At 37.6% G+C, this 54,839-nt stretch overlaps 7 protein-coding genes across 7 annotated transcripts; all 7 read left to right on the top strand.

The window, feature by feature from the left end:
* Positions 1-828: 828 nt before the first annotated feature.
* Positions 829-1,239, top strand: LOC142242691 (histone H3). Its single transcript, XM_075314253.1, has one exon. It carries the CDS (start codon positions 829-831, stop codon positions 1,237-1,239), a length of 411 nt encoding a protein of 136 aa, XP_075170368.1.
* A 10,854-nt stretch (positions 1,240-12,093) lies between these two features.
* On the top strand, positions 12,094-12,504 carry LOC142242690 (histone H3). Its single transcript, XM_075314252.1, has one exon. The coding sequence runs from the start codon at positions 12,094-12,096 to the stop codon at positions 12,502-12,504; it is 411 nt and encodes a 136-aa protein (XP_075170367.1).
* An 11,286-nt stretch (positions 12,505-23,790) lies between these two features.
* LOC142242689 (histone H3) lies at positions 23,791-24,201 on the top strand. Its single transcript, XM_075314251.1, has one exon. It carries the CDS (start codon positions 23,791-23,793, stop codon positions 24,199-24,201), a length of 411 nt encoding a protein of 136 aa, XP_075170366.1.
* Positions 24,202-29,992: 5,791 nt separating this feature from the next.
* Positions 29,993-30,403, top strand: LOC142242688 (histone H3). Its single transcript, XM_075314250.1, has one exon. The coding sequence runs from the start codon at positions 29,993-29,995 to the stop codon at positions 30,401-30,403; it is 411 nt and encodes a 136-aa protein (XP_075170365.1).
* A 5,791-nt stretch (positions 30,404-36,194) lies between these two features.
* On the top strand, positions 36,195-36,605 carry LOC142242687 (histone H3). Its single transcript, XM_075314249.1, has one exon. The coding sequence runs from the start codon at positions 36,195-36,197 to the stop codon at positions 36,603-36,605; it is 411 nt and encodes a 136-aa protein (XP_075170364.1).
* An 11,583-nt stretch (positions 36,606-48,188) lies between these two features.
* LOC142242686 (histone H3) lies at positions 48,189-48,599 on the top strand. The gene has a single exon (XM_075314248.1). The coding sequence runs from the start codon at positions 48,189-48,191 to the stop codon at positions 48,597-48,599; it is 411 nt and encodes a 136-aa protein (XP_075170363.1).
* A 5,543-nt stretch (positions 48,600-54,142) lies between these two features.
* On the top strand, positions 54,143-54,553 carry LOC142242685 (histone H3). The gene has a single exon (XM_075314247.1). The coding sequence runs from the start codon at positions 54,143-54,145 to the stop codon at positions 54,551-54,553; it is 411 nt and encodes a 136-aa protein (XP_075170362.1).
* The last annotated feature ends 286 nt before the right edge of the window (positions 54,554-54,839 follow it).

The following is a 54,839-nucleotide window of genomic DNA, read 5'->3' as shown; positions in this document are numbered from 1 at the left end:
TGCCGACGGCAAACCAAATGTTTGTAATTTTATTTAAACCAAGTAAATTTAAAATTTTATTATTAAAATAATTAAATAAATTTGTAACAAGATGATCTCTTTTGTAAATATATTTTGTGGTCCTGAAAAGGACCGATTGTTTTTGTATTAAAGTATTTAAATATTCTCCAAATAGCGTCAAGAAAATGTTTAACCGCCGAAACCGTACAAAGTGCGGCCTTGTCTCTTCAAAGCGTAGACGACATCCATAGCGGTGACGGTTTTACGCTTAGCATGTTCGGTGTAGGTGACAGCATCACGAATAACGTTTTCCAAAAACACCTTGAGGACACCACGGGTTTCTTCGTATATCAATCCAGAGATACGTTTTACACCGCCACGACGAGCCAAACGTCTGATTGCAGGCTTGGTAATACCTTGGATGTTATCACGCAACACTTTACGATGACGTTTAGCGCCACCTTTTCCCAAGCCTTTGCCACCTTTACCACGACCAGTCATTTTTCACTTTTAAATTTCACTTCACGAATGATGCACAAGAACTAATACTGTTCCAGCCTCATTTCGCTTCTATTTATACAAAAATGCCCTGAAATGCTTACTAATATTAATGACACGATCTACCCTCGGGTTCGTTCGTGTATACTTCGTGTTTATACAGGCAGCTGTAAGATACAATATTTCAATCTTTCCCTACACACACCCTTAACTAACAGTTTGCGCGCTCAATTTTTCTATAAATATGCGCGTTCATGCTCGGCACACAAGTAATAACGTTTTGACAGTGTTTGTGTTCATATCTTGTGAAGTGAAGAATTAAAGTGAAAAATGGCTCGTACCAAGCAAACTGCCCGTAAATCTACCGGTGGCAAAGCCCCTCGTAAGCAATTGGCTACTAAAGCTGCTCGTAAGAGTGCCCCAGCCACCGGCGGTGTCAAGAAGCCCCATCGTTTCCGCCCTGGTACCGTTGCTTTGCGTGAAATCCGTCGTTACCAAAAGAGCACAGAATTGTTGATCCGCAAATTGCCTTTCCAACGTTTGGTTCGTGAAATTGCCCAAGATTTCAAAACTGACTTGCGTTTCCAGAGTTCTGCTGTCATGGCCTTGCAAGAAGCTAGCGAAGCCTACTTGGTTGGTCTATTCGAAGATACCAACTTGTGCGCTATCCATGCTAAGCGTGTCACCATCATGCCCAAGGATATCCAATTGGCCAGACGTATTCGTGGAGAACGTGCTTAAATTTTTGACATATTAAAAGCCAACTTTTTTTACAAAAACAATCGGTCCTTTTCAGGACCACAATATTTTTATAAAAAGAGAAAATTTTTTTTCAATACTTTACAGTTGACAAGAATTTATTCTTTATTATTTGATATCAATAAACTATATTGCATTTGTGTTTTTTTTTTTTTTTGTATTAGGTTGGATATGAAGGGAATGTTGTTATATGATGTAGATTTTGCTTTCCAATGGTTTTACATTTTTTCGTACTCATTCACAATTTCCATTTTTTCGTACTCATTCACAATTTATTTTCTATTAATTTATTTTTTCAAAAGAAGAAAAGATATAAGTAGGAGGATTTGTTTCTTATTTTCATCTAATGCTACATTCAATGCGGCAAACATTTTATGAAATATTTTCTAACCCTATATGGCAAACTTTTCGTAACAAATCGGAGATTATTTTTGAATTTTCTAGGGTGTTTATTGTTTATATATTTCCTAAAGTCGTTAGACTTAAATTTATTCCCTCTGCTGTTATAATTCTTTTAGTTTTTTTTTTGCGAAATTTTATATCAAAAATAGCCAATTACTTTACTTCTTTGGCTAGAGGTGGTATATCAGCTATGGCAAATTTTTATTCATAGTATTTCGATTTAAAATTTTGTTAAAATGGTATTATAATCCGACATGTATTTTTTCTACGATGTTTTAATATTTTTCATATATACATTTCATTTCTTTTGCAAATATTTTAATTTTATGGTTTCAACTATATTCAACATTGTTAACATCGCTGTACATGATATACCACACCTTCACGATTATTTTAACTTTTCGTTACAATTTGACACTTTTTATTAATAATGTTATATTTTAGTATAAATGTGTGATTTCTATTATATTTTTGAATGAAAATTTCCTAAAACATTTTTAGTTTTGAGCTTTGAAATTAATTTGCAGAAAAACTTTTATTCATGGAAAATATCCCAATATGATGAATTCCACTGTCATAGACGACATAATATAATTGAATATTTTACCATGAAAACTATGCAAATTGTATAATTTTTTCGTATTTCTTTAAAGAAAACATATCAAGATTCCCTATAATTTTTTTATTTTATACAATTTTCAATAAAAATAGTAAAATTTATATAATTTAGTTGGAAATTTATGATGACACTTTTATAAACTTACAACTCAAAAGATTATAATACTCTAGCCCTTCAATATTATTAATTGAAATTCTTTTTGTCATTTAGGTGGATATCTCTACTAGAGAAATGTGATAAATTCCAATTAAATATATTTACTATGTCATCATAAATTTAATTATTCTATCAAAACTTTTGTGAAAAAATTTATTCTCTTCCACACAAGAATTCACAAAATTTCGTAGCTGACTACTATGTACTTCTCATAATTCCGATGTACCCAAGAATAGCTAGTTCGAACGGTAAAAATCATATATAATAAACGTACACGCGTGTTAGTGTATATTAGTGCTTGAAGTGAATCAAAGTGAAAAACAAAAACATGTCTGACGCCGCCGTAGTTGAAGCCACCGCATCTCTAACCGCAGGTAGCGGAGACATGGAAATGGATATTGAGTACGACTTCGAGGTCACACACGATGGCGATACTGTACACGTCAAGAAGAAGCATTTTGACGGCATGGTTGCTCAACTGGCTGAATGCCGGAAAGCCATAAAGGAGAATGTCATCTGCCACCGTATCATCCAACGAATGGAAGCGCAGATGAATGCAATGAGCGAGGAGATAAGCCGATTGAAGGCTACTGGTGGCACAACGCCGGTGCACCAGCCCGGGTGCAAGAAGCCAATGCCCGGGGAGAAGAAGAAGGAAGAAGTGAAGGCAACGCCGGCCTCACAAGAAAAAGATGAAGGTAATCAGTGGACCACCGTCACCAAGAAGAAGGCCAAAAGGAAGGCCGTGGTACTATACGCTGGCCCTGTAATCGATGGAAAGACGCCGGAAGAGGCAAAAAGATCGAGGAAGTTGGAGAATGAAAACGAAAATAACGTGAGTAGAGTGAAAAATAGTGAAAAAAGTGTGAACAGTGTTTCGAAGACGGACAATCGCGAGTGTGAAGCTAGGGAAAAACGCGAGTCGACGGAGAAACGCGGAAAAAGTGAAAAAGTGCCGATCGTGAAAATTTATAACACGAATATTCGCGAGTTCGGTGAAAACCTAAAAACGTTGCTAGGCCATGACAAATTTACTTTGTCATTGCTCGGGCGTAATGGAGCTAGTGTTCGGGTCTCGACTTTAGAAGAGCATTCTGCTATTTTAAAGTTGATTAAGGAAAAGGCTATCTCTGCGATAACCTATTCCCCGAAAGGACAGGCTCACTCGGTCGTGATAGAGGGCTTGTCGTCATCGTTTAGCGATGGTGATGTGAAGAGTGCATTATGTGCTCTTCCCATTAACATCATTATCAAACGCGTCGTGAATCTAGGTGAAGGCAAATGGCTTATTCACCTAGATAAAGAATCGGATATCGTCGCGTTATACGGTGTGGAAAGATTGCTAAGCCATCGTGTCTACGTGAGAAAAGACACGAAGAAGGGCTTGACGCAATGCTTCAATTGCCAGAGGTACGGACATACCGCGAACGGTTGCAACATGCCTTACAGGTGTGTTAAGTGCGCGGGCGACCATGGTGCCGGTAAATGCACCATACCTAAGGGCGTTTCGAAACCGCGCGTCGTGGCTGTTAGGGACAGTAAGACAGGTGCGGTTAGTATGCAGCCTGAGTTCGTGCTCAGGTGTGCAAATTGTGGAGTGAGCGGTCACTCGGCAAATTCAAAGAATTGCCCTTACAGGCAATCTTTAATGGCTAAGCAGGCTGAGGGGAAAATCCCAAAGCCAGCCTCTACAGCCAACGCACGTGTTGCGGTCATAAAGGACAGCAACACAGGTAGGTCAGGTAGTAACAACGTTCGCGCGGGAATTTCCTACTCGACCGCGGTAAAACCACGTGCAGCTGCAGCTGTTACCACAGGTAACAGAGGTAGCAACGCCTCGTCGACCCTTACATCGACAGCTGGCTTGTTTGCCACTTTTGATGAAAAGTGTCGCGAGGCGTTTGGCAAGGATTTCCTTGCCTGTGCAAGTGTGTTGCGTCGACGTATGGATGACGTAAGAGCATTAATCACGAAAGGGGACATCTGCGGCGCTATGATGTCTGTTGTCGATTCTTTATGCGATGTCTAGGGAAATGAAAATAATCTTTGCAAATGTCAATTCAGTGGTATCACGACTGAAGAGACATTATCTAAAATTATTTTTAGATAGGCATTGTCCTGATGTCATGCTTATGGCCGAACATAAGCTGAATTCAGGACACGTGTTTGATATGGATGGGTATTCGATATATACCCAGATTAGGCGCGAACGCTCAGGGGGCGGTACGGCCGTGTTAGTTAGAGATTCGATTAAAAGCGAACGATTTGAAATAGAGTTAGGTTCGATAGAGGGAACGTGTGTAAAGATACATAGAATGGACGGTAACCATCTCTATGTTATCTCGTTATATTGTGCGCCAAATGCAAATTTCGTTGCATCAGATTTGGACACAATCGCATCATTGGCATCAGCCAATGATGTGGTCGTCGCGGCTGACCTCAATGCCAGAAATGTTGACTGGGGAGGAAGCACGACATGCGCTAGAGGCCGGTTAATTAGGGATTTTCTGTTGGGTTGTCCTGATTTAGGGATAATTCCAACAGAAGGACCAACAAGAATCGGTAGGAGCACCAGCTCTTTTATCGATATTTGTATGGCATCTGCTGGAATAATTGTTCCCAATGCCAATGGTCAAATTAGGACGTTAGACTATGAGTCTGACCATAGAGCCCTAGAGATTATTATCTCTAGTGGCGAAACGGTTGATAGGGAACGCGAATTAATTTATAATTTTCGGCGTATGGATAGGCGACGTTTTAATCGGTCGTTAAATAGGACATTAGAGGGTTGTCAGCTGCCAGTGGATCGAAATGCGACTTGCTCAGAAATTGATGCTTGCATTGATACTATGGGCGAGGCATTTCGTGAAGCAATGGATGCATCTATTCCCAAGATTCGTCCTGGGAATAGAGGCCCAAGACAGCTGCCACCTCATGTCCTCGAGGTGATCGCTCGAAAGAAGAGGCTGAGAAGAACTCTTCATAGAACGACTAATCCTTTGAGGTATGATATACTCAAAGCAGAAATTCGCGAACTAGATTCGGTGATTAGTTCGGCTATTAGGGACTATGAAGAAGAGCGAAATATTCGCTTTCTTCGTAGTATCCGCGTTAATGATAGGGTATATAGCAGAGTTAAATCTGCTATCGGTTTAAATCGAAAAACGTCAATTCCTGATTTGAAAACAGATGATGGATTGACGATTTCGCAGGATTGCCGTAAAGCTGATCTCTTGGCCGACGTGGTACAAGGCGATTTAGCTGATGTGGCCGATCGGGGAATGCCGATTGACACAACCGTTAGGGAAAATACTTTTCCCTTGGTTGATAGAAATCCCTTAGTTCACTTTTCGCCGTTTCTTACGGCTGATGGTGAAATAAGGGACGTTAGTGCGAATAGAAATAGGTTCGTTTCGTGTGAAAGGATTAGGACAGCTTTGAGATCAAGAAAAAATCTCAAATCTAGCGGCGAGGATAAAATTCCTGATGTGGTGTTAAGGAAAACTGACCACCACACATGGACTTTTCTCGCGATTCTATATAACCACTGCTTGAACATTGGTTATTTTCCGGCCTTATGGAAAAGGGCGATCACCGTCCCCATCCTAAAGGCAGGAAAAGATCCAACGAGCAGTAAGAGTTATAGACCGATTAGTTTACTGTCATCGCTCGGTAAACTTTTCGAGTATTTCATACTCGACGGTATTAGGGAGACGCTAGATGATAGGTCGATCTTGTCTGATAGCCAATTTGGCTTTAGACAAGGCCTCTCCACAACACATGCGCTGACTGTGCTCGGTGATCATGTGGTTAGATCGCTCAATAGACGTCGCGTGACTATCGCCGTTAGTCTCGATTTCTCTAGGGCATTTGATAGTGTCTGGCATGATGCTCTCATATACAAAATGAGAGTATTAGGCTTTGATACTAGTTTATGTAGGATCGTCGCGGACTTTCTTAGGGACAGGACATTTAGGGTTAGAGTAGGCGATGACTACTCTAGCGATAGGGTTGTAAGGACTGGTGTACCCCAGGGCTCTTTACTGGGTCCAGTCCTCTACAACATTTTTATTAGTGACATACCGCAACCACCATCTGGAGATTTACTCCTGATATATGCTGACGACATATTCGTCGCAGCATCAGGAGCAGATGCAGCGGTTGTCAATGACAGATTGAATCAATACTTGGGTGAACTATCCACATATTTCGATATGTGGCGACTAAGGCTTAATGTGGACAAGTGTGAAGGTGTGATTTTCAAAGGCAATAGGCGAAACTTGTATCCTCGCTCTAGAAGATACGAGCCAGCCATTGCAATTGGTGATCGTACCATTCGCACTTGTGAAAGCATTAAATACTTAGGCGTGATTCTCCAAGGCAGATTTGATTTTGTGTCGCATATTAGCTATCTTCTTGACAAGGTTAAGAGGATGTTCTTCTGCTATTTGAGCGTCTTTCGACGCTCAAATGGCCTGAGTAAGGAGGTGAAACTATTGATTTATCGACAAATCATTAGGCCAATCATCGCTAATGCTTTTCCAATTTGGTATGGAATTTCTTCACACCAAATGGAATTACTCAGGATATGGGAGAGAAGAATTTTAGCTTCTTGTGTAGGTTTAGTGCCTGTTAGAGGAGAGGATGGTGTATGGCGGAGACCTTCCAACCAATCCATCTACGACTCTGCAGAGATTGATAGGATTGATGTATTTCTGACTAGAAATGCATTAAATTTTCTAGATAGGGCATCTTTTGTAGACAATCCGCTAGTGAGGGGTTGCTTGGTAGAGGACATCAGTCCAGCCAATCTTCCTCATTTGACATATCGACCGCCGATATGTCTGTTACAGTTAGATAGACAGGGACTTCTCTTTAGGGATGAGAGGCTTGTGTTTTATCATCGACGATATGGTACGCTAGACGTGGACGACACTGTTTACAGTTTGGCACAATAGTAACTCTAAGGGCAATTGTATATATTTTTTCGATTTTAGTTTTAAGTGATAGTTTTTAAGTAAAATAATAGAAAAACGTTATGGCCCCTGTTTTTATTAGTCATTTTTCAGGGAAATTTTGTTTAATTGAGAAAAAATTTGAAATAGAGACTAGCTTAAATAAATAGTTTAAGCCGTATTTTGTAATATTTAGATAAATTTAGAAAAGTATTATATATACGCTAAATATAAGAATCTATATATGTATGTATGTAGTTGAAAATTGTAGTTGTAAGGTTTCAACTGTAGTAGTTTAGAAATTTTTGACCAATAAAACCTAAATTTTGAAATCTGAATTTTGAAATCTTCGAACGGTAAAAATCATATATAATAAACGTACACGCGTGTTAGTGTATATTAGTGCTTGAAGTGAATCAAAGTGAAAAACAAAAACATGTCTGACGCCGCCGTAGTTGAAGCCACCGCATCTCCAGTTGCCGCTGTTGAGAAAAAGGCACCTAAAAAAGCTGCTGCCAAGGCAAAGAAGCCCTCTGCTGCCCCATCTCATCCACCAACCCAACAAATGGTCGATGCTGCCATCAAAACATTGAAAGAACGTGGTGGTTCATCATTGCCTGCCATCAAGAAATATTTGGCCAGCACCTACAAAGTTGATGCCCAAAAATTGGCTCCCTTCATCAAGAAGTATTTGAAAGGCGCTGTTGCCAGTGGAAAATTGATCCAAACTAAAGGTAAGGGTGCATCTGGTTCATTTAAAATGTCTAAAGCAATGAGCGCCGAAAAGAAGAAGGCCCCAGCTGGTGATAAGAAAAAGAAGGCTGCCGCACCCAAAAAGGCCAGTGGAGAAAAGAAGGCTGCTGCAAAGAAACCTTCTGCCGCTAAGAAGACAGCAGAAAAGAAGAAGACCGAAAAGGCTAAGGCTAAAACTGCCAAAAAGACCGGTACAGTTAAAGCTAAACCAGCAAAAACCGCCGCCAAGGCCAAGGCCTCCGCCACAAAACCAAAAGCACCCAAGGCAAAAACAGTAGCAGCAGCCAAACCCAAAAAGGCTGCCAAGAAACCAGCTGCTAAAAAAGCCGCCGCCAAGAAGTAAATTTTCTATTTCATGGCAGAATGATTATTTTCGATATTCGAAAGCAGTTTATCTAACAGCCCTTTTCAGGGCTACAAAATATCTTTGAAAAAGAGAACAAATTTTATGCAAACAATTTTGTTTTGTTACCTAATTTTTATTTAAATAAATATACATTGTACTTAATCTATTTTTCACGGTAAAATTGAAATTTATAATCACATGTTTTATGGGAATTTTTCCAAAACTGGATTAGCCAATTGGGATGTGGTAATAAACCACAGCAATTAGAATTCTAGAAAAAAAGGTTTCATGTACCTACGCATAGAGTCATCATCAAAACTCACACACACACACACATCCTTTAACTCTACGCCATTTACAGTAATGCATACGATCAATGTAATAAAGTCTTTTACTCTGAGAAAAATATTATAGCGACGTTATTATAATGAAGAAAAATAAAAAGAAGAAATATTGAAGAAACAGTAATGAAATGCCAAATTAGAATTTTAATAGAAGTTAGACATAGTAATGAAATGCCATAATAGAATTTTAATAAAATGAAGATTACAACATTGAATTTTTCTTAGTTGAAAAATCAATTATTTCTTATTATTCGATGGAAGATGTATTTTTTTTTTTTATTGAAATAAAATAAAGATATTTTGTTTTTAGTTGATCAACAAAGAAAATCTCTTTTTTAATGATTTTTGTGGCCCTGAAAAGGGCCTTTGATGGTGGAGGAAATAAATTTTCGACGAAATATAAAGCCATTTACTTGGAGCTGGTGTACTTAGTAACGGCTTTGGTACCTTCACTGACAGCGTGCTTAGCCAATTCACCGGGCAATAATAGACGAACGGCAGTTTGGATTTCCCGACTGGTGATGGTGGAACGCTTGTTGTAGTGAGCCAAACGAGAGGCTTCGGCGGCAATACGTTCGAAGATATCATTAACGAAACTGTTCATGATGCTCATTGCCTTTGAAGAGATACCAGTATCGGGATGTACTTGCTTCAACACTTTGTAAATGTAGATGGCATAACTCTCCTTACGCTTGGTGCGTCTCTTGGTCTTGTCACCCTTTGTGATGTTCTTTTGGGCTTTGCCGGCCTTCTTTGCTGCTTTACCACTGGCTTTTGGAGGCATTTTCACTATTTTTTTTTTCACACAAACACTGTTTACACTGTTCAAAAGAGAATTTTGTGTGTGCGCAGCGATGAGCACACATTTGTACCATTTCGTGGACAAGATATTCAGGTAGCGGAAAACGAGCCTCTTCGTGCAGCAAAACAACCCTCAAATGTATTAAATAGCTCGAACGAAAAGTATATAAAGAACTGACAACTAGTTAAACGCTATCATTAGTGTTTTGTGAAGTGAAGTGAAAAAGAAAAAACAATTGAAACATGTCTGGACGCGGTAAAGGTGGCAAAGTTAAGGGAAAGGCAAAGTCTCGTTCCAATCGTGCTGGGCTTCAATTCCCCGTCGGTCGTATTCATCGTCTTTTGCGCAAAGGCAACTATGCTGAGCGTGTTGGTGCTGGAGCTCCAGTTTACTTGGCTGCTGTGATGGAATACTTGGCCGCTGAAGTTCTTGAATTGGCTGGTAACGCTGCTCGTGACAACAAAAAGACAAGAATTATCCCTCGTCACTTGCAATTGGCTATCCGTAATGACGAAGAATTGAACAAATTGTTGTCCGGTGTCACCATTGCTCAAGGTGGTGTATTGCCAAACATCCAAGCTGTTCTCTTGCCCAAGAAGACCGAAAAGAAGGCTTAAATTATCTACAAGAAAATGTAAATACAGACCATCGTATCTCTATCAAACAACAATCCGTCCTTTTCAGGACGACAAAACATTTTTAAAAAGAGAAAAAATATTTTCAAACAATATAATTTCATACATACTTTCTTTCTGTAACAATAAAATTTACTATAAAAAAATTTATATGAAGATATTCATCTGTCATGGCATCGAAAAATTTCGCCACTTCATATTTTCATTTTGTTCCTATCTAATGCCATTTATTCCTAAAGGTGAGTACTATGTTCGAGTTTTTCACCAAAACACTAAATTAAAAGTGCAAAAATATATATGAAGACGATAACATTTTTATCAAGTCTCTTCAAATTATGGATGGAAAGGATCCAATGTATTGATTGCGAACCATTTAATATTTCAAAATTAATTGATTAAAAAAAGTAACCGTGAAAATAAGCTGGTTTTCAGCTTGAAAACTGAACATAGTACTCAGCTTAATATCGAAAAACAACAAATTCCCACCAATTTCATTAAGAGAGCATTCGTTTTCTGAGCCGAAGTGTTTTAATTTTCATCTGTATCAACCCTGATTATTTACTACATATGTATCTTTTGTATGCTTTGGCAAAGCCGAAGTCTAGTAGGATCGTAAGTGTTCGTAACTTCTAGCGGGAAGTTGCAAATAGTTGATGACAGAGAAAGCTGTTTGTATCAATACATACATAACTGATTTCTGCAAAAAGAGAGTAAGAACGTCACGCAAAAGAACAAATGACACTAGGATCGAGTACAGTGCAACATAGAATCATTTTCTTTGATTTCTGCAAAAAGAGAGTAAGAGAATCATAGAATCATTTTCTTTGGGGAATGGGACGAGAAATGACATATAGAGAATTGCATATATGTTTCGTATGTATTACATTCGTAGTGTTTTTCTTTTGTAGCGTATGTCATGTTTTTCAGAAAAATAGCATAGTAGTCGCCTTTGGTAAGTCCATACATAATTGTTTCATTGGGTTAGTAACAATGTTTTGCCGACGGCAAACCAAATGTTTGTAATTTTATTTAAACCAAGTAAATTTAAAATTTTATTATTAAAATAATTAAATAAATTTGTAACAAGATGATCTCTTTTGTAAATATATTTTGTGGTCCTGAAAAGGACCGATTGTTTTTGTATTAAAGTATTTAAATATTCTCCAAATAGCGTCAAGAAAATGTTTAACCGCCGAAACCGTACAAAGTGCGGCCTTGTCTCTTCAAAGCGTAGACGACATCCATAGCGGTGACGGTTTTACGCTTAGCATGTTCGGTGTAGGTGACAGCATCACGAATAACGTTTTCCAAAAACACCTTGAGGACACCACGGGTTTCTTCGTATATCAATCCAGAGATACGTTTTACACCGCCACGACGAGCCAAACGTCTGATTGCAGGCTTGGTAATACCTTGGATGTTATCACGCAACACTTTACGATGACGTTTAGCGCCACCTTTTCCCAAGCCTTTGCCACCTTTACCACGACCAGTCATTTTTCACTTTTAAATTTCACTTCACGAATGATGCACAAGAACTAATACTGTTCCAGCCTCATTTCGCTTCTATTTATACAAAAATGCCCTGAAATGCTTACTAATATTAATGACACGATCTACCCTCGGGTTCGTTCGTGTATACTTCGTGTTTATACAGGCAGCTGTAAGATACAATATTTCAATCTTTCCCTACACACACCCTTAACTAACAGTTTGCGCGCTCAATTTTTCTATAAATATGCGCGTTCATGCTCGGCACACAAGTAATAACGTTTTGACAGTGTTTGTGTTCATATCTTGTGAAGTGAAGAATTAAAGTGAAAAATGGCTCGTACCAAGCAAACTGCCCGTAAATCTACCGGTGGCAAAGCCCCTCGTAAGCAATTGGCTACTAAAGCTGCTCGTAAGAGTGCCCCAGCCACCGGCGGTGTCAAGAAGCCCCATCGTTTCCGCCCTGGTACCGTTGCTTTGCGTGAAATCCGTCGTTACCAAAAGAGCACAGAATTGTTGATCCGCAAATTGCCTTTCCAACGTTTGGTTCGTGAAATTGCCCAAGATTTCAAAACTGACTTGCGTTTCCAGAGTTCTGCTGTCATGGCCTTGCAAGAAGCTAGCGAAGCCTACTTGGTTGGTCTATTCGAAGATACCAACTTGTGCGCTATCCATGCTAAGCGTGTCACCATCATGCCCAAGGATATCCAATTGGCCAGACGTATTCGTGGAGAACGTGCTTAAATTTTTGACATATTAAAAGCCAACTTTTTTTACAAAAACAATCGGTCCTTTTCAGGACCACAATATTTTTATAAAAAGAGAAAATTTTTTTTCAATACTTTACAGTTGACAAGAATTTATTCTTTATTATTTGATATCAATAAACTATATTGCATTTGTGTTTTTTTTTTTTTTTGTATTAGGTTGGATATGAAGGGAATGTTGTTATATGATGTAGATTTTGCTTTCCAATGGTTTTACATTTTTTCGTACTCATTCACAATTTCCATTTTTTCGTACTCATTCACAATTTATTTTCTATTAATTTATTTTTTCAAAAGAAGAAAAGATATAAGTAGGAGGATTTGTTTCTTATTTTCATCTAATGCTACATTCAATGCGGCAAACATTTTATGAAATATTTTCTAACCCTATATGGCAAACTTTTCGTAACAAATCGGAGATTATTTTTGAATTTTCTAGGGTGTTTATTGTTTATATATTTCCTAAAGTCGTTAGACTTAAATTTATTCCCTCTGCTGTTATAATTCTTTTAGTTTTTTTTTTGCGAAATTTTATATCAAAAATAGCCAATTACTTTACTTCTTTGGCTAGAGGTGGTATATCAGCTATGGCAAATTTTTATTCATAGTATTTCGATTTAAAATTTTGTTAAAATGGTATTATAATCCGACATGTATTTTTTCTACGATGTTTTAATATTTTTCATATATACATTTCATTTCTTTTGCAAATATTTTAATTTTATGGTTTCAACTATATTCAACATTGTTAACATCGCTGTACATGATATACCACACCTTCACGATTATTTTAACTTTTCGTTACAATTTGACACTTTTTATTAATAATGTTATATTTTAGTATAAATGTGTGATTTCTATTATATTTTTGAATGAAAATTTCCTAAAACATTTTTAGTTTTGAGCTTTGAAATTAATTTGCAGAAAAACTTTTATTCATGGAAAATATCCCAATATGATGAATTCCACTGTCATAGACGACATAATATAATTGAATATTTTACCATGAAAACTATGCAAATTGTATAATTTTTTCGTATTTCTTTAAAGAAAACATATCAAGATTCCCTATAATTTTTTTATTTTATACAATTTTCAATAAAAATAGTAAAATTTATATAATTTAGTTGGAAATTTATGATGACACTTTTATAAACTTACAACTCAAAAGATTATAATACTCTAGCCCTTCAATATTATTAATTGAAATTCTTTTTGTCATTTAGGTGGATATCTCTACTAGAGAAATGTGATAAATTCCAATTAAATATATTTACTATGTCATCATAAATTTAATTATTCTATCAAAACTTTTGTGAAAAAATTTATTCTCTTCCACACAAGAATTCACAAAATTTCGTAGCTGACTACTATGTACTTCTCATAATTCCGATGTACCCAAGAATAGCTAGTTCGAACGGTAAAAATCATATATAATAAACGTACACGCGTGTTAGTGTATATTAGTGCTTGAAGTGAATCAAAGTGAAAAACAAAAACATGTCTGACGCCGCCGTAGTTGAAGCCACCGCATCTCCAGTTGCCGCTGTTGAGAAAAAGGCACCTAAAAAAGCTGCTGCCAAGGCAAAGAAGCCCTCTGCTGCCCCATCTCATCCACCAACCCAACAAATGGTCGATGCTGCCATCAAAACATTGAAAGAACGTGGTGGTTCATCATTGCCTGCCATCAAGAAATATTTGGCCAGCACCTACAAAGTTGATGCCCAAAAATTGGCTCCCTTCATCAAGAAGTATTTGAAAGGCGCTGTTGCCAGTGGAAAATTGATCCAAACTAAAGGTAAGGGTGCATCTGGTTCATTTAAAATGTCTAAAGCAATGAGCGCCGAAAAGAAGAAGGCCCCAGCTGGTGATAAGAAAAAGAAGGCTGCCGCACCCAAAAAGGCCAGTGGAGAAAAGAAGGCTGCTGCAAAGAAACCTTCTGCCGCTAAGAAGACAGCAGAAAAGAAGAAGACCGAAAAGGCTAAGGCTAAAACTGCCAAAAAGACCGGTACAGTTAAAGCTAAACCAGCAAAAACCGCCGCCAAGGCCAAGGCCTCCGCCACAAAACCAAAAGCACCCAAGGCAAAAACAGTAGCAGCAGCCAAACCCAAAAAGGCTGCCAAGAAACCAGCTGCTAAAAAAGCCGCCGCCAAGAAGTAAATTTTCTATTTCATGGCAGAATGATTATTTTCGATATTCGAAAGCAGTTTATCTAACAGCCCTTTTCAGGGCTACAAAATATCTTTGAAAAAGAGAACAAATTTTATGCAAACAATTTTGTTTTGTTACCTAATTTTTATTTAAATAAATATACATTGTACTTAATCTATTTTTCACGGTAAAATTGAAATTTATAATCACATGTTTTATGGGAATTTTTCCAAAACTGGATTAGCCAATTGGGATGTGGTAATAAACCACAGCAATTAGAATTCTAGAAAAAAAGGTTTCATGTACCTACGCATAGAGTCATCATCAAAACTCACACACACACACACATCCTTTAACTCTACGCCATTTACAGTAATGCATACGATCAATGTAATAAAGTCTTTTACTCTGAGAAAAATATTATAGCGACGTTATTATAATGAAGAAAAATAAAAAGAAGAAATATTGAAGAAACAGTAATGAAATGCCAAATTAGAATTTTAATAGAAGTTAGACATAGTAATGAAATGCCATAATAGAATTTTAATAAAATGAAGATTACAACATTGAATTTTTCTTAGTTGAAAAATCAATTATTTCTTATTATTCGATGGAAGATGTATTTTTTTTTTTTATTGAAATAAAATAAAGATATTTTGTTTTTAGTTGATCAACAAAGAAAATCTCTTTTTTAATGATTTTTGTGGCCCTGAAAAGGGCCTTTGATGGTGGAGGAAATAAATTTTCGACGAAATATAAAGCCATTTACTTGGAGCTGGTGTACTTAGTAACGGCTTTGGTACCTTCACTGACAGCGTGCTTAGCCAATTCACCGGGCAATAATAGACGAACGGCAGTTTGGATTTCCCGACTGGTGATGGTGGAACGCTTGTTGTAGTGAGCCAAACGAGAGGCTTCGGCGGCAATACGTTCGAAGATATCATTAACGAAACTGTTCATGATGCTCATTGCCTTTGAAGAGATACCAGTATCGGGATGTACTTGCTTCAACACTTTGTAAATGTAGATGGCATAACTCTCCTTACGCTTGGTGCGTCTCTTGGTCTTGTCACCCTTTGTGATGTTCTTTTGGGCTTTGCCGGCCTTCTTTGCTGCTTTACCACTGGCTTTTGGAGGCATTTTCACTATTTTTTTTTTCACACAAACACTGTTTACACTGTTCAAAAGAGAATTTTGTGTGTGCGCAGCGATGAGCACACATTTGTACCATTTCGTGGACAAGATATTCAGGTAGCGGAAAACGAGCCTCTTCGTGCAGCAAAACAACCCTCAAATGTATTAAATAGCTCGAACGAAAAGTATATAAAGAACTGACAACTAGTTAAACGCTATCATTAGTGTTTTGTGAAGTGAAGTGAAAAAGAAAAAACAATTGAAACATGTCTGGACGCGGTAAAGGTGGCAAAGTTAAGGGAAAGGCAAAGTCTCGTTCCAATCGTGCTGGGCTTCAATTCCCCGTCGGTCGTATTCATCGTCTTTTGCGCAAAGGCAACTATGCTGAGCGTGTTGGTGCTGGAGCTCCAGTTTACTTGGCTGCTGTGATGGAATACTTGGCCGCTGAAGTTCTTGAATTGGCTGGTAACGCTGCTCGTGACAACAAAAAGACAAGAATTATCCCTCGTCACTTGCAATTGGCTATCCGTAATGACGAAGAATTGAACAAATTGTTGTCCGGTGTCACCATTGCTCAAGGTGGTGTATTGCCAAACATCCAAGCTGTTCTCTTGCCCAAGAAGACCGAAAAGAAGGCTTAAATTATCTACAAGAAAATGTAAATACAGACCATCGTATCTCTATCAAACAACAATCCGTCCTTTTCAGGACGACAAAACATTTTTAAAAAGAGAAAAAATATTTTCAAACAATATAATTTCATACATACTTTCTTTCTGTAACAATAAAATTTACTATAAAAAAATTTATATGAAGATATTCATCTGTCATGGCATCGAAAAATTTCGCCACTTCATATTTTCATTTTGTTCCTATCTAATGCCATTTATTCCTAAAGGTGAGTACTATGTTCGAGTTTTTCACCAAAACACTAAATTAAAAGTGCAAAAATATATATGAAGACGATAACATTTTTATCAAGTCTCTTCAAATTATGGATGGAAAGGATCCAATGTATTGATTGCGAACCATTTAATATTTCAAAATTAATTGATTAAAAAAAGTAACCGTGAAAATAAGCTGGTTTTCAGCTTGAAAACTGAACATAGTACTCAGCTTAATATCGAAAAACAACAAATTCCCACCAATTTCATTAAGAGAGCATTCGTTTTCTGAGCCGAAGTGTTTTAATTTTCATCTGTATCAACCCTGATTATTTACTACATATGTATCTTTTGTATGCTTTGGCAAAGCCGAAGTCTAGTAGGATCGTAAGTGTTCGTAACTTCTAGCGGGAAGTTGCAAATAGTTGATGACAGAGAAAGCTGTTTGTATCAATACATACATAACTGATTTCTGCAAAAAGAGAGTAAGAACGTCACGCAAAAGAACAAATGACACTAGGATCGAGTACAGTGCAACATAGAATCATTTTCTTTGATTTCTGCAAAAAGAGAGTAAGAGAATCATAGAATCATTTTCTTTGGGGAATGGGACGAGAAATGACATATAGAGAATTGCATATATGTTTCGTATGTATTACATTCGTAGTGTTTTTCTTTTGTAGCGTATGTCATGTTTTTCAGAAAAATAGCATAGTAGTCGCCTTTGGTAAGTCCATACATAATTGTTTCATTGGGTTAGTAACAATGTTTTGCCGACGGCAAACCAAATGTTTGTAATTTTATTTAAACCAAGTAAATTTAAAATTTTATTATTAAAATAATTAAATAAATTTGTAACAAGATGATCTCTTTTGTAAATATATTTTGTGGTCCTGAAAAGGACCGATTGTTTTTGTATTAAAGTATTTAAATATTCTCCAAATAGCGTCAAGAAAATGTTTAACCGCCGAAACCGTACAAAGTGCGGCCTTGTCTCTTCAAAGCGTAGACGACATCCATAGCGGTGACGGTTTTACGCTTAGCATGTTCGGTGTAGGTGACAGCATCACGAATAACGTTTTCCAAAAACACCTTGAGGACACCACGGGTTTCTTCGTATATCAATCCAGAGATACGTTTTACACCGCCACGACGAGCCAAACGTCTGATTGCAGGCTTGGTAATACCTTGGATGTTATCACGCAACACTTTACGATGACGTTTAGCGCCACCTTTTCCCAAGCCTTTGCCACCTTTACCACGACCAGTCATTTTTCACTTTTAAATTTCACTTCACGAATGATGCACAAGAACTAATACTGTTCCAGCCTCATTTCGCTTCTATTTATACAAAAATGCCCTGAAATGCTTACTAATATTAATGACACGATCTACCCTCGGGTTCGTTCGTGTATACTTCGTGTTTATACAGGCAGCTGTAAGATACAATATTTCAATCTTTCCCTACACACACCCTTAACTAACAGTTTGCGCGCTCAATTTTTCTATAAATATGCGCGTTCATGCTCGGCACACAAGTGAGATTCTAGTGTCAGTGCTTGAAGTGATAACATCGAGAAGCGGAAGAAAAAATTAGTTTGAAACGAGATTTAATCTCAAAAACTAGTGCAAGAACTTTTGTTTAAGTGCGTACATTGAGAATTGCATAGTAGGCAGTAAAATTTAAATTGGCTGAAATCATCGAAAAACTCGAGGAAAATAAGTGCAGCGGTGGACGCGAGGAAGCCGCTGCACCCAACAGAGCTGGCATAAATCCCCTTCTGATGAAAGGGGCCGTTTGCCAAAATTTAATTGCAAAAAATCCATTAAATATCGTCGAATATCATCATATAATGGCTGAACAACAACAAAATGTCTCACTAGTTGCGGCTAGTGAATTAAATGTAAATGAAAATAACAACGACAATTTGATATGGACTAACGGCTCTGATGCTGGTACCATATCAGACAACAATCAAGTACCCCTTAAAAAGGGAAAAAAGAAAAGACGTAAAAAAGGCTATAGTAGCGAAGACTCAGGCGAGGCATATCAAAATATGCGTCTACAACTGACCAATGAAAAACTGATTGAGGACCTGCAATCAGAGAAAGCAAACACGCATCAACTCATTTCCATCATTGAAGACCAGCGCAAGCAAATACAAGCGCTTACAATGACAATTGAAAAACTCACTTATGAAATTAGTCAGCTTAGAAACTCCATTGCTGGGGGAGTTTCAAACAATAATGCTGCCTGTGTAGCCGAAGACACAGGTATGGCGGTCGACTGCAATGAAGAACCTGAAGATATGGTTAATAGCAAAATCCCACCAAAGAAGCTGGATAACATATCAACAACGAAGATGACGGCAACAAAAACAACAACAATGAAGCCAACAATGAAATCAACAATGACACCATCAACATCGGGCAAAAAAAATGCAAAAATGACACCATCAGCATCCAGCATAGAAAATGCAACAACAACAACATCGGGCATAAAAAATGCCACAACATCAACATCCAACAGCACGAAAACCGGTGCGATTCCAAAAGCAACTCAAGCAGTTACAAATACCGCGGACATGAATACACCGCCCAGTACAAAATCGAATGCAGGAAAACTTTCACCTGCAATAACTATATATAATGTAGGAGTGAGAGAGATCACCAATTTACTTAATATACATCTACAAAAAGATGCATATATAATCAAAATAGCTGGTAAGTCTGCACTATCAATTAGAATTCGTGGTCTTGATAATTTTGACAAAATTAGGAACATATTTAAAGAAAGGGGATATGAGGCCCATACACATACACCTAAGATTTTATTGCCGTACTCGGTACTAATTTTGGGTTTATCCCATGATTATTCTAAAGAGGAGATTTGTGATTTTTTCTTAGAGCAGCCATTTAAAGTAGTTTTCTTAGATGCTAAAAACATTGCTGAGGATAAATGGATAGTACGTCTAGGCAGGGATACGGATATTGAAAGTGTCTATAGGATGAATGTAATCATTAACTGTTGTGTTAAGATGAAGAAAAGCAAGAGCCGCGATGTAGTACAGTGCTATAATTGTCAACGCTTTTCACATGTCTCCTTGAATTGCACAATGAAATATCGGTGCGTTAAGTGTGCTGGTTCACACGGCCCGGGTAAATGTGAAATTTTACCGAAGGGACAAAGGTCAGTGGCTTTGGAGGACGGCTCGGCTATGATTGACGACTCCAAATTGCGGTGTGCGAACTGTGAGGTTGATGGTCATGCCGCCAGCTCTCGTACTTGCCCCAAACGAGTGGCACTTTTGGCGAAAGTGGCTGAAAGGAAATTGGAGGCACAAAATAGGGCTCAGACACGCTCTTTAAGATTATCTGGCTTAAATGCCGGCGTTTCATATGCCAGCGCTGCACGCGCACACACCACCGCACATGCAAATATTTCGGACCTGAGTGGCCGGGCAATTCCTCTCCCTGGCCAAATTAGAACAACGGCGACTTTGCCGATGACCACAAATGCTGCCTCACAAAGGGGTAGATCTATTGCAGAGTCTTGCCAAACATACTTTGGCAAAGATATTTTGTCAGTGATGGCTGACATAAGAAATTTTGGCCCTGAATTCAGGAGACTTGAGAGCGAGGGGAATGGCCCCAGTGCACTGTTAGGTTTGCTTATGCATATACAGGGTTTCTAATGATGTTTAAAATTGTATTTATTAATGTCAACTCTATTGTTTCTATCTCTAGGAGACATTTTTTGAGTATTTTTGTCAAGGAACATGACCCTGATGTAGTTTTACTGGCTGAGACCAAATTATCATCACGACATAAATTTTCACTGAATGGCTATACGATATATAGACAGGATAGGACACAGGGTATGGGAGGAGGTACAGCGGTTTTTATTAGAGATACATTTAAATCGGAGAGAGTCCATATTGATACCGGGTTAATTGAGTCATGTGCCTGTAAAGTTTTCAGATCTGACGGGACGTCGATTATTTTCGTTTCAATGTATTCGAGACCGGGCGATGCCATCAGACAGTGTGACTTGGAGCCGTTGACGGATTTAAACGCTCAGGGGGAGGTATTGATTGGTTGTGACATGAATGCAAGACATATTGATTGGGGGGGTGACGAATGTGACACGAAGGGTAGACAGTTACATCAGTTTTTGATTGACTTTCCGAACTTTGAGACAAGACCAGCGGACTTGCCCACCAGACCAAACGGATTGACAGGGACATATATTGACCTTTTTCTTTGGACAGCGGGTTTATCATATAGTGGACGTGACCTAATTAAGACTCATGAGTATGAATCTGACCACAGGGCTTTGGAATTTACTTTGACGAATCAGGGAATTATTAGTAGGGAAAGGACATCTTATTATGACTTTAAGAAATTTAATATTCGACGTTTTAGGAGACATTTAGACGACAATCTGCCAGGACATGCGTTGCCTATTGACACGAATGCAACGGTAGATGAGATTGATCATTGCATTAATGGCATGAACGATGTTTTTACGGAGGCTATGAGAATATCTATTGCCAAAGTAGAGGCGAGGGCGGGCTTTCTTGGAAATCTCCCACCACATATACTTCGTTTCATTAGGCAACGCAAAAGACTTCGAAGGACGTTACATACGACAGGCGATCCTGGACGACATGCGACTCTTAGGGCGGATATTTACAATTTGGACAGAATTATACAGGGGTCAATCCGGACTTATGAGGAGGATCGCTTCAAGAAACGGTTAGAGGATATACGGGTGAACTCGAGCACGTATAGTAAGGTGAAAAATGCTGTAGGACTGACATCAAGGGAGCCTGTGGGGGACATTGTTGGGGCTGACGGACTGACGATTGTAGATGATGCGCATAAGGCTGAGGCGTTGGCTGTGTATGTGCAGGGGACACAGATACAAGACGGTTTTACAAGGAATGACTCACTTCGGACTAGGGTAGATAGTGCTGTCTGTGAATTTGGGAATGTTGCCCCTATGGTAAATTTTTCGTTTGAACTTTTGGCGGATGGTTCTATGATATTGGACAGAGATATGTGGTATAACTGCGGTTTTATCACCCCGGGGTCTGTTCGTGATGCCCTGTCCCGAAGACCTCCCAAAAAGTCTTATGGAATTGATGGGGTCCCAGACATTGTTTTGAAACAAGCAAATGAGAATGCCCTGGTATTTCTCACTGTGCTTTTCAACCAATGTCTGAACCTCGGATATTTCCCTAAGATTTGGAAGGAGGCAGTCGTGGTCCCGATTGCTAAACCTGGTGCTGATCGCGGTTCAGTTGGCGGATATAGGCCTATTTCATTATTATCCTCATTTGGAAAATTGTATGAGTCATTTGTACTGGCCAGGATCCAGAGGACCATTGAGGACAAAGACATACTGAGGGACTGCCAATTCGGTTTCCGGCCTGGCCTTGGAACCTCACATGCTCTCATGGCTTTCACCGACTTTGTCGTTAAAGGCTTTGCGAGGAAGTGGGGATCCATAGCGGTTGGGCTGGATTTCGCCAAGGCATTTGACTCAGTATGGCATAATGGACTATTATATAAACTTCGTTCATTCGGCTTTGATCATCAGACGTGTAGGTTAGTAGCAAGCTTTCTTAAAGGACGGATATACAGGGTTAAAGTTGGTGAAAAATTGTCTGGACAGTATGTGGTACACGCAGGGGTGCCCCAGGGCTCTCTGCTGGGACCCATACTGTACAACATTTTCATCAGCGATATTCCTGGGCCTCCTGAGAGAAGTCTGCTACTGACTTATGCCGATGATGTGCTCATAGTGTCCACTGGTCCAAGGGCAAGCAATGTATGTAAAATTATTAATGTTTATTTAGAGGATCTTAATCAGTATTTTGGCGATTGGGGACTACGACTCAACGTGGATAAATGTGTAGCTGTGAAACTCAGGGGCAAACCCAGGGTGACATTCCCAAATTTCAGAAAGCACAAACCGGTACTTATGATAGGCGGGGAACAAATACTGGTAGAGGAATCTATCAAATACTTGGGCGTAATATTTCACGAGAGGTTTGACTTTTGCAGGCACATTGACCATATTCTTAGCAAATCTAGGAAAGTTTATTTTGGGTATTCCAGAGTTCTTCGAATGAGGGAAGGCCTCTCTCCGAGGATAAAATTATTGATTTATAAGCAGATAATTAGACCGATTCTAGCATATGCGTTTCCATGTTTTCTTGGTATATCCTCTCACCAGATGGAGAGGATTCGCAGATGGGAGAGAGGTATAGTGAAAATGTGTATGGGCCTCCGTCACCGTCAATGTGCAGACGGCTCTATCAAAGCGCCTTCATGTAGAAGGATCTATGATACAGCTGGCTTTCATAGGATAGACGTTTTTATGATTCGATGTGCATTGAAACATCTGAATAAATGTAAGGACACCACGAACACGATAGTGCAGGCTTGCATGGAGGCTGACTTTGATCCGCAGTCTAATTTAACTATGAGGCACCTTCGCCCAGCTGCCCTACTGGGCCTGAATGAGCAGGGGTATTTATATTCCGATGATAAATTGATGTATTACCACAGACGCAGTGATTCTCTCGACCTCACCAATACAGTATATATTACTGTACAATAAAATTTGTATATATGTAAATAGTTTATTAGTTTGTAAGTTGTAGATATTATCAAAATTAGTAATAAGTTGTAAATATGTAGCATAGTAATTAGATATAAGTTGAACTGGATTAGTTAATTTGTTTTTCTTTTTGTTTTGTTTTTATCACTACTAAAAACGAGCTGTTTTTAAAGTCCTAAATTTTTGCAGCGATGTTCAAATATTAGCATATCTACGGGTATGTAGAGTAATCGAATATATATTGTTAATCACAAATATAATACATTTTGGAAGACCCTGATAACTATATGGCTGGGTAGTAATTTTAGAAATTTTACATATAGGTTATTGTAAAGTATATAGGAATGAAATGGAATAAAAATAGCCTTTGTGCAAAATCAAAAAAAATCAATCGGCACACAAGTAATAACGTTTTGACAGTGTTTGTGTTCATATCTTGTGAAGTGAAGAATTAAAGTGAAAAATGGCTCGTACCAAGCAAACTGCCCGTAAATCTACCGGTGGCAAAGCCCCTCGTAAGCAATTGGCTACTAAAGCTGCTCGTAAGAGTGCCCCAGCCACCGGCGGTGTCAAGAAGCCCCATCGTTTCCGCCCTGGTACCGTTGCTTTGCGTGAAATCCGTCGTTACCAAAAGAGCACAGAATTGTTGATCCGCAAATTGCCTTTCCAACGTTTGGTTCGTGAAATTGCCCAAGATTTCAAAACTGACTTGCGTTTCCAGAGTTCTGCTGTCATGGCCTTGCAAGAAGCTAGCGAAGCCTACTTGGTTGGTCTATTCGAAGATACCAACTTGTGCGCTATCCATGCTAAGCGTGTCACCATCATGCCCAAGGATATCCAATTGGCCAGACGTATTCGTGGAGAACGTGCTTAAATTTTTGACATATTAAAAGCCAACTTTTTTTACAAAAACAATCGGTCCTTTTCAGGACCACAATATTTTTATAAAAAGAGAAAATTTTTTTTCAATACTTTACAGTTGACAAGAATTTATTCTTTATTATTTGATATCAATAAACTATATTGCATTTGTGTTTTTTTTTTTTTTTGTATTAGGTTGGATATGAAGGGAATGTTGTTATATGATGTAGATTTTGCTTTCCAATGGTTTTACATTTTTTCGTACTCATTCACAATTTCCATTTTTTCGTACTCATTCACAATTTATTTTCTATTAATTTATTTTTTCAAAAGAAGAAAAGATATAAGTAGGAGGATTTGTTTCTTATTTTCATCTAATGCTACATTCAATGCGGCAAACATTTTATGAAATATTTTCTAACCCTATATGGCAAACTTTTCGTAACAAATCGGAGATTATTTTTGAATTTTCTAGGGTGTTTATTGTTTATATATTTCCTAAAGTCGTTAGACTTAAATTTATTCCCTCTGCTGTTATAATTCTTTTAGTTTTTTTTTTGCGAAATTTTATATCAAAAATAGCCAATTACTTTACTTCTTTGGCTAGAGGTGGTATATCAGCTATGGCAAATTTTTATTCATAGTATTTCGATTTAAAATTTTGTTAAAATGGTATTATAATCCGACATGTATTTTTTCTACGATGTTTTAATATTTTTCATATATACATTTCATTTCTTTTGCAAATATTTTAATTTTATGGTTTCAACTATATTCAACATTGTTAACATCGCTGTACATGATATACCACACCTTCACGATTATTTTAACTTTTCGTTACAATTTGACACTTTTTATTAATAATGTTATATTTTAGTATAAATGTGTGATTTCTATTATATTTTTGAATGAAAATTTCCTAAAACATTTTTAGTTTTGAGCTTTGAAATTAATTTGCAGAAAAACTTTTATTCATGGAAAATATCCCAATATGATGAATTCCACTGTCATAGACGACATAATATAATTGAATATTTTACCATGAAAACTATGCAAATTGTATAATTTTTTCGTATTTCTTTAAAGAAAACATATCAAGATTCCCTATAATTTTTTTATTTTATACAATTTTCAATAAAAATAGTAAAATTTATATAATTTAGTTGGAAATTTATGATGACACTTTTATAAACTTACAACTCAAAAGATTATAATACTCTAGCCCTTCAATATTATTAATTGAAATTCTTTTTGTCATTTAGGTGGATATCTCTACTAGAGAAATGTGATAAATTCCAATTAAATATATTTACTATGTCATCATAAATTTAATTATTCTATCAAAACTTTTGTGAAAAAATTTATTCTCTTCCACACAAGAATTCACAAAATTTCGTAGCTGACTACTATGTACTTCTCATAATTCCGATGTACCCAAGAATAGCTAGTTCGAACGGTAAAAATCATATATAATAAACGTACACGCGTGTTAGTGTATATTAGTGCTTGAAGTGAATCAAAGTGAAAAACAAAAACATGTCTGACGCCGCCGTAGTTGAAGCCACCGCATCTCCAGTTGCCGCTGTTGAGAAAAAGGCACCTAAAAAAGCTGCTGCCAAGGCAAAGAAGCCCTCTGCTGCCCCATCTCATCCACCAACCCAACAAATGGTCGATGCTGCCATCAAAACATTGAAAGAACGTGGTGGTTCATCATTGCCTGCCATCAAGAAATATTTGGCCAGCACCTACAAAGTTGATGCCCAAAAATTGGCTCCCTTCATCAAGAAGTATTTGAAAGGCGCTGTTGCCAGTGGAAAATTGATCCAAACTAAAGGTAAGGGTGCATCTGGTTCATTTAAAATGTCTAAAGCAATGAGCGCCGAAAAGAAGAAGGCCCCAGCTGGTGATAAGAAAAAGAAGGCTGCCGCACCCAAAAAGGCCAGTGGAGAAAAGAAGGCTGCTGCAAAGAAACCTTCTGCCGCTAAGAAGACAGCAGAAAAGAAGAAGACCGAAAAGGCTAAGGCTAAAACTGCCAAAAAGACCGGTACAGTTAAAGCTAAACCAGCAAAAACCGCCGCCAAGGCCAAGGCCTCCGCCACAAAACCAAAAGCACCCAAGGCAAAAACAGTAGCAGCAGCCAAACCCAAAAAGGCTGCCAAGAAACCAGCTGCTAAAAAAGCCGCCGCCAAGAAGTAAATTTTCTATTTCATGGCAGAATGATTATTTTCGATATTCGAAAGCAGTTTATCTAACAGCCCTTTTCAGGGCTACAAAATATCTTTGAAAAAGAGAACAAATTTTATGCAAACAATTTTGTTTTGTTACCTAATTTTTATTTAAATAAATATACATTGTACTTAATCTATTTTTCACGGTAAAATTGAAATTTATAATCACATGTTTTATGGGAATTTTTCCAAAACTGGATTAGCCAATTGGGATGTGGTAATAAACCACAGCAATTAGAATTCTAGAAAAAAAGGTTTCATGTACCTACGCATAGAGTCATCATCAAAACTCACACACACACACACATCCTTTAACTCTACGCCATTTACAGTAATGCATACGATCAATGTAATAAAGTCTTTTACTCTGAGAAAAATATTATAGCGACGTTATTATAATGAAGAAAAATAAAAAGAAGAAATATTGAAGAAACAGTAATGAAATGCCAAATTAGAATTTTAATAGAAGTTAGACATAGTAATGAAATGCCATAATAGAATTTTAATAAAATGAAGATTACAACATTGAATTTTTCTTAGTTGAAAAATCAATTATTTCTTATTATTCGATGGAAGATGTATTTTTTTTTTTTATTGAAATAAAATAAAGATATTTTGTTTTTAGTTGATCAACAAAGAAAATCTCTTTTTTAATGATTTTTGTGGCCCTGAAAAGGGCCTTTGATGGTGGAGGAAATAAATTTTCGACGAAATATAAAGCCATTTACTTGGAGCTGGTGTACTTAGTAACGGCTTTGGTACCTTCACTGACAGCGTGCTTAGCCAATTCACCGGGCAATAATAGACGAACGGCAGTTTGGATTTCCCGACTGGTGATGGTGGAACGCTTGTTGTAGTGAGCCAAACGAGAGGCTTCGGCGGCAATACGTTCGAAGATATCATTAACGAAACTGTTCATGATGCTCATTGCCTTTGAAGAGATACCAGTATCGGGATGTACTTGCTTCAACACTTTGTAAATGTAGATGGCATAACTCTCCTTACGCTTGGTGCGTCTCTTGGTCTTGTCACCCTTTGTGATGTTCTTTTGGGCTTTGCCGGCCTTCTTTGCTGCTTTACCACTGGCTTTTGGAGGCATTTTCACTATTTTTTTTTTCACACAAACACTGTTTACACTGTTCAAAAGAGAATTTTGTGTGTGCGCAGCGATGAGCACACATTTGTACCATTTCGTGGACAAGATATTCAGGTAGCGGAAAACGAGCCTCTTCGTGCAGCAAAACAACCCTCAAATGTATTAAATAGCTCGAACGAAAAGTATATAAAGAACTGACAACTAGTTAAACGCTATCATTAGTGTTTTGTGAAGTGAAGTGAAAAAGAAAAAACAATTGAAACATGTCTGGACGCGGTAAAGGTGGCAAAGTTAAGGGAAAGGCAAAGTCTCGTTCCAATCGTGCTGGGCTTCAATTCCCCGTCGGTCGTATTCATCGTCTTTTGCGCAAAGGCAACTATGCTGAGCGTGTTGGTGCTGGAGCTCCAGTTTACTTGGCTGCTGTGATGGAATACTTGGCCGCTGAAGTTCTTGAATTGGCTGGTAACGCTGCTCGTGACAACAAAAAGACAAGAATTATCCCTCGTCACTTGCAATTGGCTATCCGTAATGACGAAGAATTGAACAAATTGTTGTCCGGTGTCACCATTGCTCAAGGTGGTGTATTGCCAAACATCCAAGCTGTTCTCTTGCCCAAGAAGACCGAAAAGAAGGCTTAAATTATCTACAAGAAAATGTAAATACAGACCATCGTATCTCTATCAAACAACAATCCGTCCTTTTCAGGACGACAAAACATTTTTAAAAAGAGAAAAAATATTTTCAAACAATATAATTTCATACATACTTTCTTTCTGTAACAATAAAATTTACTATAAAAAAATTTATATGAAGATATTCATCTGTCATGGCATCGAAAAATTTCGCCACTTCATATTTTCATTTTGTTCCTATCTAATGCCATTTATTCCTAAAGGTGAGTACTATGTTCGAGTTTTTCACCAAAACACTAAATTAAAAGTGCAAAAATATATATGAAGACGATAACATTTTTATCAAGTCTCTTCAAATTATGGATGGAAAGGATCCAATGTATTGATTGCGAACCATTTAATATTTCAAAATTAATTGATTAAAAAAAGTAACCGTGAAAATAAGCTGGTTTTCAGCTTGAAAACTGAACATAGTACTCAGCTTAATATCGAAAAACAACAAATTCCCACCAATTTCATTAAGAGAGCATTCGTTTTCTGAGCCGAAGTGTTTTAATTTTCATCTGTATCAACCCTGATTATTTACTACATATGTATCTTTTGTATGCTTTGGCAAAGCCGAAGTCTAGTAGGATCGTAAGTGTTCGTAACTTCTAGCGGGAAGTTGCAAATAGTTGATGACAGAGAAAGCTGTTTGTATCAATACATACATAACTGATTTCTGCAAAAAGAGAGTAAGAACGTCACGCAAAAGAACAAATGACACTAGGATCGAGTACAGTGCAACATAGAATCATTTTCTTTGATTTCTGCAAAAAGAGAGTAAGAGAATCATAGAATCATTTTCTTTGGGGAATGGGACGAGAAATGACATATAGAGAATTGCATATATGTTTCGTATGTATTACATTCGTAGTGTTTTTCTTTTGTAGCGTATGTCATGTTTTTCAGAAAAATAGCATAGTAGTCGCCTTTGGTAAGTCCATACATAATTGTTTCATTGGGTTAGTAACAATGTTTTGCCGACGGCAAACCAAATGTTTGTAATTTTATTTAAACCAAGTAAATTTAAAATTTTATTATTAAAATAATTAAATAAATTTGTAACAAGATGATCTCTTTTGTAAATATATTTTGTGGTCCTGAAAAGGACCGATTGTTTTTGTATTAAAGTATTTAAATATTCTCCAAATAGCGTCAAGAAAATGTTTAACCGCCGAAACCGTACAAAGTGCGGCCTTGTCTCTTCAAAGCGTAGACGACATCCATAGCGGTGACGGTTTTACGCTTAGCATGTTCGGTGTAGGTGACAGCATCACGAATAACGTTTTCCAAAAACACCTTGAGGACACCACGGGTTTCTTCGTATATCAATCCAGAGATACGTTTTACACCGCCACGACGAGCCAAACGTCTGATTGCAGGCTTGGTAATACCTTGGATGTTATCACGCAACACTTTACGATGACGTTTAGCGCCACCTTTTCCCAAGCCTTTGCCACCTTTACCACGACCAGTCATTTTTCACTTTTAAATTTCACTTCACGAATGATGCACAAGAACTAATACTGTTCCAGCCTCATTTCGCTTCTATTTATACAAAAATGCCCTGAAATGCTTACTAATATTAATGACACGATCTACCCTCGGGTTCGTTCGTGTATACTTCGTGTTTATACAGGCAGCTGTAAGATACAATATTTCAATCTTTCCCTACACACACCCTTAACTAACAGTTTGCGCGCTCAATTTTTCTATAAATATGCGCGTTCATGCTCGGCACACAAGTAATAACGTTTTGACAGTGTTTGTGTTCATATCTTGTGAAGTGAAGAATTAAAGTGAAAAATGGCTCGTACCAAGCAAACTGCCCGTAAATCTACCGGTGGCAAAGCCCCTCGTAAGCAATTGGCTACTAAAGCTGCTCGTAAGAGTGCCCCAGCCACCGGCGGTGTCAAGAAGCCCCATCGTTTCCGCCCTGGTACCGTTGCTTTGCGTGAAATCCGTCGTTACCAAAAGAGCACAGAATTGTTGATCCGCAAATTGCCTTTCCAACGTTTGGTTCGTGAAATTGCCCAAGATTTCAAAACTGACTTGCGTTTCCAGAGTTCTGCTGTCATGGCCTTGCAAGAAGCTAGCGAAGCCTACTTGGTTGGTCTATTCGAAGATACCAACTTGTGCGCTATCCATGCTAAGCGTGTCACCATCATGCCCAAGGATATCCAATTGGCCAGACGTATTCGTGGAGAACGTGCTTAAATTTTTGACATATTAAAAGCCAACTTTTTTTACAAAAACAATCGGTCCTTTTCAGGACCACAATATTTTTATAAAAAGAGAAAATTTTTTTTCAATACTTTACAGTTGACAAGAATTTATTCTTTATTATTTGATATCAATAAACTATATTGCATTTGTGTTTTTTTTTTTTTTTGTATTAGGTTGGATATGAAGGGAATGTTGTTATATGATGTAGATTTTGCTTTCCAATGGTTTTACATTTTTTCGTACTCATTCACAATTTCCATTTTTTCGTACTCATTCACAATTTATTTTCTATTAATTTATTTTTTCAAAAGAAGAAAAGATATAAGTAGGAGGATTTGTTTCTTATTTTCATCTAATGCTACATTCAATGCGGCAAACATTTTATGAAATATTTTCTAACCCTATATGGCAAACTTTTCGTAACAAATCGGAGATTATTTTTGAATTTTCTAGGGTGTTTATTGTTTATATATTTCCTAAAGTCGTTAGACTTAAATTTATTCCCTCTGCTGTTATAATTCTTTTAGTTTTTTTTTTGCGAAATTTTATATCAAAAATAGCCAATTACTTTACTTCTTTGGCTAGAGGTGGTATATCAGCTATGGCAAATTTTTATTCATAGTATTTCGATTTAAAATTTTGTTAAAATGGTATTATAATCCGACATGTATTTTTTCTACGATGTTTTAATATTTTTCATATATACATTTCATTTCTTTTGCAAATATTTTAATTTTATGGTTTCAACTATATTCAACATTGTTAACATCGCTGTACATGATATACCACACCTTCACGATTATTTTAACTTTTCGTTACAATTTGACACTTTTTATTAATAATGTTATATTTTAGTATAAATGTGTGATTTCTATTATATTTTTGAATGAAAATTTCCTAAAACATTTTTAGTTTTGAGCTTTGAAATTAATTTGCAGAAAAACTTTTATTCATGGAAAATATCCCAATATGATGAATTCCACTGTCATAGACGACATAATATAATTGAATATTTTACCATGAAAACTATGCAAATTGTATAATTTTTTCGTATTTCTTTAAAGAAAACATATCAAGATTCCCTATAATTTTTTTATTTTATACAATTTTCAATAAAAATAGTAAAATTTATATAATTTAGTTGGAAATTTATGATGACACTTTTATAAACTTACAACTCAAAAGATTATAATACTCTAGCCCTTCAATATTATTAATTGAAATTCTTTTTGTCATTTAGGTGGATATCTCTACTAGAGAAATGTGATAAATTCCAATTAAATATATTTACTATGTCATCATAAATTTAATTATTCTATCAAAACTTTTGTGAAAAAATTTATTCTCTTCCACACAAGAATTCACAAAATTTCGTAGCTGACTACTATGTACTTCTCATAATTCCGATGTACCCAAGAATAGCTAGTTCGAACGGTAAAAATCATATATAATAAACGTACACGCGTGTTAGTGTATATTAGTGCTTGAAGTGAATCAAAGTGAAAAACAAAAACATGTCTGACGCCGCCGTAGTTGAAGCCACCGCATCTCCAGTTGCCGCTGTTGAGAAAAAGGCACCTAAAAAAGCTGCTGCCAAGGCAAAGAAGCCCTCTGCTGCCCCATCTCATCCACCAACCCAACAAATGGTCGATGCTGCCATCAAAACATTGAAAGAACGTGGTGGTTCATCATTGCCTGCCATCAAGAAATATTTGGCCAGCACCTACAAAGTTGATGCCCAAAAATTGGCTCCCTTCATCAAGAAGTATTTGAAAGGCGCTGTTGCCAGTGGAAAATTGATCCAAACTAAAGGTAAGGGTGCATCTGGTTCATTTAAAATGTCTAAAGCAATGAGCGCCGAAAAGAAGAAGGCCCCAGCTGGTGATAAGAAAAAGAAGGCTGCCGCACCCAAAAAGGCCAGTGGAGAAAAGAAGGCTGCTGCAAAGAAACCTTCTGCCGCTAAGAAGACAGCAGAAAAGAAGAAGACCGAAAAGGCTAAGGCTAAAACTGCCAAAAAGACCGGTACAGTTAAAGCTAAACCAGCAAAAACCGCCGCCAAGGCCAAGGCCTCCGCCACAAAACCAAAAGCACCCAAGGCAAAAACAGTAGCAGCAGCCAAACCCAAAAAGGCTGCCAAGAAACCAGCTGCTAAAAAAGCCGCCGCCAAGAAGTAAATTTTCTATTTCATGGCAGAATGATTATTTTCGATATTCGAAAGCAGTTTATCTAACAGCCCTTTTCAGGGCTACAAAATATCTTTGAAAAAGAGAACAAATTTTATGCAAACAATTTTGTTTTGTTACCTAATTTTTATTTAAATAAATATACATTGTACTTAATCTATTTTTCACGGTAAAATTGAAATTTATAATCACATGTTTTATGGGAATTTTTCCAAAACTGGATTAGCCAATTGGGATGTGGTAATAAACCACAGCAATTAGAATTCTAGAAAAAAAGGTTTCATGTACCTACGCATAGAGTCATCATCAAAACTCACACACACACACACATCCTTTAACTCTACGCCATTTACAGTAATGCATACGATCAATGTAATAAAGTCTTTTACTCTGAGAAAAATATTATAGCGACGTTATTATAATGAAGAAAAATAAAAAGAAGAAATATTGAAGAAACAGTAATGAAATGCCAAATTAGAATTTTAATAGAAGTTAGACATAGTAATGAAATGCCATAATAGAATTTTAATAAAATGAAGATTACAACATTGAATTTTTCTTAGTTGAAAAATCAATTATTTCTTATTATTCGATGGAAGATGTATTTTTTTTTTTTATTGAAATAAAATAAAGATATTTTGTTTTTAGTTGATCAACAAAGAAAATCTCTTTTTTAATGATTTTTGTGGCCCTGAAAAGGGCCTTTGATGGTGGAGGAAATAAATTTTCGACGAAATATAAAGCCATTTACTTGGAGCTGGTGTACTTAGTAACGGCTTTGGTACCTTCACTGACAGCGTGCTTAGCCAATTCACCGGGCAATAATAGACGAACGGCAGTTTGGATTTCCCGACTGGTGATGGTGGAACGCTTGTTGTAGTGAGCCAAACGAGAGGCTTCGGCGGCAATACGTTCGAAGATATCATTAACGAAACTGTTCATGATGCTCATTGCCTTTGAAGAGATACCAGTATCGGGATGTACTTGCTTCAACACTTTGTAAATGTAGATGGCATAACTCTCCTTACGCTTGGTGCGTCTCTTGGTCTTGTCACCCTTTGTGATGTTCTTTTGGGCTTTGCCGGCCTTCTTTGCTGCTTTACCACTGGCTTTTGGAGGCATTTTCACTATTTTTTTTTTCACACAAACACTGTTTACACTGTTCAAAAGAGAATTTTGTGTGTGCGCAGCGATGAGCACACATTTGTACCATTTCGTGGACAAGATATTCAGGTAGCGGAAAACGAGCCTCTTCGTGCAGCAAAACAACCCTCAAATGTATTAAATAGCTCGAACGAAAAGTATATAAAGAACTGACAACTAGTTAAACGCTATCATTAGTGTTTTGTGAAGTGAAGTGAAAAAGAAAAAACAATTGAAACATGTCTGGACGCGGTAAAGGTGGCAAAGTTAAGGGAAAGGCAAAGTCTCGTTCCAATCGTGCTGGGCTTCAATTCCCCGTCGGTCGTATTCATCGTCTTTTGCGCAAAGGCAACTATGCTGAGCGTGTTGGTGCTGGAGCTCCAGTTTACTTGGCTGCTGTGATGGAATACTTGGCCGCTGAAGTTCTTGAATTGGCTGGTAACGCTGCTCGTGACAACAAAAAGACAAGAATTATCCCTCGTCACTTGCAATTGGCTATCCGTAATGACGAAGAATTGAACAAATTGTTGTCCGGTGTCACCATTGCTCAAGGTGGTGTATTGCCAAACATCCAAGCTGTTCTCTTGCCCAAGAAGACCGAAAAGAAGGCTTAAATTATCTACAAGAAAATGTAAATACAGACCATCGTATCTCTATCAAACAACAATCCGTCCTTTTCAGGACGACAAAACATTTTTAAAAAGAGAAAAAATATTTTCAAACAATATAATTTCATACATACTTTCTTTCTGTAACAATAAAATTTACTATAAAAAAATTTATATGAAGATATTCATCTGTCATGGCATCGAAAAATTTCGCCACTTCATATTTTCATTTTGTTCCTATCTAATGCCATTTATTCCTAAAGGTGAGTACTATGTTCGAGTTTTTCACCAAAACACTAAATTAAAAGTGCAAAAATATATATGAAGACGATAACATTTTTATCAAGTCTCTTCAAATTATGGATGGAAAGGATCCAATGTATTGATTGCGAACCATTTAATATTTCAAAATTAATTGATTAAAAAAAGTAACCGTGAAAATAAGCTGGTTTTCAGCTTGAAAACTGAACATAGTACTCAGCTTAATATCGAAAAACAACAAATTCCCACCAATTTCATTAAGAGAGCATTCGTTTTCTGAGCCGAAGTGTTTTAATTTTCATCTGTATCAACCCTGATTATTTACTACATATGTATCTTTTGTATGCTTTGGCAAAGCCGAAGTCTAGTAGGATCGTAAGTGTTCGTAACTTCTAGCGGGAAGTTGCAAATAGTTGATGACAGAGAAAGCTGTTTGTATCAATACATACATAACTGATTTCTGCAAAAAGAGAGTAAGAACGTCACGCAAAAGAACAAATGACACTAGGATCGAGTACAGTGCAACATAGAATCATTTTCTTTGATTTCTGCAAAAAGAGAGTAAGAGAATCATAGAATCATTTTCTTTGGGGAATGGGACGAGAAATGACATATAGAGAATTGCATATATGTTTCGTATGTATTACATTCGTAGTGTTTTTCTTTTGTAGCGTATGTCATGTTTTTCAGAAAAATAGCATAGTAGTCGCCTTTGGTAAGTCCATACATAATTGTTTCATTGGGTTAGTAACAATGTTTTGCCGACGGCAAACCAAATGTTTGTAATTTTATTTAAACCAAGTAAATTTAAAATTTTATTATTAAAATAATTAAATAAATTTGTAACAAGATGATCTCTTTTGTAAATATATTTTGTGGTCCTGAAAAGGACCGATTGTTTTTGTATTAAAGTATTTAAATATTCTCCAAATAGCGTCAAGAAAATGTTTAACCGCCGAAACCGTACAAAGTGCGGCCTTGTCTCTTCAAAGCGTAGACGACATCCATAGCGGTGACGGTTTTACGCTTAGCATGTTCGGTGTAGGTGACAGCATCACGAATAACGTTTTCCAAAAACACCTTGAGGACACCACGGGTTTCTTCGTATATCAATCCAGAGATACGTTTTACACCGCCACGACGAGCCAAACGTCTGATTGCAGGCTTGGTAATACCTTGGATGTTATCACGCAACACTTTACGATGACGTTTAGCGCCACCTTTTCCCAAGCCTTTGCCACCTTTACCACGACCAGTCATTTTTCACTTTTAAATTTCACTTCACGAATGATGCACAAGAACTAATACTGTTCCAGCCTCATTTCGCTTCTATTTATACAAAAATGCCCTGAAATGCTTACTAATATTAATGACACGATCTACCCTCGGGTTCGTTCGTGTATACTTCGTGTTTATACAGGCAGCTGTAAGATACAATATTTCAATCTTTCCCTACACACACCCTTAACTAACAGTTTGCGCGCTCAATTTTTCTATAAATATGCGCGTTCATGCTCGGCACACAAGTAATAACGTTTTGACAGTGTTTGTGTTCATATCTTGTGAAGTGAAGAATTAAAGTGAAAAATGGCTCGTACCAAGCAAACTGCCCGTAAATCTACCGGTGGCAAAGCCCCTCGTAAGCAATTGGCTACTAAAGCTGCTCGTAAGAGTGCCCCAGCCACCGGCGGTGTCAAGAAGCCCCATCGTTTCCGCCCTGGTACCGTTGCTTTGCGTGAAATCCGTCGTTACCAAAAGAGCACAGAATTGTTGATCCGCAAATTGCCTTTCCAACGTTTGGTTCGTGAAATTGCCCAAGATTTCAAAACTGACTTGCGTTTCCAGAGTTCTGCTGTCATGGCCTTGCAAGAAGCTAGCGAAGCCTACTTGGTTGGTCTATTCGAAGATACCAACTTGTGCGCTATCCATGCTAAGCGTGTCACCATCATGCCCAAGGATATCCAATTGGCCAGACGTATTCGTGGAGAACGTGCTTAAATTTTTGACATATTAAAAGCCAACTTTTTTTACAAAAACAATCGGTCCTTTTCAGGACCACAATATTTTTATAAAAAGAGAAAATTTTTTTTCAATACTTTACAGTTGACAAGAATTTATTCTTTATTATTTGATATCAATAAACTATATTGCATTTGTGTTTTTTTTTTTTTTTGTATTAGGTTGGATATGAAGGGAATGTTGTTATATGATGTAGATTTTGCTTTCCAATGGTTTTACATTTTTTCGTACTCATTCACAATTTCCATTTTTTCGTACTCATTCACAATTTATTTTCTATTAATTTATTTTTTCAAAAGAAGAAAAGATATAAGTAGGAGGATTTGTTTCTTATTTTCATCTAATGCTACATTCAATGCGGCAAACATTTTATGAAATATTTTCTAACCCTATATGGCAAACTTTTCGTAACAAATCGGAGATTATTTTTGAATTTTCTAGGGTGTTTATTGTTTATATATTTCCTAAAGTCGTTAGACTTAAATTTATTCCCTCTGCTGTTATAATTCTTTTAGTTTTTTTTTTGCGAAATTTTATATCAAAAATAGCCAATTACTTTACTTCTTTGGCTAGAGGTGGTATATCAGCTATGGCAAATTTTTATTCATAGTATTTCGATTTAAAATTTTGTTAAAATGGTATTATAATCCGACATGTATTTTTTCTACGATGTTTTAATATTTTTCATATATACATTTCATTTCTTTTGCAAATATTTTAATTTTATGGTTTCAACTATATTCAACATTGTTAACATCGCTGTACATGATATACCACACCTTCACGATTATTTTAACTTTTCGTTACAATTTGACACTTTTTATTAATAATGTTATATTTTAGTATAAATGTGTGATTTCTATTATATTTTTGAATGAAAATTTCCTAAAACATTTTTAGTTTTGAGCTTTGAAATTAATTTGCAGAAAAACTTTTATTCATGGAAAATATCCCAATATGATGAATTCCACTGTCATAAGGTAAGTACTATGTTCGCTTTTCGCGTTGAATTTTCGTGGTTACTTTATTAAAACAGTTCAATATAAAGCAGACAAATTAACTCAATTGATGCGTAGTTTCTTGTTCCTCTAGATTTCGGCAAGACTTTACAGGAATAAGTTTGTTTTCATTTATAATTTTGGTTATTTAAGGAAAAGTAATCGCGAAAATAAAGTTGTTTTCAACTCGAAAACCGAATATAGTACCTACCCATAGACGACATAATATAATTGAATATTTTACCATGAAAACTATGCAAATTGTATAATTTTTTCGTATTTCTTTAAAGAAAACATATCAAGATTCCCTATAATTTTTTTATTTTATACAATTTTCAATAAAAATAGTAAAATTTATATAATTTAGTTGGAAATTTATGATGACACTTTTATAAACTTACAACTCAAAAGATTATAATACTCTAGCCCTTCAATATTATTAATTGAAATTCTTTTTGTCATTTAGGTGGATATCTCTACTAGAGAAATGTGATAAATTCCAATTAAATATATTTACTATGTCATCATAAATTTAATTATTCTATCAAAACTTTTGTGAAAAAATTTATTCTCTTCCACACAAGAATTCACAAAATTTCGTAGCTGACTACTATGTACTTCTCATAATTCCGATGTACCCAAGAATAGCTAGTTCGAACGGTAAAAATCATATATAATAAACGTACACGCGTGTTAGTGTATATTAGTGCTTGAAGTGAATCAAAGTGAAAAACAAAAACATGTCTGACGCCGCCGTAGTTGAAGCCACCGCATCTCCAGTTGCCGCTGTTGAGAAAAAGGCACCTAAAAAAGCTGCTGCCAAGGCAAAGAAGCCCTCTGCTGCCCCATCTCATCCACCAACCCAACAAATGGTCGATGCTGCCATCAAAACATTGAAAGAACGTGGTGGTTCGTCATTGCCTGCCATCAAGAAATATTTGGCCAGCACCTACAAAGTTGATGCCCAAAAATTGGCTCCCTTCATCAAGAAGTATTTGAAGGGCGCTGTTGCCAGTGGAAAATTGATCCAAACTAAAGGTAAGGGTGCATCTGGTTCATTCAAAATGTCTAAAGCAATGAGCGCCGAAAAGAAGAAGGCCCCAGCTGGTGATAAGAAAAAGAAGGCTGCCGCACCCAAAAAGGCCAGTGGAGAAAAGAAGGCTGCTGCAAAGAAACCTTCTGCCGCTAAGAAGACAGCAGAAAAGAAGAAGACCGAAAAGGCTAAGGCTAAAACTGCCAAAAAGACCGGTACAGTTAAAGCTAAACCAGCAAAAACCGCCGCCAAGGCCAAGGCCTCCGCCACAAAACCAAAAGCACCCAAGGCAAAAACAGTAGCAGCAGCCAAACCCAAAAAGGCCGCCGCTGCCAAGAAACCAGCTGCTAAAAAAGCCGCCGCCAAGAAGTAAATTTTCTATTTCATGGCAGAATGATTATTTTCGATATTCGAAAGCAGTTTATCTAACAGCCCTTTTCAGGGCTACAAAATATCTTTGAAAAAGAGAACAAATTTTATGCAAACAATTTTGTTTTGTTACCTAATTTTTATTTAAATAAATATACATTGTACTTAATCTATTTTTCACGGTAAAATTGAAATTTATAATCACATGTTTTATGGGAATTTTTCCAAAACTGGATTAGCCTATTGGGATGTGGTAATAAACCACAGCAATTAGAATTCTAGAAAAAAAGGTTTCATGTACCTACGCATAGAGTCATCATCAAAACTCTCTCTCACACACACACACATCCTTTAACTACGCCATTTACAGTAATGCATACGATCAATGTAATAAAGTCTTTTACTCTGAGAAAAATATTATAGCGACGTTATTATAATGAAGAAAAATAAAAAGAAGAAATATTGAAGAAACAGTAATGAAATGCCAAATTAGAATTTTAATAGAAGTTAGACATAGTAATGAAATGCCATAATAGAATTTTAATAAAATGAAGATTACAACATTGAATTTTTCTTAGTTGAAAAATCAATTATTTCTTATTATTCGATGGAAGATGTATTTTTTTTTTTTATTGAAATAAAATAAAGATATTTTGTTTTTAGTTGATCAACAAAGAAAATCTCTTTTTTAATGATTTTTGTGGCCCTGAAAAGGGCCTTTGATGGTGGAGGAAATAAATTTTCGACGAAATATAAAGCCATTTACTTGGAGCTGGTGTACTTAGTAACGGCTTTGGTACCTTCACTGACAGCGTGCTTAGCCAATTCACCGGGCAATAATAGACGAACGGCAGTTTGGATTTCCCGACTGGTGATGGTGGAACGCTTGTTGTAGTGAGCCAAACGAGAGGCTTCGGCGGCAATACGTTCGAAGATATCATTAACGAAACTGTTCATGATGCTCATTGCCTTTGAAGAGATACCAGTATCGGGATGTACTTGCTTCAACACTTTGTAAATGTAGATGGCATAACTCTCCTTACGCTTGGTGCGTCTCTTGGTCTTGTCACCCTTTGTGATGTTCTTTTGGGCTTTGCCGGCCTTCTTTGCTGCTTTACCACTGGCTTTTGGAGGCATTTTCACTATTTTTTTTTTCACACAAACACTGTTTACACTGTTCAAAAGAGAATTTTGTGTGTGCGCAGCGATGAGCACACATTTGTACCATTTCGTGGACAAGATATTCAGGTAGCGGAAAACGAGCCTCTTCGTGCAGCAAAACAACCCTCAAATGTATTAAATAGCTCGAACGAAAAGTATATAAAGAACTGACAACTAGTTAAACGCTATCATTAGTGTTTTGTGAAGTGAAGTGAAAAAGAAAAAACAATTGAAACATGTCTGGACGCGGTAAAGGTGGCAAAGTTAAGGGAAAGGCAAAGTCTCGTTCCAATCGTGCTGGGCTTCAATTCCCCGTCGGTCGTATTCATCGTCTTTTGCGCAAAGGCAACTATGCTGAGCGTGTTGGTGCTGGAGCTCCAGTTTACTTGGCTGCTGTGATGGAATACTTGGCCGCTGAAGTTCTTGAATTGGCTGGTAACGCTGCTCGTGACAACAAAAAGACAAGAATTATCCCTCGTCACTTGCAATTGGCTATCCGTAATGACGAAGAATTGAACAAATTGTTGTCCGGTGTCACCATTGCTCAAGGTGGTGTATTGCCAAACATCCAAGCTGTTCTCTTGCCCAAGAAGACCGAAAAGAAGGCTTAAATTATCTACAAGAAAATGTAAATACAGACCATCGTATCTCTATCAAACAACAATCCGTCCTTTTCAGGACGACAAAACATTTTTAAAAAGAGAAAAAATATTTTCAAACAATATAATTTCATACATACTTTCTTTCTGTAACAATAAAATTTACTATAAAAAAATTTATATGAAGATATTCATCTGTCATGGCATCGAAAAATTTCGCCACTTCATATTTTCATTTTGTTCCTATCTAATGCCATTTATTCCTAAAGGTGAGTACTATGTTCGAGTTTTTCACCAAAACACTAAATTAAAAGTGCAAAAATATATATGAAGACGATAACATTTTTATCAAGTCTCTTCAAATTATGGATGGAAAGGATCCAATGTATTGATTGCGAACCATTTAATATTTCAAAATTAATTGATTAAAAAAAGTAACCGTGAAAATAAGCTGGTTTTCAGCTTGAAAACTGAACATAGTACTCAGCTTAATATCGAAAAACAACAAATTCCCACCAATTTCATTAAGAGAGCATTCGTTTTCTGAGCCGAAGTGTTTTAATTTTCATCTGTATCAACCCTGATTATTTACTACATATGTATCTTTTGTATGCTTTGGCAAAGCCGAAGTCTAGTAGGATCGTAAGTGTTCGTAACTTCTAGCGGGAAGTTGCAAATAGTTGATGACAGAGAAAGCTGTTTGTATCAATACATACATAACTGATTTCTGCAAAAAGAGAGTAAGAACGTCACGCAAAAGAACAAATGACACTAGGATCGAGTACAGTGCAACATAGAATCATTTTCTTTGATTTCTGCAAAAAGAGAGTAAGAGAATCATAGAATCATTTTCTTTGGGGAATGGGACGAGAAATGACATATAGAGAATTGCATATATGTTTCGTATGTATTACATTCGTAGTGTTTTTCTTTTGTAGCGTATGTCATGTTTTTCAGAAAAATAGCATAGTAGTCGCCTTTGGTAAGTCCATACATAATTGTTTCATTGGGTTAGTAACAATGTTTTGCCGACGGCAAACCAAATGTTTGTAATTTTATTTAAACCAAGTAAATTTAAAATTTTATTATTAAAATAATTAAATAAATTTGTAACAAGATGATCTCTTTTGTAAATATATTTTGTGGTCCTGAAAAGGACCGATTGTTTTTGTATTAAAGTATTTAAATATTCTCCAAATAGCGTCAAGAAAATGTTTAACCGCCGAAACCGTACAAAGTGCGGCCTTGTCTCTTCAAAGCGTAGACGACATCCATAGCGGTGACGGTTTTACGCTTAGCATGTTCGGTGTAGGTGACAGCATCACGAATAACGTTTTCCAAAAACACCTTGAGGACACCACGGGTTTCTTCGTATATCAATCCAGAGATACGTTTTACACCGCCACGACGAGCCAAACGTCTGATTGCAGGCTTGGTAATACCTTGGATGTTATCACGCAACACTTTACGATGACGTTTAGCGCCACCTTTTCCCAAGCCTTTGCCACCTTTACCACGACCAGTCATTTTTCACTTTTAAATTTCACTTCACGAATGATGCACAAGAACTAATACTGTTCCAGCCTCATTTCGCTTCTATTTATACAAAAATGCCCTGAAATGCTTACTAATATTAATGACACGATCTACCCTCGGGTTCGTTCGTGTATACTTCGTGTTTATACAGGCAGCTGTAAGATACAATATTTCAATCTTTCCCTACACACACCCTTAACTAACAGTTTGCGCGCTCAATTTTTCTATAAATATGCGCGTTCATGCTCGGCACACAAGTAATAACGTTTTGACAGTGTTTGTGTTCATATCTTGTGAAGTGAAGAATTAAAGTGAGAAGTGTCTACCAAGCAAACTGCTGTTTTCCCGTCGGCTTTTTAGTTTGGCGGATTGGTAATTTTACCGACGGCTTTTTTTAATAAGCTTGGCAGTTTTTTGGTGTTTTGCCGACGGAACTATCACTTCACTGTAACACTAGTTTGAAGCAGAAATTTAATCTCAGTGAGCTTGAAACAAAATTAAATCTCAAATTGGTGGCTAAATTTGGTTAGCTTACCTCGATTTTTGAGAAGCCGAAATCGAAATAGTAGGCAGCAAAATTTGTCAAAATCACTCACCTTACCAGCGATTTTGAGAAGCGGAAGACGATATAGTAGGCAGCAAAAATTGTGCAAAATATTGTACCTTACTAGCGATTGTGAGAAGCCGAAATCGAAATAGTAGGCAGCAAAAATCTCACACCCTACCTGTAAAAGTGAGATTTGCATAGTAGGCAGCAAAAATCAAATATTGAAATTTTCAATAATTTGAAAGATTTTCCAGTGACTACATTGAATGGTGGACGCGAGGAAGCCATTCAAGTAGTCACAATGAGTGAAAGTCAAAGACTTGGTGGAAAAGTCAGTGAGGCGAAGATGACTGGTGAGGCTAGTAGCCAATTATCTGACACTAGCCTTAATAATGAGGAGGCACGCAATAGAGAGCGTGAGAGGCGTAAACGCAAAAAGAAGTCGAGTGGGCGAGATTCGCCATACGAGAATTTGCGTTTGCAGCTAGCAGTTGAGAAGCTCAATGGTACCATTAGCGAACTAAATGGAACCATTTCAATGCTGGTCGAAGAAAATAACAGACTGAGAGCTGAGATTCAGGCATTGAGTGGCGCTGGTAGAACAGTCACTCACAACGATACTGCCATTGAAAGTGGTATGGATGGCATGGTCTCAGAAGAGATAGATGATGTTTTGTCGGTCGGGGCAGCCGAAGTCCCCGGCACTGCGAAGATGGAATTTGTTGCACCGCCGGCAACAGTGGCCTCGATGTCAACTGCAGAAGCATTAAAGAAGGCCCCAACAGGCGCAATACCCAAAGCGTCGAAAGCGAATGAGCAGTTCCCCACTTTAATAGAGGCGAAAGGCAAAAATAAGAAGAAGAAGACTGCGGCAACCAAGCCTAAAGAAGATACACCGAAGGAGAAGAAAATCAACACTGATGGTATGATGCCGGCGATAACATTATACGAGACAAGTATAAGGGAGATAGCCAATATTTTAAATAGGACGTTGAAGAATGGTGACTTCCATATAAAAATGGTAAGAAAAGGGGTGATTAATGTAAAGGTGAAGGGTCTGAAGAACTTTGAGAAGGTCACGTCGATTTTTAGGGATCGAAAGTATATGGGCCACACTCATACACCAAAGTGTGTTTTGCCCTACACCATTGTCCTTCACGGACTTTCGAGTGAGTATAGTGAGCAGGAGGTTTTAGGATTTTTCTCGGGGGAGAAAATCACTTTCAAGCTCAGCATACTGAGTGTGAAGAATATCGCTGAGGACAAATGGGTCCTGCGCGTGGACCGAACTAGTGACGTCGAGGAGCTGTACAAGTTACGGACAGTCCTCGACTGCGTAGTTCGGTTCACCAAGGACAAATCGAAGGGTCCCCCCCAATGTTTCCGCTGCCAAAGGTTTGGACATGTCTCCGAGAATTGTAGTATGCCTCTTCGCTGTGTGAAGTGTGGGGGCGCTCATGGACCGGGGGACTGTCATATCCCCTCTAGGGAGATTGCTGCTCAGGGCGTTATTGACCCGATTTCTGGAGTGGTTTCAGAGTGCCCCCCTGTGAGATGTGTGAACTGTGATGTCGTGGGGCATACGGCTGGCTCCTTGGAGTGCCCACGTAGGGTAGCCATTATGGCAGCGCTTGCAAAGCGTAAAGAGGAAGCTAAGGCGAAAGCCAAAGCTAAATCTGATCGCGTTGCTAGCATGTCATATGCTGCCGCCCTAGGTGCGCGCCCAAATCCCCCCCTCGCTGTCAGAAGTGGCGTTGGAATTACGAAGGGGGTACCCTCATCAGGTGCCTCAAATCGTAAGCCCGACATGTTCGACGCCTGTCAGCGTGTCTTTGGTGGGGATTTCATTGGAGTTTTTGCCCGAATGAGGGAATTTGCTCCACGATATGAAAGACTGGTTAAGGAAAAAGGTGAGAATGAGGCCCTTTTGGCCATGATGCGTGTGCTTGTCAATGTGTGAATTGAATTGTGTGTTTCTGAACGTCAACTCTTGCATATCCCTGAGCAAGAGACATTTTTTGGCAATGTTTATGAGAGAACGAAAGCCAGATGTTTTGCTATTGGCGGAACATAAGCTTTCGGCCTCTCATACATTCGCCATCGATGGTTATCGGGTGTTTCGCAGGGATAGACAGGGTCGGTCTGGAGGTGGGACGGCTGTCGTGGTAAGAGATGACTTCAGGTGTGATGAGATTGTGCTTGATACTGGTGTGGTTGAGTCGTGTGCTGTTAGAGTGTGGATGAATGATGGGTCTTCGATTTCGTTTGTTTCATTGTACCTGCCTCCGTCTATTGCTTTGCGTGTGGATGATTTTAATGCGATTCTTTCATTATATGATGAGGGCGAAGTAGTTGTTGGTGCTGATCTCAATGCGAGGCATCCATCCTGGGGTGGCAACGAGTTGGATCATAGGGGTAGAAGATTCGCCGAATTCCTTCTGAATTCGCCGAATTTAGTAGCTTGTGCTGCGAATAGACCTACCAGGCCAAATGGCGATTACGGGTCATTTATAGATTTATTTTTGATCTCCCCTGGTCTTCCTGTGTTGAACCCTGGGGGGCTTGTGGATGCGGTGGATTTTGAGTCAGACCATAGGGCTATTTGTTTGTTTCTGAGTGTGAATGATGTTGCTAGGCGAGAGCGAGTTGGATATTTAGATTATAGACGTATGAATGTGAGAAGATTTAGGTCTCATCTTATGAATGGTTTGGAGGGGCACATGCTTCCGGTTGACAGAAATGTCACAGTGAATGAGATTGATGACTGTGTGGATGGTTTGGTGAATGTGTTTCGTGAGGCTGTGGACCGTTCTGTGCCCAGAGTTAGGAATAGGAAATCTCTTCCTGATCTTCCGCCTTATTTGGTTGGCCTTATTCGTGAGCGGCGTGGGCTTTGTAGGACGGCTCGCAGGACGCCAGATCCTGAGAGGCGATCTGAGATCAGGGCTATGATTGGTGAGCTTAATGTTGTCATTGACGGTTCTATAAGACGGTTTGAGGAGGATCGGCTGAAGCGTTATCTTCGTGGCATTAAGGTGGATAATCGGACATATGGACGGGTGAAAAGGGCTGCCGGTTTGTCGACAGGAATCTCTGTTGGTGCTTTGCGTTGTCCTGACGGTAGTCAGGCGACTGTCGATGCTCACAAAGCAGAGGTTCTAGCCGACTTCCTGCAGTCTTCTGCGCCCGTTAATATGAATGATGACGACTTCGCCAATAATGTCGGCGTGGTTGCGGATGGTATTGGACGAGGGCCGCCTCTGACAACATTTTGTGGCACATTTTCTGCGGATGGGGCAATGATATCGGATCGTTCTCTCTGGGCTGACGGAGGGTTTGTCAGGCCTGATGATATTGGGCAGGCCTTGGCATTAAGGCCTGCCAAGAGATCTTCTGGGTTGGACGGTATCCCGGATACAGTCATCAAGAGAGCTGGCATCTTGGTTTTTGGATTTCTAGCTGTCCTCTTTAACCACTGCCTTAATTTGGGATACTTCCCAAAGGCGTGGAAAAAGGCAGTTGTCATTCCAATACCGAAAGCTGGCGGCTCTCGTGAAGATTGTTCGGGCTACAGACCGATCTCAATGTTGTCATCGTTTGGCAAACTTTTTGAATTTTTCGTCCTAGAAAGGATTAGGTCGTTCGCGGAGGAGAATGGGGTCTTCAAGGATTTCCAGTTCGGGTTCAGGCGAGGTCTGTCCACATCTCACGCATTGGGTGTTTTCTCGACGCATGTTGTTAGGTCTCTGGGGAGGAGGTATGGTACAATTGCTGTTGGCCTTGACTTCGCCAAGGCGTTTGATTCTGTGTGGCATGACGGGATTTTGTACAAGATGTCCCGCTTCGGCTTTGGTGAGCGTCTGTGTGGGATGGTAGCAAGTTTCTTGCGGGATCGCTCTTTTGCTGTGAGAGTAGGTGATGGAATGTCGACTTGGAGGAATGTTTCAGTGGGTGTGCCCCAAGGTTCACTCCTTGGGCCGATACTCTATAATATTTTTGCAAGTGATATCCCTGAACCACCCGAAAGGGGCTTGCTGCTAGCGTATGCAGACGATGTTATGGTTGCGTTTTCTGGTCCCAGGGCCGGTTCGATTGAGCGTGGTCTTAATCTCTACTTGGAGGATTTGCACAGCTATTTCTCCAAGTGGAGACTCAGGCTGAATGTCAGGAAGTGTTCTGCGGTCGTCATCACTGGGCGACCTGGCACGGTATTTCCCAATTTCGTGTCATTTCGACCTGAGGTGTTGATCGCTGGCACTTCTGTTGTCGTGACGGACTCGCTGAAGTACCTTGGCGTGGTCTTTGATACTGGATTCTCGTTTCGTAGGCACTTGGATTACACCTTGGCGAAGGGCAAGGGTATTTATTTTGCGTATAGGAGGCTGATTGCTATGAGGGGAGGCCTCTCTCAACGGGTCAAACTTCTGATTTACAGTCAGATAGTGCGACCTGTCATAACCTACGCCTTCCCCGTTTGGGCTGGCATTTCGTCTGCGCAGATGGAGAGACTTAGGATATGGGAGAGAGGCATCTTGAGGGCGTGTGTTGGTATGAGACCCATGGTTTTGGATGATGGCACGGTGCGAAGTCCCTCTGCGAGGGCAGTGTATGATTGTGCGAATGTGTTGCGTATTGATGTGGTGATGATGAGGGATGCTCTGGTATTTTTGCGAGACTCGGAGACTGTTCCAAACGGAATGGTTGTTGACATGTTGGGCTTTCGGGGGGACGTTGACAGTCTTACTGGCAGGACCCACTTGTCGCCGGCCTCACTTCTGGGCCTAGAGGAGAATGGAATGTTGTACAGGGATGGACAATTATTGTTCTATCACAGAAGGTATGGGACTTATGACCTTGACGACACGGTCTATTTGACTGCGCAGTAGACCTGACCACTTAGGTGGACATTGTAAATATATTTTGTAAATATTGTAAATATCCTTAGTTTTAAGCCATAGTTTTAAGCCCTAGCTTTAAGTTTTCATTTTATATTAACTTTTGTCTTTTTTTTTTGTATTCCCAAATTTTTGAGACGGACTGGAGATGACATTTTTTAGTTGTTTTTTGTTAGGAAGTTGTGTCTGTGGTAGATCTGCAGCAAGAGTTTATTTGAGTTTGAGAATGAAGGAAGTTAGTACTTCATATGATTGGTTATCAATAATTTAATTTCTTAAGTTCAGTTCTACTTATGTACGTATATAGTTGATTTAATGGAATAAAAATGAACTTTTTGAAAATCAAAAAAAATCGGCACACAAGTAATAACGTTTTGACAGTGTTTGTGTTCATATCTTGTGAAGTGAAGAATTAAAGTGAAAAATGGCTCGTACCAAGCAAACTGCCCGTAAATCTACCGGTGGCAAAGCCCCTCGTAAGCAATTGGCTACTAAAGCTGCTCGTAAGAGTGCCCCAGCCACCGGCGGTGTCAAGAAGCCCCATCGTTTCCGCCCTGGTACCGTTGCTTTGCGTGAAATCCGTCGTTACCAAAAGAGCACAGAATTGTTGATCCGCAAATTGCCTTTCCAACGTTTGGTTCGTGAAATTGCCCAAGATTTCAAAACTGACTTGCGTTTCCAGAGTTCTGCTGTCATGGCCTTGCAAGAAGCTAGCGAAGCCTACTTGGTTGGTCTATTCGAAGATACCAACTTGTGCGCTATCCATGCTAAGCGTGTCACCATCATGCCCAAGGATATCCAATTGGCCAGACGTATTCGTGGAGAACGTGCTTAAATTTTTGACATATTAAAAGCCAACTTTTTTTACAAAAACAATCGGTCCTTTTCAGGACCACAATATTTTTATAAAAAGAGAAAATTTTTTTTCAATACTTTACAGTTGACAAGAATTTATTCTTTATTATTTGATATCAATAAACTATATTGCATTTGTGTTTTTTTTTTTTTTTGTATTAGGTTGGATATGAAGGGAATGTTGTTATATGATGTAGATTTTGCTTTCCAATGGTTTTACATTTTTTCGTACTCATTCACAATTTCCATTTTTTCGTACTCATTCACAATTTATTTTCTATTAATTTATTTTTTCAAAAGAAGAAAAGATATAAGTAGGAGGATTTGTTTCTTATTTTCATCTAATGCTACATTCAATGCGGCAAACATTTTATGAAATATTTTCTAACCCTATATGGCAAACTTTTCGTAACAAATCGGAGATTATTTTTGAATTTTCTAGGGTGTTTATTGTTTATATATTTCCTAAAGTCGTTAGACTTAAATTTATTCCCTCTGCTGTTATAATTCTTTTAGTTTTTTTTTTGCGAAATTTTATATCAAAAATAGCCAATTACTTTACTTCTTTGGCTAGAGGTGGTATATCAGCTATGGCAAATTTTTATTCATAGTATTTCGATTTAAAATTTTGTTAAAATGGTATTATAATCCGACATGTATTTTTTCTACGATGTTTTAATATTTTTCATATATACATTTCATTTCTTTTGCAAATATTTTAATTTTATGGTTTCAACTATATTCAACATTGTTAACATCGCTGTACATGATATACCACACCTTCACGATTATTTTAACTTTTCGTTACAATTTGACACTTTTTATTAATAATGTTATATTTTAGTATAAATGTGTGATTTCTATTATATTTTTGAATGAAAATTTCCTAAAACATTTTTAGTTTTGAGCTTTGAAATTAATTTGCAGAAAAACTTTTATTCATGGAAAATATCCCAATATGATGAATTCCACTGTCATAGACGACATAATATAATTGAATATTTTACCATGAAAACTATGCAAATTGTATAATTTTTTCGTATTTCTTTAAAGAAAACATATCAAGATTCCCTATAATTTTTTTATTTTATACAATTTTCAATAAAAATAGTAAAATTTATATAATTTAGTTGGAAATTTATGATGACACTTTTATAAACTTACAACTCAAAAGATTATAATACTCTAGCCCTTCAATATTATTAATTGAAATTCTTTTTGTCATTTAGGTGGATATCTCTACTAGAGAAATGTGATAAATTCCAATTAAATATATTTACTATGTCATCATAAATTTAATTATTCTATCAAAACTTTTGTGAAAAAATTTATTCTCTTCCACACAAGAATTCACAAAATTTCGTAGCTGACTACTATGTACTTCTCATAATTCCGATGTACCCAAGAATAGCTAGTTCGAACGGTAAAAATCATATATAATAAACGTACACGCGTGTTAGTGTATATTAGTGCTTGAAGTGAATCAAAGTGAAAAACAAAAACATGTCTGACGCCGCCGTAGTTGAAGCCACCGCATCTCCAGTTGCCGCTGTTGAGAAAAAGGCACCTAAAAAAGCTGCTGCCAAGGCAAAGAAGCCCTCTGCTGCCCCATCTCATCCACCAACCCAACAAATGGTCGATGCTGCCATCAAAACATTGAAAGAACGTGGTGGTTCGTCATTGCCTGCCATCAAGAAATATTTGGCCAGCACCTACAAAGTTGATGCCCAAAAATTGGCTCCCTTCATCAAGAAGTATTTGAAGGGCGCTGTTGCCAGTGGAAAATTGATCCAAACTAAAGGTAAGGGTGCATCTGGTTCATTCAAAATGTCTAAAGCAATGAGCGCCGAAAAGAAGAAGGCCCCAGCTGGTGATAAGAAAAAGAAGGCTGCCGCACCCAAAAAGGCCAGTGGAGAAAAGAAGGCTGCTGCAAAGAAACCTTCTGCCGCTAAGAAGACAGCAGAAAAGAAGAAGACCGAAAAGGCTAAGGCTAAAACTGCCAAAAAGACCGGTACAGTTAAAGCTAAACCAGCAAAAACCGCCGCCAAGGCCAAGGCCTCCGCCACAAAACCAAAAGCACCCAAGGCAAAAACAGTAGCAGCAGCCAAACCCAAAAAGGCCGCCGCTGCCAAGAAACCAGCTGCTAAAAAAGCCGCCGCCAAGAAGTAAATTTTCTATTTCATGGCAGAATGATTATTTTCGATATTCGAAAGCAGTTTATCTAACAGCCCTTTTCAGGGCTACAAAATATCTTTGAAAAAGAGAACAAATTTTATGCAAACAATTTTGTTTTGTTACCTAATTTTTATTTAAATAAATATACATTGTACTTAATCTATTTTTCACGGTAAAATTGAAATTTATAATCACATGTTTTATGGGAATTTTTCCAAAACTGGATTAGCCTATTGGGATGTGGTAATAAACCACAGCAATTAGAATTCTAGAAAAAAAGGTTTCATGTACCTACGCATAGAGTCATCATCAAAACTCTCTCTCACACACACACACATCCTTTAACTACGCCATTTACAGTAATGCATACGATCAATGTAATAAAGTCTTTTACTCTGAGAAAAATATTATAGCGACGTTATTATAATGAAGAAAAATAAAAAGAAGAAATATTGAAGAAACAGTAATGAAATGCCAAATTAGAATTTTAATAGAAGTTAGACATAGTAATGAAATGCCATAATAGAATTTTAATAAAATGAAGATTACAACATTGAATTTTTCTTAGTTGAAAAATCAATTATTTCTTATTATTCGATGGAAGATGTATTTTTTTTTTATTGAAATAAAATAAAGATATTTTGTCTTTAGTTGATCAACAAAGAAAATCTCTTTTTTAATGATTTTTGTGGCCCTGAAAAGGGCCTTTGATGGTGGAGGAAATAAATTTTCGACGAAATATAAAGCCATTTACTTGGAGCTGGTGTACTTAGTAACGGCTTTGGTACCTTCACTGACAGCGTGCTTAGCCAATTCACCGGGCAATAATAGACGAACGGCAGTTTGGATTTCCCGACTGGTGATGGTGGAACGCTTGTTGTAGTGAGCCAAACGAGAGGCTTCGGCGGCAATACGTTCGAAGATATCATTAACGAAACTGTTCATGATGCTCATTGCCTTTGAAGAGATACCAGTATCGGGATGTACTTGCTTCAACACTTTGTAAATGTAGATGGCATAACTCTCCTTACGCTTGGTGCGTCTCTTGGTCTTGTCACCCTTTGTGATGTTCTTTTGGGCTTTGCCGGCCTTCTTTGCTGCTTTACCACTGGCTTTTGGAGGCATTTTCACTAGTTATTATTTTTCACACAAACACTTTAACACTGCTTAGAGAAATTTGTGTGTGCGCAGCAGTGAGCACACATTTGTACCATTTCGTGCACAAGATATTCAGGTAGCGGAAAACGAGCAGCAAAACAACCCCCAAATGTATTAAATAGCTCGAACGAAAAGTATATAAAGAACTGACAACTAGTTAAACGCTATCATTAGTGTTTTGTGAAGTGAAGTGAAAAAGAAAAAAAAATTGAAACATGTCTGGACGCGGTAAAGGTGGCAAAGTTAAGGGAAAGGCAAAGTCTCGTTCCAATCGTGCTGGGCTTCAATTCCCCGTCGGTCGTATTCATCGTCTTTTGCGCAAAGGCAACTATGCTGAGCGTGTTGGTGCTGGAGCTCCAGTTTACTTGGCTGCTGTGATGGAATACTTGGCCGCTGAAGTTCTTGAATTGGCTGGTAACGCTGCTCGTGACAACAAAAAGACAAGAATTATCCCTCGTCACTTGCAATTGGCTATCCGTAATGACGAAGAATTGAACAAATTGTTGTCCGGTGTCACCATTGCTCAAGGTGGTGTATTGCCAAACATCCAAGCTGTTCTCTTGCCCAAGAAGACCGAAAAGAAGGCTTAAATTATCTACAAGAAAATGTAAATACAGACCATCGTATCTCTATCAAACAACAATCCGTCCTTTTCAGGACGACAAAACATTTTTAAAAAGAGAAAAAATATTTTCAAATAATATAATTTCATACATACTTTTTTCTGTAACAATAAAATTTACTATAAAAAATTTATATGAAGATATATATACATATATTTAGTTTAGTTATGGCATCGAAAAATTTCGTCACTTCATTTTTTCATTTTGTTCCTATCTAATGCCATTTATTCCTAATATCGAAAAACAACAAATTTTATTTTCATCTGTATCAGCTCTGATTATTTACTACATATGTATCTTTTGTATGCTTTGGCAAAGCCGAAGTCTAGTAGGATCGTAAGTGTTCGTAACTTCTAGCGGGAAGTTGCAAATAGTTGATGACAGAGAAAGCTGTTTGTATCAATACATACATAACTGATTTCTGCAAAAAGAGAGTAAGAGCGTCACGCAAAAGAACAAATGAGACTAGGATCGAGTACAGTGCAACATAGAATCATTTTCTTTGATTTCTGCAAAAAGAGAGTAAGAGAATCATAGAATCATTTTCTTTGGGGAATGGGACGAGAAATGACATATAGAGAATTGCATATATGTTTCGTATGTATTACATTCGTAGAGTTTTTATTTTGTAGTGTATGTCATGTTTTTCAAGTGCCGACGGCAGAAAAATAGCATATTAGTCGCCTTTGGTAAGTCCATACATAATTGTTTCATTGGGTTAGTAACAATGTTTTGCCGACGGCAAACCAAATGTTTGTAATTTTATTTAAACCAAGTAAATTTAAAATTTTATTATTAAAATAATTAAATAAATTTGTAACAAGATGATCTCTTTTGTAAATATATTTTGTGGTCCTGAAAAGGACCGATTGTTTTTGTATTAAAGTATTTAAATATTCTCCAAATAGCGTCAAGAAAATGTTTAACCGCCGAAACCGTACAAAGTGCGGCCTTGTCTCTTCAAAGCGTAGACGACATCCATAGCGGTGACGGTTTTACGCTTAGCATGTTCGGTGTAGGTGACAGCATCACGAATAACGTTTTCCAAAAACACCTTGAGGACACCACGGGTTTCTTCGTATATCAATCCAGAGATACGTTTTACACCGCCACGACGAGCCAAACGTCTGATTGCAGGCTTGGTAATACCTTGGATGTTATCACGCAACACTTTACGATGACGTTTAGCGCCACCTTTTCCCAAGCCTTTGCCACCTTTACCACGACCAGTCATTTTTCACTTTTTTTTAAATTCACTTCACAAACGTTGTACAAGAACTAATACTGTTCCGCAGCCTATGCGCTTCTATTTATACAAAAATTCCTTGAAATGCTTACTAATATTAATAACACGATCTACCCTCGGGTTCGTTCGTGTATACTTCGTGTATATACAGGCAGCTGTAAGATACAATATTTCAATCTTTCACTACACACACCCTTAACTAACAGTTTGCGCGCTCAATTTTTCTATAAATATGGCGTTCATGCTCGGCACACAAGTAATACCTTTTTGACAGTGTTTGTGTTCATATCGTGAAGTGAAAAAAAAAATATAAAGTGAAAAATGGCTCGTACCAAGCAAACTGCCCGTAAATCTACCGGTGGCAAAGCCCCTCGTAAGCAATTGGCTACTAAAGCTGCTCGTAAGAGTGCCCCAGCCACTGGCGGTGTCAAGAAACCCCATCGTTTCCGCCCTGGTACCGTTGCTTTGCGTGAAATCCGTCGTTACCAAAAGAGCACAGAATTGTTGATCCGCAAATTGCCTTTCCAACGTTTGGTTCGTGAAATTGCCCAAGATTTCAAAACTGACTTGCGTTTCCAGAGTTCTGCTGTCATGGCCTTGCAAGAAGCTAGCGAAGCCTACTTGGTTGGTCTATTCGAAGATACCAACTTGTGCGCTATCCATGCTAAGCGTGTCACCATCATGCCTAAGGATATCCAATTGGCCAGACGTATTCGTGGAGAACGTGCTTAAATTTTTGACATATTAAAAGCCAACTTTTTTTACAAAAACAATCGGTCCTTTTCAGGACCACAATATTTTTATAAAAAGAGAAAATTTTTTTTCAATACTTTACAGTTGACAAGAATTTATTCTTTATTATTTGATATCAATAAACTATATTGCATTTGTGTTTTTTTTTTGTATTAGGTTGGATATGAAGGGAATGTTGTTATATGATGTAAATTTTGCTTTCCAATGGTTTTACATTTTTTCGTACTCATTCACAATTTATTTTCTATTAATTTATTTTTTCAAA

Source organism: Haematobia irritans, unplaced genomic scaffold, assembly GCF_050003625.1.
Source record: "Haematobia irritans isolate KBUSLIRL unplaced genomic scaffold, ASM5000362v1 scaffold_6, whole genome shotgun sequence".
NCBI lineage: Eukaryota > Metazoa > Arthropoda > Insecta > Diptera > Muscidae > Haematobia > Haematobia irritans.
The sequence above is the reverse complement of the archived record's forward strand: the minus strand, read 5'-3'. Positions and strand labels throughout refer to the sequence as shown.

Excerpts from the sequence above, each read along its gene's own strand:
- LOC142242689 (XM_075314251.1), top strand. The coding sequence starts at position 23,791 with ATGGCTCGTACCAAGCAAACTGCCCGTAAATCTACCGGTGGCAAAGCC.
- LOC142242685 (XM_075314247.1), top strand. The coding sequence starts at position 54,143 with ATGGCTCGTACCAAGCAAACTGCCCGTAAATCTACCGGTGGCAAAGCC.
- LOC142242688 (XM_075314250.1), top strand. The coding sequence starts at position 29,993 with ATGGCTCGTACCAAGCAAACTGCCCGTAAATCTACCGGTGGCAAAGCC.
- LOC142242687 (XM_075314249.1), top strand. The coding sequence starts at position 36,195 with ATGGCTCGTACCAAGCAAACTGCCCGTAAATCTACCGGTGGCAAAGCC.
- LOC142242691 (XM_075314253.1), top strand. The coding sequence starts at position 829 with ATGGCTCGTACCAAGCAAACTGCCCGTAAATCTACCGGTGGCAAAGCC.
- LOC142242690 (XM_075314252.1), top strand. The coding sequence starts at position 12,094 with ATGGCTCGTACCAAGCAAACTGCCCGTAAATCTACCGGTGGCAAAGCC.
- LOC142242686 (XM_075314248.1), top strand. The coding sequence starts at position 48,189 with ATGGCTCGTACCAAGCAAACTGCCCGTAAATCTACCGGTGGCAAAGCC.